Source organism: Lissotriton helveticus, chromosome 3_1, assembly GCF_964261635.1.
Source record: "Lissotriton helveticus chromosome 3_1, aLisHel1.1, whole genome shotgun sequence".
Lineage (NCBI taxonomy): Eukaryota > Metazoa > Chordata > Amphibia > Caudata > Salamandridae > Lissotriton > Lissotriton helveticus.
This window is the reverse complement of record NC_136061.1, coordinates 613,413,043-613,485,131: the sequence shown is the minus strand read 5'-3', so window position 1 is coordinate 613,485,131 and position 72,089 is coordinate 613,413,043.

The window sequence follows — 72,089 nt, the reverse complement described above, 5'->3', positions numbered from 1 at the left end:
CACTTAAGTGCAGAGGGGTGAAGTGATCGGTGCATTGGGAATTGCATTTCTAGCGAACTGGAAAACAGAAGGCCATTGACGTTATAGTCCCCCTATAAAAGGCCAGATTAGGGGACATCCGTCGTCTTACCTGTCCTTTCCTTCATTACCAACTCGGGTTCTATCGTTTTGCAGAAAGGAGAGGTAGTAATATGGCAAGTCACAATCGTTTTTTAGTTCCTGTCAATTTTGCCGAACACCTTTGTGTTCGAGGAGACCCAATTAAGTTTGTGCCGGGGGGGGCACAACATCACCATACAAGGAAAGAGGGAACAGGGGCAAGTACCATTGCCGCACTACAGCAGAAACTATCCCTGGTTGCGAGAGTTTAGAATTCTGCATAGAGTTCCACGCAAACAGCTCATTCTCCGGCACTTTGATCTATCGCCCCCCCGAGTCTGCAAAATTATTTCATAGATCTCTCCCAGAGATTATAGCGAAAAGAATTTTATCCTCTGCCAACCATACGGTTTTAGGGGACCTCAATCTCCATTTTAACTCCCCCTCAGACCACATTGCTAAGGAACTAATAGATGACCTTGGAGCTCTTCAACTGGCCCAACTGGTCACAGGCCCGACCCATTAAAAGGGCAATCTTTTAGACCCTATTTTTAGTAACTGCACTGATCTGATGGTTGACCAACCCACCCCCCTCCCATGGTCGGACCATTTTTTGGTCCCGTTTACCTGGGTCACCCACAAAACCCCCCAACTACCCCCTCAAATCACAACTAGGAGAAACTGGTCAAAACTCTCCGTGGAATCCTGGACGTATGATCTGGACTCCACCCGTCCGCCACCCTGCCCAGACCCCAACGTGGCAAACGGAAATTATGTAGGTTGGATCACGAACTCATTGGATACGATCCTCCCTCTTCGCAGATCATCCTCAAAGAGAACGCAGAAATCAGCTCCTTGGTTCTCCGACTCGCTAAGAGAGCTAAAACGCCTTTGTAGGCAACGAGAGAGAGCCTGGCGATTAGACTTTCTCCCGGAAAAAAAGGCATCTTACAAAGAGGCGATCAAAGCCTACAGAGAAGGGGTCAGGACGGCCCAGGCAACCTACTACTCTGACAAAATTCTGGAAGCTAAATCAATGCCCAAGAAAATCTTCCACATTATAAAACAATGCACCAGTGTCATCAATGCCCCCCATCCGATCAAGACTCAAGATCAATGCAATGAGCTGGCGGAATTCTTTCATAATAAGGTGTTGAAAATTTACTCCACCTTCCCAACAATAGCCTCAAACCCGGATGCGACTGATTTACTTCACCCGAGAATCTCCCTCCCCCCAGACCAGCCAACTCTTGATCACTTTCCCCTTCTGGACCTTGACACCCTAGATAAAGTGGCACGCCAAGTTAAGTCGGGCTCTCCACGTGACCCAGCTCCTCCAGAAATCCTGATGCAGGCAGGTGAATCTACCTTGCCTGTAATCCTGGAACTTCTAAACTCATCCATATCTGCATGCTCAGTTCCCACTGCCTGGAAGCAAGCCATGGTGCGGGCGCTGCTGAAAAAACCCAACCTGGACCCAGATGATCACTCCAGCTACCGCCCCATCTCACTCCTCCCTTGGGCTAGCAAGGTGCTGGAGAAATATATAAATGCCCAGTTGGTCCAGTTTCTAGAGAACCACTCTCTACTACATACGTCCCAGACAGGCTTCAGACCAAAGCATGGGACTGAAACCGCCTTATTAGCAGTCACCGAAGAATCTCGAAGAATACTGGATCAGGGAGGATCAGTAGCAGTGATCCTCCTTGATCTAAGTGCCGCCTTCGATACGGTCAGCTATGCCACCTTGCTGAACCGTCTCCATAACATCGGAGTCTCAGGTGATGCATTAAGGTGGTTTGACTCTTTCCTGTCTGATAGATCTTTTCAGATCTTCGACGGCGATACAATGTCATCTAGCAAGCCTCTCAGCTGCGGAGTACCGCAGGGCTCTTCCCTGAGCCCTGTGCTATTTAATGTATATATGAAACCACTGGCTGGGGTAGTCGAACCGTACGGCATTAAAATCGTGTCGTACGCCGACGACACTCAGCTAGTGGTTTCATTGGCCCAAGAGAACAACAGGCAATCCCCGGTAGGTCTGCTGAAATGTTTAGAGAACGTGAAGGAGTGGATGACCAACTCCTCCCTCAAGTTGAACGGAGAAAAAACAGAGCTCATGCTCCTAGGCCCAGCCTCGCCAGTACCTTTCACTTCCTTGTGGCCCTGCGGTCTGGGTGTTTCCCCCACCCCCAAGGAAAGTGTCAAGAGCCTGGGAGTATGGTTAGACAAAAAGCTCTCCTTCTCCACCCAGGCCACTAAGTTGTCCGCTACCTGTTTTGGCCTACTTAGAATCTTGAGGAAGGTCCTCCCACTTCTGCCTCTAGAGGCCAAAAAAGTGGCAGTACAAGGCCTCATCCAGTCCCGCCTGGACTCAAACAATGCTCTATACGTAGGGGCCCCTGAGATAACCCTCCGGAAGCTGCAGGTGGTACAAAACTGCACTGCACGTACCTTACTCCAGATTCCGCGAACCCAGTCAGCTAGACCTGGATTGAAAAGCCTGCACTGGCTGCCAGTGAGGCAAAGAGTGGCATTTAAGGCGCTGTGTATTGCGCATCGGGCCTTTTGGAAGACGGGATCAGCAATCAATAACAACCTTGTCATCCCCTACCACCCAAACAGGAACCTTCGGTCCACGGATGCTTTCCTGGCAGTTGTTCCTAGTGTGAAGAGAGCCAGGACCGGGGGAAGGCTGTTCTCGCTGAACACCGCCAAGCTCTGGAATGCTCTCCCCCTCACTCTTCGGTCTAACCCTGACCTGCTCTCATTCCGGAAAAAGCTGAAAACATTACTGTTCGCCAACCCCCTCTAGTCTTAATCTCCCTGTTCCGTCACATCTCTGCTTCAACTCAGCGCTTGGACGCCCGTGGGCAGCAACCGCGCTTAACAAATCTTTTTTTCATTTTCATTTCATTTCATTTCAGGGGGCTTTTGGAGAGAGAGAGAGGGGAAGAGAGAGTGAGAGAGAGAGAGAGAGGGAGAGAGAGAGAGAGAGAGAGAGAGACCGCACTCTAAATGGTCCATTCGGTACACGTATGACATGGAGAGAGAAAAAGAGAGAGAGAGAGAGAGAGAGAGACGTGTACAATAATGGGTCATTCAGTGCGCGCACAACACAGAACAACAGGGGTTAAGTAATACGGAAACACAGGCAGAGGGATGACGTAGCTCCATACATTACGTACACACATACTCAGGTGAGGGAGACAGTACATGTATTATATACAAAAATCCAAGACAAGACATATAACCGTTATTGGCCATAATGATCTCTTCCTGTATGCTGCGCATCCTTAGCATCCTACGCTCTTTTTACCCTTTTCTTTCCTTTTATTGTCGGCTGCCTTTACTGGTCTTTGTGGTTGCACACACTTACGCCTTTGGCAACCAGTCAAGAACTAACCTGGTCGGGCCAATGTGTTTCCAGGCTGAGGCAACAGTGGGTGTCAGTTGGGGGAACAATAGGGCAGCTTTGAGTTTCCGGTCCATGAGGGTGCGGAAAGGATGTAGTAATTTCCAAACACTGACAACATTCCTAGTCCTCCAAGCGGAGGGTACTAGAGTAAACCTCACCTCAGAATATTCTTTAAACCTTTCCCTATTTAGTTAAGTGTAGAGTGCTTAATCATGAGTGCACATTATTTTTGGTTGTATTATTCGGGGTGCGTAGGCACCATAATCAAACACCTTTTTCCCGTCTCTTCGTCCGTTAGATCACCATTTTCTTTTTCGTATTTTTAATCAATGTTCCAAAGTGACCTGTAGAAAGAGGGAAAAAGAAGGGGGCGGGGGCAGCATTTAAAAACACATCAGCGCGCATAAACCCGAAAAGGCTTTTACTTACTACATACTCGGTCTATCTCCACGGAACGTAGTTCTTGTCAACTCGACATTTAAGCCCAGATAAACCTTTTAGTGTGGGAGAGATGATTATCGGAAGCCGGTGGATAGCATAGGTCACCCAAGTGTGGTATTACGGACCGTATGTAGGGAGGCCAGGTGGCACTCCTTCGGGGCGACTTAGGGACATTTTAGCACAATTTTCCTGATACAGGTAGCATATAAAGTATAGACTGAATTCCAGGGTCTTTTAGCGGTTGCTTTAGGCTGTACAAAAATGTGCAAAGTACATACAACAAAAACCTGGACCATTCATATTTGCAATATTTCTGCGTACTATACTTTTTAACCCTTAACTAATCGGGCTGAGCCATTTCACCTGTAATTCAGTTATATCGGAAACAGTGGTCAGTTATACGAGACTTACCAATTCACACGTGACAACTACGTACGTTTTTCTCCAAAAATCTTTAATAAAAAATGTCGTTGCATAAATATGGGCCTACAACCCTGTGGGCCGGCCAAAACTGTACATGTGGGGGTACTTATCAGTGCAAAACCTAATGGAGTCGGTGGTCATTGAAAAAAGTGCGACAAGTGCAATAAAATCATATCGAAACTTCAGTGTAAGCGAGTATCATAAGTGTTGAAATTCGAACTTTCAATAGTCATGATGCGCCAAACTTAACAACAATTCATTGTCCGAATGTTCAACCAGCACCCATCTCACTTTAATTCATTGTGTTTAAAAACTGTATACATATTTCATGACATCAAGGCTGAGCAATCAGGGTACAACAAGGAGTTGAAAGTTTCATTTGTACCAGCGCCATTTTGGGTGCGGCCAGGCAGATCCAGGCACAGTCAAAACCTCCACCAACTCGTGGTTGGCCCAGAACCTCTTTCGGCAGTCCAAAAAAGTTCCGTTAAAGGGCAACAGAAAGGGATCGGCAGTATGAACCATTAGTCAAAAAGGGGGGAGGGAAGCAACATTTTTCTACCGGGTCATACTGCGTTTTCACCGGAACTGATCCGAACTGTAGTCTGCAGGATTTTAGTCATTCAAATTGAGGCTGGCGTCAGCATGGGAGCACCGACGTCCCGCGGCTACATTTTCATCGTTCCGCGGGCAGTTATGGCAGTCATTCCCCATCGGGGGTATCTGCGGGGGTCGGGGACTCCCGCGGCTCCTATAGAATCTTCAAGGTCGAGGAGAACTTTTATGATGGTGGAGTCAACCAGCAACCGGGCCATTCCTTCATGCTGGGCCCGCTCTTGCAAGGTCGACCGCCATTTTGAGAGTTCGGCAGCTACCGGCAATCGCGGGGTCAAATGAGCAGACGGGCTCCAACCTGTCGGGCGAGGCGTCGCAGCATCGCCACAGTGGACGAACCCTTTGCCGGGTGCGAGGAGCGTTGGGGGTGCAGCTGGGGAGCCTTCACCTGGGGAGGTGGGAGAGGCTCGTTCGCGCCGCCTCTCCCTCCCGGTGCACCCCACGGCGTCTTGCTTGACATTTGTTATGGCCGGACCAGGCGATGAGGACGAGGGGGGGGGGTCGGAGGCATGTGCAAGACATCCCCCCCAGTGTTGTCGCAGCCATTATTGAAGAAGTGGGGACGCCTGGCACGTTTCGGCCCGGGCCCACAGCCGATGGCGGCCGGACGCTTCTTCGCCCTGGCCCCAGGAACGGGTCCCTTGGTTCATCCGGGGGACAGGCCTTGGCGTGTGGCGCCGCCTTCGGGCTATTCGCGTAGTGGTCCTTCCACCCCACCGCCCCTGACGGTTTTTGTAGACTTTAAAACGCCCAAAAACTACTAGAAAGTAGCCCAAAGTAGCCCAACATTGCTACTTTGGGGAAGGAAGGGCTGGAACGGCGTCAGGCAGACGGCGAAATACATTGTGGGTTTCGTTTGTTGTTGCAGCAGTTTGTCATGTAAATAGTTGCTTAAATGTTTTTTTTTTGTTTGTTAAAAAATAAAACGTGTTCACCTGTTACTTCGCTAGAGTGTTATATATTTTTCTATTATTCGCCTAAGTTTTGTCGTTAATTGGGCGGGGTGGGTGGTGGAGCCAAGCTGTCTCGAAGTCATAGCGTTAAGTTCGGCTTTCCTCACCAGTTTCATATTTCCTGAGGGGTTGTTCCCTATGTTTCCATTTCAGCGAGGTTGAAAAGAGATCTCATCAGCGGCCTACTGATTTCACTCTATTACTTTTCTTTTCCCTAACGATTTTTATATATATATTTTTCTCTTTTATTTGCTAGCACGATACAGCGGCTAATCCGCATTTTTATATTTGTCCTTTTGTATTAGGGGTACCCTCCTGGCCGAGCCAGATGACCTACCTCCAATAAATGGTCCGGGTGGAACTGGTTTACCAATCAGTGGGGAGTAGATAGGCATGACAGATTACAACGGGGGACAAAGGTCCGCATTACCTACCCTTCCTTACTTGCAAAGACTAGACAGAACATTTCTATTCCACATTTTTGCAAACAGAGAATGCCTCAAAAGAACTATTCCTTGAACAATAAATGTTCAGACAATCAATCAATCAGTGGGGAGAAAAACAGGCATGACGGATTACAACGGGGACAAAAGTCTGCATTACCTATCCTTCACTATCTGCAAAGGGAGGCAGAATATTCCTATTCTTCCCCGTTTGTAGACAGGGAATATCTCAAAGAGCAATAATCGATAAAAACCGATAACAAACAATCAATGGGGAGAAAGATAGGCATGACGGATTACAACGGGGACAAAAGTCTGCATTACCTACCCTTCGCTATCTGCAAAGGGAGACAGAATATTCCTATTCTTCCCCGTTTGTAGACAGCGAAGGTCTCAAAGAGCAACAGAGCAACCAATCAATCAGTGGGGAGAAAAATAGGCATGACGGATTACAACGGGGGACAAAAGTCCGCATTACCTAACCTTCACTATTTGCAAAGAGAGAGGAACGTTCCTATTCGTCGCTGTTTGCAAACAGAGAATGTCTCCAAGAGAACCAATACTTCAAGTAGCAACCGAGGCTAAATGAACCAATCAATGAACAATACCAGTATTTTAAATACTGATTTCAAAACAATCAATCAATCAATCAATCAGATGGATAAAGCCATCCTACCAATCGGACGTAAAGACGTCCTACTTAACCTTACCCGGACCGGACCATGTGGGCAATTCTTCGCCTTCCTTTCTCCAGCGCCCTATCGTTCTCTTTCTCCATGTTTTTACCGCAGCATTCCTGTGGGATTCCAGTCAGGACAGTAGGTCACTTGAGAGAGGTCCGTTCAGAATCGGTGAAGTTCATTCAATCGGCAGCCGGACGAGGGCCCTCTCAAGGCAGGTATACTCCAATCGTTTAGATGTTCACCCCGTCATCTGGACCTCTCTTACCGGACCTTATGTCGCTGATGGACCCCGCGTTGGGGCGCCAATTGAGGAAAAGTCAGCCCATAACACACCTGATGCCCAGGCTGCTGGCGCAGGACGCCTCTTAGTTCCCATCTTGAACAATTACCAAATAAAGAGACGGGCGCTGGAAGCAGGAAGACAAGAATAGAGTTTTATTTCTCATGAGGAGAGCCTGTCATTTCGGACACTCGCATAGTGTCTTCAGGAGGTGCTCTAACAAGTTCTCTGAGGCTTCGTCTTTTATACACATGTTTATGATGCACAAACATTCCTTATTACAATAAAGATGCTTTGAAGTGGGAAAAGGCATGCTTGGAATCCCAGCTTCAGGCCTATTCCCATACCAGTCGCTCAGATGTCATCCTCCCCTCCTGAATGTAACAAGAGATTGTGACCTCTCAGCTGGACATTCCTACAGGGCACGAGGGCAGGAGGGGGATGATCAGGTCAAAGGTTGGTCAGGTGATAAGGTCGGACACTTCGGTTGGTGTATCACGGTTTTGTTATGCTGGGCATGGAAAAGGGGGATGTACATCCACGAGGCTTGGTCTTAGGACTTGGGACCGGGTCGAGAGGTCAAGTGCAGCCGGGGGGGGTTGTCAGCTGAGGGGAAGGGTGTTCCTGGGAGGAAATGGGGGGGTGTGGGTCAAGCAGGAGTGCTACTTTTAGAGCAGGGTCACGCAGAGGGAGAGGGTCTTGTGGCCGTTGCACGAGCAGTGCGCGCGGGGAGGGGTGTCGGGGGTTTAGCAAACGGTCAGAGAGGCCATGGTGCCTAAAATAGCTGTCGTGTACATATGTGCATGGGTCTTATGCTGGCGGGATAACACAGTCAGTGTTTCGTAATTATTCGTTCTGCTAACAAGGGGTACAGTGAACACAAATGAACGCCGCTTATGGACACATAAATTGCCATTTTCAACAACACGCTGTGCAGACTAGGAGCACAGTGTACAGCTAAATGAGTGAAGGGTAGACAGTTCTCATGTGGGAATGCACCAGCAGACTTTCCACGAGAATAAAGCCATGTAGTAACGTGCGCAAAAGCGGCAAGATGGCTGCCAAGCATATACTAACTAATGCTAAGTTACCAATGTCTGCAGTTAATTCTATGACCTCACTACAAGATGCTATGGCAAAGTCTACCAGGCACTTAAGGAGCAGCAGGTGGAATTGCTAGCCAAGCAAGAAGACTAAGAAAATAGAAGTCACTGAAGCAACATCTGAATCCAGGGGGTCTTCTGGGGAGGAGAGGAAGAGAACATCATAGAAAATAGCTGCTGATCTCTTGTGGATGATCCACAGTGATATAGAAGCATTCCTATCGACCCTTGATAGGGCCTACCGGGTGTGCCAAAGTGCCAGGGCACACCAACTCAGCTCCAGACATACTTACCAGGGTCCATTTCTTCAATTAAAAGAATCCATACTGTGAGCCTCCGGGGGAAAGCAGACCTGGTCTCTCTTGGTCTTACCATCCAAATATTCCAAGATCTCTCTCAGGTTACACTTCACAAGCAGCACAACGTCAAGGCAATTGTGGATAAACTCAGGGAATTGAACATTCACTACCAGTAAGGCCATCCCTTTGCCCTCATGTTTCAACAGAAGGAGAAGCAGCAGTCCTTGCTCTCTCTGTCTGAAGCAAAGTAAATGCTGAAAATCCTGGAAGACACACCTAGTGGGAACTCATCCAGCCTCGAGTGATACTTGGGGGGGAGGGGCCCAGTATGGTGCACAGTGCAATCTCATTGACATGACGAAGCAAAAAAGTGCACTGCAGGGGGCCAGGCACGACATTTTAACTCACTTGCAAAGCATGGGGAAGGGCTCCTCTCTGTCCTTGCTTCCACGAGCGGTTAACAATGACACTGAAGGGACACCACACCTGCATGAAGGAGACAGTCACTCTTAGAATGCAGCATTGATATTCTCGGGAGTTTGTTTCCAAAGCAGGCCACAGGAGTCCAGGGGAGGACTCTTGTTCACCCATGTAAAACCTGAGGCCGCTCAGAGTGACTGTAAGTAAGTAATTTATTATTTGTATAGCTAATTAAACCCAGTACAATGTAATCGACTTAAAGGAAGGAATAAAATACAATATGAAATCCACATTTAAAAAAGTAAATATAAAACACAATTGCATAGGAGTTAAAATTACATAGAGCAAATTACGTATCCCTCAACCTTGTCAGTCAATGAATGAACCTGTGTGCGAACGGAGGGGCATATTATCAAGGGGGTTTATCTCCGCTTTTGTGGCTATAAAAGCCAAGAAAGCGGAGATAAAATTATCTCCCTATTACCTAGCTGTTGCTAAGACCAGTTAGCGACAGCTAGTAGGAGATAGCGACCATCTTGGGCCCCACTTTGCATGTCAGTGATATTTATCACTAATGACATGCAAAGTGGGCGTGCCAAGATGTTAGCGACTGGAAACAGTCGCTAACATCGCTATCTCCTATTACCAACTTTTGGAGATATTCGCGCTAAGCGCGAATATCTCCAAAAGCTAACACCTGCCCTGAGCAGTTCTTAGCCATGTTATCCAATGGGAGGTGGATAACATGGCTAAGAGCATTAGCTCTGTAATGCATGAATATCGCTGACTTTTCAGCGATATTCATGCATTGCGGCCGTTTTTTATCGCATTTGCGATAAACCTTGATAATAGCAAGGTTTATCTACGATAATTTCTGGCGATGCTTAGCGTTAAAAAATTCGTTGCTAAGCATCGTTAGCGATAAATATCGCTTAACGTTGGTAATATGCCCCGGAGTCTTTCCATATGTTCTTATGCGCCAGTGATACCAATTTGCCCAGGTTCCGGGTCTCCCTTGTTTGGTGAACCCGGAAGGTACAAAGTGCATTGTGTCTGTCGAAGAATCCTTGTCTGTACATCTATGGAGAAGTTTGTGTTTTATGAATCCTTCATGGCGAAGAAAGTGCTGTACTTAAGAGCCAAGTTCAGGGATTGTAGGTTGGAGGCTGCTTGCTCTCATGGCATCTGTGACGCAGAGGGTGCTGTGTGTGGGCTGGCTCTTGGCATTTTCTCTTCTATCAGGGCAAGAAACTTTGCCAGCCAACAGTTAACCAGTGGGTCCTCTGACTTAAAGCAGGCCAGCACTGCCTGTCTCTGTGTGCGGATGCCTCTTGAATTGAACTGAGTTGTATTCAGTCGAATCCTTTCTTCCTTCAGATTGTGACATATACAGAGCATTGTGGCAGGTCCGCAGTACCTTTAGCACCAAGTGGCTGCAGGTTGATATTTGTTCCGTCTGCCAAGGTGGTAGATGAAGAGCAGATGGAGTAAGCTCAGTCGGTATTTCAAGGATTGTTTTTTTATGTTCCTGGAGTAACCATGGATGGTGTTTTTTTGCGGGGCGAGTGTGTGGCAGCCGTTGATCATCATCCAGGCGAGGATTCAGCTGAGAATGTAGTATTATCCTCTGCCAATGAGATGCTTTTGATTAATTTCCAGACTGCTTTTTTGAAAATTGCATGGCTGGTTGGGATACCCCATAGCTGGGACAGCCTGGTATTTGCAAGGGATTCCTGGAGTAATCTTCTGGCAGGAGGGGTATTTCTGTGCTGCAACTCTTGCCAAAGCAGGTGGTTCCGAGTGTTGGGAGCAGCGTTGCTGATCTTGTCCCAGCAGATTACAGTGGCTGTTTTCCTATTGCTGGGACAGAAGACACTGTCTGTGACCCACCTGCCTCGATTCACCCAGGAGGGGGCGGGATCTGTGCACATCCATGCCAATTTCCTCGGGATGCTCATGCCATTGGTGGGCTCTGCCTTGTTGGCCCTCTATCACCTTTTTTGTTTGTTTATTTGTTTGTTTTTTACTTATTTTTGGTCAGATGTCCTTGGGGCGGGCTGTATTCTCCTCTGTGAGGGTTCGGACCACATACTATCACTTTTAGTCTCACACCACGCTGGCCTTCTTCCCGCTCCATCCCCTCTTACCACCGACAGGGCCCTAGTGCGTGATCCTGATCGGTGTTAGGGTTGCACAGGTGTGCTTGACATCTGGTTGGGGTTAAGTAGGTATAATTGTTGTTATGAATGTAACATTTGGAAAGATACTTTAGCAACTTGATATTGCATTTTCCCGCATTGCAGAACTTGTAGAATGCCTTGCTTTGCGTTTCTTATGGTTGTAACAGTCTGAAACACGCCCTTGCATTCACCATATGAGTTTATTATGGTTATCAAATTCGATAGCATTCCCTGCCCTTCAGTTCATGAGTTTATTATGATTGCAAAATCAATAGCAAGCCCTTCCTTTCAGCCCATGTGTTTATTGTGTTTGCAAAGTCTATTGTTCGTTCTTCTTTTCAGCTCATGTGTTTCTTATGGCTGTCAGAGTGAGTCTCAAGCATGCCCATGTAATCAGGCCATGAGTTGTGCTGGACTGACCCCAGCATACTCTTGCATTCAGTCAATAAATTAGCGATGGTGATTACAGAGGACAATATGACCTAGATTACTGTCTATTACAGCAATTATGAGTACACTGTTGTACCACCGAGTCATGCCTTCTGGTTGGCTGAAAATGTGTCTTTATTACAGACAGCTATGACTTTACATACTCTCACATCTCTTTGTACATTAAGATTCTCTTGTTACCCAATACAATGCACAGTGGCAAGACCAGACACTGGAAGTCAGCTTTGTAATGTACAAAAATGTATCCCTGGTGCAAACCACGTAAAAATATCAAACAAGGCAAAAAGACGCAGCAGACATTACTTTTACTGTCAAATATGCAAAACCTTAAACTTAAATAATGAAGTTCTGGCGCTAGAACTACTGAGAGTTACCTTAATAGTTTTCATTATTTATGTGTGCTTCAGAAAGGGTAATGGAACACTTTTTTCTTCGATGATGAATTTCCCTCAGTCCCAATATGCAATTACATGAGCTATTAAAAAATAAATTATACTCAAAACACAGAATCTATAACTAGAATTAAATGGGATTTAAAACGAATTCATCCGTGAGCACATTTACCAATGCCTCACATGCAGATGTGGTTTCTGTGCCACTCAAAGATATCCGTAAATCAGGAATCCGAAGTCCTCACTTCTTGTGGGTTCATATAGAATCAAGTGCACATTTTCTTCATGCACCGGTTCTGATTTAATCTCCTTTTCACAGCCGTCTAACTGTCCTCTTCCTTTTTCGTGTGTCTTTGTAGTCACTGCCCTCTTCCCAGATCGTTTGCCTCCTGGCTCAAGTCCATTTCTAGTTCAAATTCTGGCTCATCCTCTCGTTTCACTTTTTTATCTCAATACCAGGGCTTTAAGTGGGCCGGGTCTCACTGGTGCTGAGCACCGACAGTTTTTTTAAAGGGGGCCTCGAGCGGGTCTCTATCGGGCTTTGTTTTGTGCCCTGGCACAGGCGGTTCGTTTTTTCCCTGACTGCCGTGACAGCAGGCACGTGGATGTGCACTGCTCACACTGCTCACTTCTCATTTGTGGAGAAGTTACGGCATGAGGTAATGCTAGGTGAGTGTTGTAGGGGAAGGGAAATCCTTTAAAGAGAGTCATTTTCTCTCTGGATTTCCCTTCTCTTTTTGCAACTCAGGAGCAGCAACATTGTGGTGGTGTAACCAGGGCTTTAAGTGGAAGCTTTTTCAATATTATACACAAGCCATAGTTGCTGCTTGTTTATCTTATGCAACTAACAGCCATTGACAAAGCCAATAGTCCTGACGTGTTTGTAGGTATGATGGGGCATATAAACAAGGGCCTTATCGCCGCTAAAGCGGCGATAATTTTATCGCCCAATTACCTAGCTGTCGCTAACACCAGTTAGCGACAGCTAGTAGGAGATAGCGATCATCTTGGTGCCCACTTTGCATGTCAGCGATATTTATCGCTAATGACATGCAAAGTGGGCGTGCCAAGATGTTAGCGACTGCAAACAGCCGCTAACATCTCTATCTCCTATTACCTACAAAGGCGTACTTTTGGAAATATTCGCGCTAAGCGCGAATATCTCCAAAAACTAATGCCTGCCCAGAGCAGTTCTTATCCATGTTATCCAATGGTAGGTGGATAACATGGCTAAGAGCATTAGCTCGGTAATGCATGAATATCGCTGACTTTTCAGCGATATTCATGCATTACGGCCGATTTTTATCGCTTTGAGATAAACCTTGATCATAGCAAGGTTTATCTGCGATAAAAATCGGCGGAGCTCGGCGATAATAATATTGCCGCTAACCGCTTAATCTTGGTAATATGCCCCGATGTTTCTTGTTGTATCATATATCTGGATACAATGACAGAAACAGCAAAATACAAGTCGGGCGGTGCACTATGCTAAGCACCGTTTTTTAGCTTGTGTGTTTTAAGCCATGCCCTTAATTAAATTGACCACGCCCCTTTGAGGGACCCTTCCCCAGTTTTTTCTTCCCACTTAAAGCCCTGCTAAAAACGTTTTACTTGCAATGCTTTTTCTCCTCTGCCCCATATTTTTCTCCTTTATCATCCGTTTCCTGTGCTGTATCACTATTTCTTTGCCGACCTCTTTCTGACTCTGCCTTTCTGTCATGTTTTATCTCATATTTTCTTTTTTGTAGTTTTGGCTTTCTTTTGCTAAGTAGCATGTTTTTCGGATTTATGCTTACCCTAATTTTTCTAATCGTTGTGCTGATTTCCTCATTTTTTGTTTGTTTCCAGAAAGTAGGGAAACTCAGGGGCAGATTTACAATAACTGGCGCATCCCTACATATCAGCAGGGATGAGCCAGTTATTGTGCGCCGCAGCTCCGTCACCCCGGATGCGCTGCATTTTTAATGCGGCGCACCAGGGGACAAATACGGCAAAGATGCATCACACATCTGTGCCGTAAAATCGGCGCATTGCTGGAGTTGCGTCGCAAGCGTGTCGCAGCTCCAGCAATGCTCTGGGGGGCTCTATCCCGACAATGCTGAGTCAATCCTTACACCTGCTTCAAGCAGGCGCAGGGTTTTGACGCAGAATGGGCACAAAAGTGACTGAGTGAAATCTTGCAGATTTCACTCAACCACTTCTGGGAGTCGTTCCTGCGCCGGAACGCTCCCCCTGCGATGGAACACCTCCTTCTGGCGCAGGGCTTTACAACATGACGCATCTGGGAGATGCGTCATGTTGTAAATACCCCGCACCATGGTGCATCTTTTGCGCCACCGCTGCGTCACAAAAGTGACGCAACAGTGGTGTAAAAGAGGCGCAAGAAGCTTGTAAATCTGCCCCTCAGTTTGTAAGTATCTATTTTTGCATCTATAAGTTAAGTAGTGCCCATGTCTCATAGAAAACCATGACTCTGTGTTAATTATTTTTTCCTCTATATTTGCCGTTTTATCTTCAAAGATTCACTTCTGTTATCCACGTATTGCGTTAAAGGACAACATATGGATATAGCCCTTTTGGCAGTAGGACGTGTATGAAATCGACATGTGTGAAACACAGCATATCAATTTCTAACATTGAGGCCTAGCCCTTCTGTATTCTGCAAAGTGGCATTTTACGCAACGTCTGTTTATGGTGCCAAGTGTGATAGCCTTTCACCACTCTTTGTAAGTTCTTTGTCTTTATAGGTGACTCTCACATCTCTCCTGTTCTCTTTCCTTGACTGTGGTTGAGTTTCCTCTACATCTCTATTTGTTGTTTTTTGTTGCCATGTGTGTGGATGAGGTTTTCTCCTTTTTTTTTACATTTAGGAACCGATTACAAGTTGGGCATATTGGTATTCCAGGGTGGGATATTGCCTTCCCAAATATAATCGGCCCAGTGTTTTTTGATCATTACGAATCATGCTAATTAATTGCCTTAGAAAAGAGTCTTTTGCCATCAAGACTTTAATGCTCTAAATGTCACATGTCACACCAATTATTATTGAAAACTTTTATTGTGGAATTTTTAATGTGAGGCTTTTGTTTGCACATTCATATGTATCGCGCTAGTCACCGTTGTTTTCTGAATCATGCCAATCATTCGCCTTCGGAGATGAGTCTGATGCTACTAAACCTTTAATGCTCTAAATGTCTCATGTCACAGCTATCATTGTGAGGCTTCTCTTCGCCATCTAAAGTGGACAGTACTTGTCACTATATTATTCTTGATGTGGCCCCCCTTGACATCTCCACAGATCCGCTAGTCACTCCCCCCCTTGGATATTGCCATCCCGCCCAATCCGAGCCGCATACATTAAGCTTTCACTAATGTCCCATATTTCCTTGTCATTTAGATCCCCTTAACCTGACAGAGAGCGGCAATCGTACGCCCGTATCGGCCCCGCCCACCCTACCCGCCCATTCCACAATGCTAGCCAACAGCCGACTTCGTCCCATCTAGTGGCGCCACCCGCCCTGAAACCACGCCCCCCACCCAATCCTTACGAGGCCCCTAGCCACACCAAGCGTCTCCTAGGTTACGTCAGCACCCCTCGAACTTCAGTCAAGCCGCCGAACTGACAGAGGTATGTCCCCCGCTCCCTCCCCCCCTGGCTCCAACCAGCCCGTACTTCCTGCTGCCACCTTTTCAATTAATTACACGTTACCCTTGCCCCCGCAGATCCAGTCTCTCCCCCACCGATCACTGCCGGATCAGTGATAAGGAATCTCTTCCTTTTTCGGACCCCCAAGTACAGCGCGACTCATCCGCAAGCCCTGGTAAGTTTAGTCTTCCTTTCTCCCTACCGGGAATCAGCCTCCGCTCCCGCCATTGATATTAACCTAACCCGCCCCCCCTCTCCCTCCCATTCCTGTTTTCCCAGACGCCCATCTTCTTCTCGGAGTCTGCTCCCCCTCATCAGCGGATCCCACACAGACGCTTTTGGTAAGTCCTTGCACCGCCCCTCTGCACAGGTCGCCAACCCTCGCTGAACCACCCAGTATTGAACCTTTCTTTTCTCCCCCCAGACCATGAGTCTCAAGCACCATTTGGCTTGACGTCCATAACCGTGACGATTCGCTCCGGTTACCAACCCCTTCCACAGGTAACCTTCTATTGGCGCCTTCCCTTGACCTCCCCTAGTAACCCCCTCCGCATGGCACCCTCTGATTTGCACCCTTCAGCCCTTTAACAACCAGCACTATCGCACTGCACTGCCCAGACATCCAGCATCCGCCGTTGCGGTGCTACCCTATTCCTCTATGCAAGTGCCCAGGCCGCTTGGCACTCCTTCATTATCGCTTGATCTCCATGCAGCCACCGCCTCAGCGGGCCCACCCTCCCCTGCCCTGGGTCCTTATCCTCGTCCACCACCCAGGACCGCGACCCTTCTCTGGTTTGTTAGTCCCCTTCAACAACCTACAGGGACCCTAGGGGCTCCAGGACTCTACCCTTCTTCATGCACCAGCGGTGCCCCGTTCTTGCCTTCTCTTGGGTACACCGATAGCACCCCGGCCTTGCAATCTTCGAGCCTGCTACCGGCCAACTTACCTCTCTCCAGGGAGCTTTCCGCTAATTTTGCACCCCTGCCCCTTGTATACTTTAATGCCTTGACCGCTCCCTCGCCTCCCTGGCTCACCCCTTTCCTTTACCCCCTGTACAGCACAGCCATCGACCCAGTCCTGATGAAGATCCTGATTTATGTGGATCGAAACGCCGTTGACCATCCAGCGCGATCATAGGCGCGATATACAAAGGAGAACACTACATTGAACCAAACTAGATACATACTTCTGAAGTTACCTGGAACCACTTTGTACCGAATGCTTCACTCCGCCCACGCTGTTCACATTGTCACATGCGTCGCTACCTTGGTTTTCACTCACACACCTTGAGCACCACGTGCAATTTAGGTTGTTCTCAATTTTATTATTTGTATATTGCATTGCTGTAATAACTGCGAAATGCTCTTTCTTTGCTTTTGTTCCAAAATGCTTATATAAATGATGCCTTGAGCACATGTTATAATCATATAGAGTCTCCTTGCTTCCTTTTGGATAATGTTGTATTCATATCCGTACTAATTGCCTTTGAATAATACCAGTTGGGATACCATATGTCTCTACTATATTATACCCCAATCCCAACACGGTTGACGGTTTTTTGCTCCTGTTGTTGATACAAGATTGTGAGCAGCTGCTGAGCTGCGAGAGTCAGTCCCCCGGGACTTTACTTTCGGATCAACTCTTTGATCCTATTCTCTGCGTGACACTCCTGTTTACCCAGAATGTCTAAGGAGTCTCTATTCTACTCAGAGGAATATATCCAAACTCTTATGGGTGGTCCCTCTCTCCTTTCTGGACCATCCATTTCCCCTGCCACCGCCCCCACTGCCAACAACTCCTGTGTACTTCTTGAGAAAATACGTACAGAACTCCACGCTCGCATGTTAACGGACTACTTAAGATCTGGTGTGATCCCTGTTGAATTTGAATTTAAAATATTTGTACAGCGCTACATTCACCATACGGTTTCTTGGCGCTGTGGAGACTAATTTAGCAGTAGGAACGAAAATACAAATTAGGGGACAGGAAATAAAATCAGTTTATATTAGGAAAAGCCTGGGTCTGTTGGTCTTCAAATCCGTAACACCCCAACCATCTTCACCCAGGACCCGAAATTTCGAACCAGCTTCAACCACCTTGCCACCACCTGCTCTCGCCACTGGATGGTGTTGGGCATTGATACAGCCATAGAACATAGCAAACAAGAACTCAAAGAAATTGAAGAATTGGAGCAACTCATCCTGGCCGACTCTACTGTCCCTGACGTTAAAAATCTCTTAGAGAAAGTCAACGCTACTATCTGCACATTTGGAACTTTTGAACTAAACAAGAAAGCTACCAAAATACAAAAGGACATTAAATTCTATAAAGTGGAACAAACATACCCGTGCCTCAACGACGAATTCTACAATACTCCATACATTCCACCCAGATCAAAAAACTGGGGTAGATTCAGGAAGAACCAACGGATCACATTTTCTGATTCTTCAAACACCTCGGCCGAAGAGTCAGACCCCGGTGAAGGTCCTAGCTCTACACGCCAGACCAACAGACCACCACCCTTACTCCTACAAGGTTTTTTAGGACGAGGCCACGGACGCGGCCAACCAGCTACACGCCCTACCAGAACCCGCCAATACCAACCTCAATTCGCGGGCGAGAGGAAAACACGCATCCGCTTCTATCAATGGGGCCCTCAACAGTGACAATGACAGAGACAATGACAGAGGCTGTATCTATACCTCCTACTAACGAAATGCCTGCAGACTCAATACCCATTTTCAATCTGTCGGATCAAACTCTAACTGAAGATGAAACACACATTCTCTCCCGGGGACTCAGCTTTGTCCCGACGGAACACACTAACTACTTGGAACTACAATCAAGTGTACTAAGATTCTTCCGCAGAATAAGATTGAGACAATTCTTTATAAATGAACCAGAACCCAATGAGCCTGATATTCAACGTTTCCACCTGGCTTCCACCTTCAACCCCCCCCTTCTTCCACGATGCCACCGGAAATTCTTGCCTTTGAACGCCTGGTGCTTCGAGATATTGCCGAACTACAGTGCCAGTTCCAAGACATCCCCTATAACATCTCCCTCCAAGAAAAATAAGCTTTCCTCAACCTCAAAAACAATACCGACATCATCATCAAACCAGCGGACAAAGGCGGTGGAATTGTCGTGATGAAGGCAGACAAGTACGATCAGGAAATTAAACGCCAATTTAACAATACTGATCACTACCGCCCCTTCAACAAAGACCCAATTCAAGACATCAGACAAAAAATACTGACTGTAACCAAACAGGCTAAATCCAGAAACATTATTACACACAAGGAATTTCTTTTTCTTAACCGCATACGCGCTAGCGGTTTTCCTGCTGCGCGCTGCGTTTTTGAAAAAGCCACGTTACATGACGAGCTGAGCTCATCATGAGAGTGCGAGCGGCGCAACTCATGACGAGCTCAGCTCGTCATGAGCGCGGAAGGAGTTAATAACCCACACCCTCGCACTCCTGTCATCTACGTCCTTCCCAAGATCCACCAGGACCAGACCAACCCTCCTGGACGCCCAATCGTATCAGGATGTGGTTCAATCCTGGAACCAATTGGCAAATACCTGGACGCAATTCTCAAATAATTTGTCCCTATTACTGATACATTTATCAGGGACACTACCGACTTAATCAACACCATTGATGACAAACCCTACAATACAGAGACCGACCTTATGGCAGGGTTGGACGTCGTATCTCTGTACACAAACATTCTGCATGCCGAAGGACTACAGGTGATCAAATCACTCCTCATGGAGAGACCCATGCCCCCGAAGATACCAACCGATTTCATCATGGATCTTCTGAGAATTGCATTACAGAATAATTACTTCCTTTATCAAGAGACATTCTACTTGCAGATTAAAGAAGTATCCATGGGCGCATGCTTTGCCCCAAATTTTGCCATTCTCTTTGTCCACCACCTAGAGAAAACGCACATTCTACACATGAACAACCCCTTTTCTACCAACATCAATTTATGGCGTCGCTACATAGACGATATCCTTCTGATCTGGAATGGGACAAAGGATACCCTGATGTGCTTCTTGGACTGGCTCAACCACTGGTAGGAACATCTGCGTTTCACATGCGATAGCAGTAGCAATGACCTTCCTTTCCTAGATGTTACTATGATGAAGCAAAGCTTCGCATATTTGCGGCTTGCCGAAGTCAAGAACCTCGTTTATGTGTAATACAGTAACAAGTGTATGTTTTACTAACATTTATGTTTAGTTGGGATAAGGATCGTGAAGCTTGCACATGTGTTTTACTAAAATAATTTACTCGAGTCATCTAAAAATGGCCGCCGCTTGTATTTAGTTACTGCGCATGCGTCAGCCACACTCACGTGTCCTGACGCGTCTGCAGAAGTGGAGGGAAAGTTATGCGCATGCGTAATTCATAGCTGTGCTTATCATGTGGTACTGCTCGTGCCACTGCTCTTGTGACTGTATCAATGTGGCTAACATTTAAACGCAATAGTTTTATTTCTTGATGATGAGTTAAAAGTACAAATCCTGTGATGTGTTTTCATATTGACATTACTATGTATTAATTTGTTTTTCGCTTACTTTTCATGTACCGCGGGAAATGGGGTTTGTCTGTACCGAGAACCATTTTGGAGGTCCTTCTGCGCCTGCGCGACTTGCCGAGGCACAGCGGACCTTGACTGATGGAACATAGCCAGTTGGCAGCGATGGGCGAGATGCTCCTGAGAAAGTCACCTCTGCCCTGCGAGAACAGCGAATATGGCTCCTTATATGTTACAATGTAATTGTATTGCTGCTTGCCGTGTAGTCTCTCATGGGAACCACTATCCCACTAGGCGGTACCAAAATATGTTAATGTGGCATACAAATAGACTGTTATGATTGGTGTGTTACCCAAATCCTACCTTAGGACCAATCGACATTGAGGGATTCTGACACTTTGCAACATTGGGGGGTGGTACGCTGTCCCCAAACTGTATATCTACCCTGGGTTCCCCTGGGGAGCCGTCCGACTTGTCTGGTTTAGCTGACCTGTCACTGACCCAACGCACTCAATAGGTGACTGAAGATACAGAGAGCTGCGGAGCACTCTGTCCGTTTGACCATAGACTAAGGTTCTACTGAACCTTAAAGTGCTGACAAAGCACTTAGCTGGGAGTTCGCTGACCCAATCGGGGTCTTGATCGATAGCTGCAGAGCGGGTGGAGCGCAGGCGTTGCTTCCGAACTGTGGGTTCCGGTCCTGTCCTGAAGAGGTCCTGTCCTAAGGGTTTGCTGTCCTGTCCTGAGGGTCCTGTCCTGATTCCTATTCCGAAGGTATCCTGTTCTGTCCTGGGTGTCCATTCTGCACCTGCTGTCCTTTGAGGGGTATCCTTCCTTGAGGGTTTCCTGTCCTTAACTGACCCGTGGCCAGGGTTTGGTTTCCACACCTTTCTAGGTAAATATTGCTCTGAAAACTCTTAAAATCTTGCACCTTCTGAATTTCTAACTTTTGCTTTAATAAAGTTCATCATTGCATATGTTATATTTTCCATGCCTTTCCGCAACTATTGAAAGTCAATTACATATTTTTCCATAAGTTTGTTCCTATGTCTTCTCACTTGTTAGAAATTATATTTTGCATTGCAGTTTGTCATTTTCTGATATGGTCTAGAACTTCATTGCCTAGATTGTTCAAAGGCCCATTCACCTTAAGTGAAGCGTGTTACTCATTGTAGGCCCTCCTATAGTTACCCACACTTAGTCTGCCCATGTTTAGATAATACTGAATTGCATAGTATTCTTCTCGTTACATGTTATCAGTACTTTAATGATTACTCTGTCATTATTTCTTTATGCCTATATAATTTACGTTATCTTGGTTATTGATTGCCTTATTTTACTGTACCTCATGCAAGAAAATAATGAACTTTAGATAAACATTTTAAAACTTCCAGTTGTCCGTGGTCATTTAAAACAGTATTTGAATGTTGTTGGTTGGGTTTGTATTTTGTTGCCTTTCTTTACAGCTAGCTCCCTGATTCATTGTGGTCATTAGGTACCCGCATCGGTGGATGGTAAGTCGGGTGCACTGAAATAATAGTAGGGAACACACACACACAACTTGGTAGAGCTCGTGAAGTCACCTGATCGAGGTATATGGTGATTTTTGAAAAGTATATGGGCCCTGAAGCCGGAAACGGCGAAAACTATTGGTCGGGTGGCCTCGCGCGCTCTATCAGTTTTTCTGGTAGCTAGAGGATGGTTAGGGACTAGTTGAGAGTAAGGCAGGGATTAGTTGGACTAGTTGAGTCGGAAGCTGCTAGTATATTGATGCTGCTAGAAGAGCGGCTGTTCTAAGAGACCTGATCATTCTCTTGTGAATACGCTGCTGAAACTCATGAATTTTTGCATTGTTATTATTCTTGTTCTTATATTGTTATATGTACTAATCCATGCATTTGTAAACCGTATCGTTTCATGTTGTCCGAACTCCCCGGGGAATTGAAAGGGCAAGTGGTGAATAGAATCCATTGTCCTGAGGTCACAGGCTCGAGGAAAGTTAGGTGCAGGTTAGGATAACCGGGAAGCACTAACTAGGGTTTTCTGAATACATGTGTGAATAAATGACAGTAACGGGGTTCATTGGCAAAATTCCCATAGTGGCGTAACCTAGTAAGGGTCACATCGGAAGAGTAGCAGGTTCCTCGGAGCTAGCGTGAAAGCAGAGGGGTCCGCTGAGAAACCTTAAACTCGGAATATATCCCGGAAAGAAGTGGATGAGTTTAGGGGAATAACAGGTTCACCGATGCTAGAGTGAAGGGTAGGCGGAAGAGATCTGCCCGCAGTGAGTGAAAAGTAAATGGAAGTAGTTTACTTGCAGTAAAACAATTCTTTCTCTGTCTAGACACTTGAGCACTGTGGCGAATGTGTATTTGTTGTAAAATAACCAAGCACTGAGCACTTTAAAAGAAAGAAAGTTTCCGTTACCTTGTGAAGGGAGGGGGTCAGCCGCGAAGCGTCTCTGACGTCACTCTGTGCCGCGCTGGGATTGGTAGAAGCAGCGGGCGGGTAGCGGAGCTGGAATTGTAAAGGAGGGGTGAGCGCCGGAGCGTGGGAACTATCTCACGAAGGGGCCGCGCACCCATTGGCGGAGCTTATTTAGTGTCGCGCACCCATTGGTTGCACGAATTTCTGAAGCGCGTTCTGATTGGAGGTAGTTTGTAAACAAAGTTTAGCGTAGAAGTCGTATGTGGCACTCGCAGACTACAGGAACTCGACCTGATCCAAGGCACCTAGGGTTTGAAAGGGATCAGTGGAAGACTAATAGATACGATATTATGTACGGAACCAAGAGAAAAATGTCCCTTGTAAGTAAAGTGAAAAATTATTTTAAAACGGACAAACCGATTAAATCTAGAGAAGGTGTTCTTGTCCCACCACCTAATACTCCTGCCTCATTTATGATGTTTGACCGAGGGTACAATACCTGTGTGTGGTTGGAGAATTGGGTGAAGTACACAAAAGATGACGGAGTATTGGCTTTTCCGTTAGATGGTACTTTCAATGGAAGGATTTTATTTAATTTAAGAACCCGAATGAATGAACTGCATCCCAGACCGAGACTAACGCAGTATGAGGCATTAGAGGAATGGGAGATTGAGGCTTTTGAAAGAGAGAGACCCCGAATGGACAAGGGTTTGACCAAGTGGTACCCCAGGCAGAAACAGGAGTCCCGGGATAAAAGGATGAAACAGTGGAGGCAGAGCATGATTGTTGAGGGTCTGTTTCCCATGATGCCGGCATGTCATAACGTTGGAGCAGGTGAGAAAAGCACCGAAAAGTGTAAACATTGGGGGGGTCCGGGGGAATCAGATGATGAATTGCTAGATGACATTTGTACCAGAAGTCCGCCACCTTATAATGAGGGAACCCGCCCTTCCAGTGTAGGAGATGCTCCCCGACGCCACTTCCTCAAGGAAGAAGACAGATTCTTAGGACTGGGAGGGGGTGGTCAAGTATTGCCCTATCCTGGGAAACCCGAACCGGCGGAAACAAGGGATATATATCCCAAAGTGCCCGCAAGCCAGGAAGAAAAATATTCAAGTACGAAAGTTTTTTTTCCCAGACCCTTGTATGAAAGCGAAGAGAAACCATCGAATTCAGGACTGCCTTTTGTTCAACCTCCATATGGGGAAGAACGCAGGTCCTTTAACACTGGAACTTTATTTCCGAAACCAAATTATGGTGGGGGACCAAGTGAAACGCATCCTACTGCCCCGAGTTTTACTCCTCCCTTGACCCCACAGATATTACATGACACCACTTTAAGAAGGATACTAGTGGAAAAGGAGCAAGAGGCTCTAACTAGACAAAGGACAGAAATAATTCAGAAAATCTCCCAGTTAAATACCAGTCCTGAGGCATTGACTATTCCAGTAACTATTGGACCGGTGGTCCCATTGTACGGAAATGGTCAGGGAAATCCGATTACTCCAGTTATGACCCCAGTCATGGCGCCCCCGAGACAGGAACCGATAATCATAGATGATCAGTCCAGTGAGTGCGAGTCTGAAGTTGCGTTCTTGGACTTGCCAAACAAACAGACCGGAAAGGGAATGCAGCAGAGGCATAACCCTTTTAATACAAAGGAAATCAAATTAGAGTCAGCAACAGGTACTAGGAATGTCTCTCTGGTAACTCCGGACGAAATTGAGAGTTGGAGTCGTGAATTAGAGAAACAGACTCCGCAAACGAAACCTTTAGACCTCTACAAACTGAGGGTAGAAATAGAAGAATTAATGGCAGGAAATGTGGGGTTGGATCGATTGAACACTTACTCTGAAGAAGAATTGTCGTTCATATGTAAAAGCTTTACAAGGAACACCAGAGTGCTCCACGAAAAACTGAGCGAAACAGCAGTTAGTATGGGGGTAGATATCTCAAAATCCAAGCCCTTACAGAAACCGTACAGAGCAGACTTCTCAGACAAAGATATAGAGCACCTGAATGTGGCGGGAAAAAAGCTGCAGATTAAAGAATTAATGGGGGTACTGCAGAAATGGGGAGATGTGGAAAGATGGAGAAGCAGGTGGGCGAAAAAGAGGGAAGAGGTTCGCTCCCGACAAGTGACTCCTGAATTTGCTTTAAGGGAGGTAGAAAAACCTGAGCAGTTATGCCCCATGCGCGAAGTTCCAGGAGGGAAATATGTGCATGTCCCCTGGTCTAGGCAGGATATTGTGTCCTTCACGAACGATTTTCCAAAATTACGAGAGAAACCAGTTGACTGGTACAGGCAGGTGGAGAGGTTCGTGAAGGTACAGAAATGTCTGTGGAAAGACCTGGATGGGTTTTTCGACATTGTGGTTCCAGTAGATTTATGGACCCAGTGTAAAATAGCCATAGACTGGCCTAGTGAGGAGTACCCAAGAAATAAGGAAACAGGGGAGCCATCAAAGGATGTCATGCGAAAATATGAGCAGGTAATTCAGCATTTGAAAGAAAAGGTGCCCGCAAAGGAAACGGATTGGACAAAAATAGATAGAACAACACAGGAAAGGGACGAGACAGTGCACTCCTTCTATGAGAGGTTATTGCAGGTATTTAAAACATACAGTGGTATTGATAACATCGATTTGAAGGACATGACGCACTTTATTTACAGGTTTGTAAATGGTTTAAGACCTGAAATTTGTCAGTGGATAAAAGATAATAAAATCTGTTGGCATACTAAGAAAATGGATGAGGTCCTGCGGTACGCTAAGTAATGTGAGGACGAGATGGCAGAAAAGAAAAAGGCCCTTAAGGAAAAGGTGATGTGGGCTCAGGTGAAGCTCGCAGAACAGCAGGAAAAACAATTGAGTAACATGGTTAAAAATGCTGAGAACCAAAATCCTGGGGGAGGGGGTGGAGGAAAGCCCCGGCCCAAATTTAGCAGGGAAGAGGCTATGAAGAAATTTCCCTGCCATCAGTGCGGCGAAATTGGACACTGGCGAAACGAGTGTCCCCAATTATTAAATGATAATGCAAAAACTCCTGATTTAACTCCACAGACGCAGAAAGAAAAACCAAGAAAGACTCAACCCCAGGTAAAAACAGTTCAGGTGCCTCGAGCACCCAAGCAGGTATACAGGGGAAGACCGGCAGAGGGTGAGGAGATAGAAGTTTGGGAAAGCGGGGAGAACAGAAATACAGCAACTTCGCAGTATCTGCTAAATGATACCTTCCTTTGTAATGATCAGGACTGACGGGGCCTGAGAGGGGAGGACGAGGAGTGCGTACTTGGCGCTTCCTTGCCGGTAGACCAGACTGGACCATACATTGAAGGAAAGGTTGACGGAAATGATGTCACCTTTCTGTTGGACACTGGCGCTACCCGTTCTACTGTAAGAACAGTGGACGTTCCAAACCTACCCCTCTCGGGAGAAAATATCCAAGTAGTGGGTGTATCTAATCAATTGATTAGTACTCCTGTTACCGAACCAATGGAGATTTCAATTGGAAATTTTAAACAGATGCATAGATTTGTTGTCTGTGACACCAGTCCAGTGAATCTACTGGGTCGTGATTTGCTGTGCAAAATGAACTGTACCATCTTTTGCACACCAAAGGGTGTTGAAATACAGACCCCAGATGAAGATGGCATTTATAAACTATTGTTACTTAGACCTGACTCGGAAATTAAAAGATTGACCCTGCAGGACTTGCCCCAAGAACTCCAGGAAGCAGTAAAGCCAGAGGTGTGGGATTTCACTGGAAAAGATGTGGGGTTAATGAAAGATGTGGACCCCATACAGATAGCCATCAAGGACAATGCAGTATATCCTAACACTAAGCCCTACCGAATGAATGCTGAAGTGAAAGCAGGTGTCACTCTGGAAATACAAAAATTATTAGAAGGAGACATCATACAGGAAGTGATGAGCAGCCCATGCAACTCACCGATTATGGGCATCAAGAAGCCTAGTGGCAAGTATAGGGTAGTGCAAGACCTGAGAAAGGTTAACAAAATTGTAGTTCCTTGCTGCCCTATTGTCCCGAACCCTGCAGTGATTCTGTACCAGATTCCTTGGGATGCTGAGTGGTTCACTGTGATTGATTTATGTCATGCATTCTTTTCGATACCCCTGCACCCCGACAGCAAATTTCTTTTCTCATTTGCCTTCGAAGGTCACGTGTATTGTTGGAACCGGGTCCCTCAAGGGTATACAGAGAGCCCCTCTATCTTTAATCAGATCTTGAAAAAATGTCTAGAGACTTTGACCTTACCTGGGAACTCTGTGTTAGTGCAGTACATAGACGACCTTCTACTGGCGTCTAAAAGTCATAGGGACTGTGTAGTTGACACCATTGCCCTCCTAAATCATCTGTGTGAGAAAGGGCATAAAGTGGCCCCTGACAAACTACAGTTCTGTGCGAAATCAGTGAAATATCTAGGACACCAGATAGAAAAGGGGGTCAGAAAAGTCACATCAGAAAGAGTGAGAATAATTGAAAAGATGCAATTGCCCCGTACTCAGAAAGATGTCAGAATGTTCCTGGGTGTACTAGGGTACTGCAGGCAGTGGATTCTGGGATTTGCAGCCTTAGCCAGGCCTTTGATAAAAATGACCACGAGAGGAATGCCAGAGATTGTAGAGTGGGACGATGAAAGCCTAATGGCTTTCACAAGACTGAAAAACTGTCTGTGTACAGCCCCTGCGCTGGGAATGCCTGATTATTCCAAAGAATTTGCCTTATTCTGTGACACTCGCGATAATTGCGCATTGTCAGTCCTGACTCAAGAACATGGCACGACCAGAAGGCCTGTGGCCTATTTCTCTGCCACTTTGGACCCAGTAGCTGCTGGGTTACCAGGCTGTCTGAAAGCAGTAGCTGCTACCTGTGCAAGTTTGGAACAGAGTGAGTCCATAGTCATGGGACATCCTGTGACTGTGTATGTTTCACATGGAGTGGTAATTCTATTGACCAGAACTAAAACGCAGTATCTCACCCCTAGTCGGCTGACTAAATACGAGAGGATTCTTGTGGGTGCAGCAAATGTAAGCATTGTTAGGTGCGGCATTCTGAACCCTGCCACTTTGCTCCCCGACCCCTTGGAAATGGAAGGTGGGGATGATGATGAACATGATTGCATTGACCTGACAGAGTTCAGTACTAAACCACGCCCAGACATAAAAGAAACGCCATTGCCTGAACATGATAAAGAACTATTTGTGGATGGTTCCTGTCTAAGACATGAACTAGGAGGCCTGAGTGCTGCTTATGCAGTAGTCTCTTTTACAAAAATTGAAGAAGCAGGTTACCTATATAACATCAAGTCTGCACAAGTAGCCGAATTAATTGCTATGATAAAAGCTTGCAAAATTGGGAAGGACTTACGCATAACAGTGTATACTGACAGTCAGTACTGTTATGGAGTTGTGCATGACTTTGGCCAATTGTGGCTACAGAGGGAATTCATGACTTCCTCAGGAACTCCCATTCGGAATGCAAAGGTTGTTCATGACCTTTTAGAGGCCATCCAGTTGCCCAAAGAACTGGCAGTGGTAAAATGTTCTGCTCATAAAAAGAGCATGGACAAAGTATCACTGGGAAATGATTATGCTGATCGAGTGGCCCAATGGTGCGCCAAAGATCGGTATATTGTAAATCCAAAACGAGGGGGGCCAGGAACCAGCTGCCAGCTTCAGGTGTTTGAGGAAGTGCCTACTTGGGATGAAGTGAGAGAGTGGCAGGAATCGGCTCCTTGGCAAGAAAGAGAGAAATGGAAGGAGGATGGGTGTAGACCGAGACGTGTGGATGGTGTGATTTTGGGCCCAACTGGTATGCCTGTGTTACCCCGACACTTGCTTGGCACAATGGCAAGACTAATACACGAAGGATCACACATTGGTAGGGATGCCATGATTCTGGTATTTCAACAGACTTGGTACAGTAAAAAGTTCAGGAAGGTAGCAGAGTCCCTCTGCCAGAGGTGCCTGTCATGTCAACAGATGAACCCAGGCAAGAGGACAATGGTTGAACTGAGCAAAATTGGGAGATCAGGGGGTCCCTTTATAAAAATACAGACTGATTTCATCACCATGCCCCGTTGTGAAGGAAAGCGATATGTCCTTGTCATTGTGTGCGTATTCTCGAAATGGGTAGAAGCTTACCCTACTCCCAAAAGTGACGCACTGACAGTAGCGAAGTGTTTACTAAAAGAACTGATACCTAGATTCGGAATACCATACATTATTGAATCAGATAAGGGTGGACATTTCCAGAATGAAATACTGGCTGAACTCTGTAAAGCCTTTGGAATAAGGCAGAAACTGCATTGTGCATACCACCCAGAGGCTTCTGGAATAGTGGAACAAGTAAATGGAACTATCAAAAACAGGCTAGCAAAGCTGACAAATGCTACTGGCATGACCTGGGTGAAGGCCCTGCCCCTGGTCCTGATGGGACTGAGAAGTGTTCCTGACCGCAAGACAGGCCTAAGTCCCCATGAAATCATTATGGGAAGAGTAATGAGACAAGCATGGGTGCCAGGAAGCAAACTGTTGAGTATTACTGATGATTTGGTGCTTGAATACTGCAGAAGATTGGGTGACCAAGTGCGTTCTATCTCTCGCCAGATTGGAGACGACGGCATCCTCAATCCAACGACTCCTCTCCACAGCCTGGTTCCAGGAGACTGGGTCAAAATAAAGAAGCACACTCGATCAAGCTGTCTGGCACCAAGGTGGGGAAAGAAACGCCAAGTAATCCTGGTAACAACCACTGCAGTGAAGGTCGCAGGTGTTCCCCAGTGGATCCATGCGGGACACACCCAGAAGGTATTACCAGACAAAGAATTTGCAGAAGAAGGGCAACCAGCAGAGGACCCTGCAGGAGCCAGTCCAGAAGCAACTGACAACGAGCAACCCAGCACCAGTCAGGTTGCAGGAACAGCAGACGTTGGCCCAGGAGTAGTTGACTACGAACTGCCAAGGATTCAGCCTGCTGAAGAGGTCCAGGAAACTGAGCCAGGAGTAGCTGAAGACGAGCTGCCAAGCATATGGCCAGAAGAATGGATACCGATGATTGATCTGACCGAAGATCCCATCAGAACAAGAGAACGACTGTGTGAAGGTAGAGAGTGGATTAGCCAGGAAAAGCAAGGCACAGGCGAAGAACCTCAGCCGCTTGAGATTCACATCAAAACTGAGGAAGGAGAAGGTCAGACAGGGACAGAACAGGTGTTCGATACACCACCTCTAACACCTGATGCAGATAAGGGAGAGACTAGAAATAGAGTGATAGTTCGAGCAGAAGAAAATCAAGAGATCGAAGTGCTTGAACAGGATCAGAGAGGGTTAGGAGAACGGGTTCAGGAAACAGAAACAGAAACAGAGACAATCGAAAGCCAAAAACAAAATATTCCTGAACAAGGCCAGATTAGCAACCAGGCAGAAGAATTTGATGCTAGCCCTGGAACTAGCCAGATAGGGGAAGTAGAAGAAGAAAGTGGAGAAGAATTGCTACAAGCTAAAGAGAACAAGAGAATAAGAGAAGGAGGTGAAGTCCAAGTACCATCTAAGAGACTAAAGAAAAGAAACAACCTTGAGCCTAGGTTCATAAAGAGACTAAGGCTAAGGATAAAGACGGTGGAAGAGAAACGTGCAGAAGCAAGGAGAAGTGCACGGATAGCAGAGCAAGAAGAAAACTCTTCCAAAAGAAGGAGTGAACGATTAAAAAGACAAAACAAGAAATACAAGTCTCCTGAATGGACACTCGTTTTGGAAGAACTTGAAGATCTTGATATAACTGACGTGAGCGACGGAGAGCCCGTCCCTGAGTACTCAGCTGAAGAAGAAGACGAACCACCGTGAATTTGTACAAAGTAAGCTAGTTGTGAAAAGCCAAAAAGAGGGGTGGAGAAACTCCTTCTGAGCCAAAAATGTCTGATTCAACAGTGAATGGTAGACCTAGTTGCAGCCGTTTTAAGACGTGTTGCAAGGTGTGTATATGTAGTGTAGTAGTACTGATAGTCATCTGGATAGGACTAACAATTTTCATTCCCTTTGCTGTAAGTAAAGATACTAACATTGTCCCTACTGAAACTGTAAATACTGACAGTGAGGAGTTGACAACACAGAGTGTAGCAAGACATGAGAGAGCACTGAGACAAACAAAACGAGACTTAGAAGCATCAGATGAGGGAGGACTACATTATCATGGAGTTAAGAATAAAACACATTTAAATGTTTTCGCAAACTTGTTAATACACTATGTAGAGACTATGGAAATTGAAGATTGCTATGTCTGCATGAAGCTACCTACTTCTGTGGCTGAAGGCGTGACATACCATCACCTGCCATTGACATATGGAATCTCCTGTAGCATTTTAGCTAGTTTATTTTACAAAAGAGGACCATTACAGTACTATTACTCTAATAATGACGTGATCTTTTCTGAACTTCCAATACGTGGGAACTTGAATCCTGTACATACCAAAAGTGACTCCATAAGATATATGGGCGAATACTTTCTGACTATAGGTAACATTGACATAGCAGACGCACACAGAGATAACTTGACTTGTTCTTTGCGTGAGCAGGAAAAGATGTTCCTGAACATGGCAGAGAAAAGAAGAATTAAAATTCAAAAGAAGGCTAATGACGAAAGTCAGAAAAAGCCAAAGTGGGCAGAGAACATGGAAGGCACCTCATCTGGTGGAGCGGGTCCTGCTCTGTTGCTGGATTTTGAAAGGAAAGGCAAGCTATGTCTTCACCGCGAGAAGACTAGCTATTATAATAATGTTTTCATTGGTTCCAGTGAATGCGAACATAATTACAAGGTAATTGGAGGTTGGGGTTTCAAAAATGGGTCAGAGCCTGTGTTTCCTGGAATTTATTATATTTGTGGGGACAAGGCTTATTTCAAATTGCCGGATCACTGGTATGGAAGCTGCTACTTTGGCATTGTCTTCCCGAAAATATACCATGTGAATGGGAAAGCTGGAAGCAATGAAGATACTAATGGCTTAGTGCGTAGTAAAAGAGAAAGTATAGGTGAAATTATGGGTAGTATTTTCAGTGCACTGATACCTGGAGTGGGAGTGGTTCTGAACACTCACAGAATTTGCAAATTGTCTACTATAGTGGATGTGCTGTCTACTGAAACAGCTCATGGATTTCTGCTGGTCAATACCGAAATGGTTGCGATCAGATCAATGGTTTTGCAGAATCGACTTGCTCTTGACACCTTATTAGCGAAAGAGGGCGGAGTCTGCCGGATGTTGAAGGCGCAACATTGTTGCACTTATATTCCGGATAAAAGTGTACAGATCAAAAGATATGTGAAAAACATTACTAATTTGGCAAAGGAACTCAAACCACTCGAGGTTGATAGTGCCTGGAAGCGACTGGTAGATGGTCTCTCAAATGTAGGTCATTGGCTTGCTAGCATAGGTAAAAGCTTATTGTTCAAAATACTGATGCCAATTGGTATTATAGGTCTTATTATATTTTTCATTTTTATCTGTTGTAAATGCCGCAAGCGCACCAAGAAGCACGAGGTAAATGCAAGAGGGTTGAAACGGAGTGTGGATGAGATTGAGTTGGAGGAAGTGAATGATCAGATATACAAAAAGGTGAAGACTTCTCACCCTACTAAAACTGAGAGAGAAAAGTTAGAACGACTGCTGGAAGAGAGAGCTATATAAAGTATGAAAGAAAGTTGGCATCTGGTTCCATATTTTTGTGATGATAGTAAATATCATCAAAGAGGGGATTGATGAAGCAAAGCTTCGCATATTTGCGGCTTGCCGAAGTCAAGAACCTCGTTTATGTGTAATACAGTAACAAGTGTATGTTTTACTAACATTTATGTTTAGTTGGGATAAGGATCGTGAAGCTTGCACATGTGTTTTACTAAAATAATTTACTCGAGTCATCTAAAAATGGCCGCCGCTTGTATTTAGTTACTGCGCATGCGTCAGCCACACTCACGTGTCCTGACGCGTCTGCAGAAGTGGAGGGAAAGTTATGCGCATGCGTAATTCATAGCTGTGCTTATCATGTGGTACTGCTCGTGCCACTGCTCTTGTGACTGTATCAATGTGGCTAACATTTAAACGCAATAGTTTTATTTCTTGATGATGAGTTAAAAGTACAAATCCTGTGATGTGTTTTCATATTGACATTACTATGTATTAATTTGTTTTTCGCTTACTTTTCATGTACCGCGGGAAATAGGGTTTGTCTGTACCGAGAACCATTTTGGAGGTCCTTCTGCGCCTGCGCGACTTGCCGAGGCACAGCGGACCTTGACTGATGGAACATAGCCAGTTGGCAGCGATGGGCGAGATGCTCCTGAGAAAGTCACCTCTGCCCTGCGAGAACAGCGAATATGGCTCCTTATATGTTACAATGTAATTGTATTGCTGCTTGCCGTGTAGTCTCTCATGGGAACCACTATCCCACTAGGCGGTACCAAAATATGTTAATGTGGCATACAAATAGACTGTTATGATTGGTGTGTTACCCAAATCCTACCTTAGGACCAATCGACATTGAGGGATTCTGACACTTTGCAACATTGGGGGGTGGTACGCTGTCCCCAAACTGTATATCTACCCTGGGTTCCCCTGGGGAGCCGTCCGACTTGTCTGGTTTAGCTGACCTGTCACTGACCCAACGCACTCAATAGGTGACTGAAGATACAGAGAGCTGCGGAGCACTCTGTCCGAATTTGACCATAGACTAAGGTTCTACTGAACCTTAAAGTGCTGACAAAGCACTTAGCTGGGAGTTCGCTGACCCAATCGGGGTCTTGATCGATAGCTGCAGAGCGGGTGGAGCGCAGGCGTTGCTTCCGAACTGTGGGTTCCGGTCCTGTCCTGAAGAGGTCCTGTCCTGAGGGTTTGCTGTCCTGTCCTGAGGGTCCTGTCCTGATTCCTATTCCGAGGGTATCCTGTTCTGTCCTGGGTGTCCATTCTGCACCTGCTGTCCTTTGAGGGGTATCCTTCCTTGAGGGTTTCCTGTCCTTAACTGACCCGTGGCCAGGGTTTGGTTTCCACACCTTTCTAGGTAAATATTGCTCTGAAAACTCTTAAAATCTTGCACCTTCTGAATTTCTAACTTTTGCTTTAATAAAGTTCATCATTGCATATGTTATATTTTCCATGCCTTTCCGCAACTATTGAAAGTCAATTACATATTTTTCCATAAGTTTGTTCCTATGTCTTCTCACTTGTTAGAAATTATATTTTGCATTGCAGTTTGTCATTTTCTGATATGGTCTAGAACTTCATTGCCTAGATTGTTCAAAGGCCCATTCACCTTAAGTGAAGCGTGTTACTCATTGTAGGCCCTCCTATAGTTACCCACACTTAGTCTGCCCATGTTTAGATAATACTGAATTGCATAGTATTCTTCTCGTTACATGTTATCAGTACTTTAATGATTACTCTGTCATTATTTCTTTATGCCTATATAATTTACGTTATCTTGGTTATTGATTGCCTTATTTTACTGTACCTCATGCAAGAAAATAATGAACTTTAGATAAACATTTTAAAACTTCCAGTTGTCCGTGGTCATTTAAAACAGTATTTGAATGTTGTTGGTTGGGTTTGTATTTTGTTGCCTTTCTTTACAGCTAGCTCCCTGATTCATTGTGGTCATTAGGTACCCGCATCGGTGGATGGTAAGTCGGGTGCACTGAAATAATAGTAGGGAACACACACACACAACTTGGTAGAGCTCGTGAAGTCACCTGATCGAGGTATATGGTGATTTTTGAAAAGTATATGGGCCCTGAAGCCGGAAACGGCGAAAACTATTGGTCGGGTGGCCTCGCGCGCTCTATCAACTATACACGCCAAGGATGGCAAACTGGGAACCTACCTCTTCAGAAAGCCAACAGAAAGGAATACACTTTTACAATATAGTAGCTATCACCCATGTGGACTGAGGGGTGGACTACCATACAGACAATTTCTCCGGATCAGGAGAAATTGCAAGTGGTGCAAGGACTATTTCCGAGAAGCTGAAGTCCTGGCCAAAAAACTGACAGCAAGAGGGTACCCCAAACGGCTCATATCTAGAGCGAGAAAAAGAGCATGGTACTGCCACAGGGAGCATCTACTGACAATCCAAACGAAGAAACCATTGAAGAGAATTCATTTTGTGTCCAGATTCAGTCCTAACAGCAACAAAGTGGCCAAAATCATAAGGAATAATTGGTTCATACTTCGCCCCTTTGAACCCTTCAAAGAAGAACCCCTGTTCTCCTACCAGCGTGGAGACAACTTAGCTTCACACCTGGTACATGCGATTTCCTGGCACCAGAAAACCATGGACAAACATACCATCACTGCTGCTTGGGGGCTCCCACCGGTAGTTGGTCACTTCAAATTTCAGAACTGGTCGGTATGCGATCTTACTACCAACACCAAAGTATTTGCTTACAAAGACAAAACCTACACCCTAAAGAACCACACTAATTGCAGGTCAACTAATGTGATTTACGCCATTCAGTGCCCCTGTGCCTTGCTCTATATAGGACAGACTACGCAAACCATCAAAAACAGAATCATCCAACACAAGAGCCGGATCAATTGCAAACTTCTAACGCCACCTTTGGTCTCACATTTCTTGGAAAAAAACCACCTTGACACAGACATCATGTGGCAGGTTATTGAACAGGTCACACTCCCCCCGAGGGGCGGAGACATCAAAGCTCTCCTAAATAGATCTGCTCTCTTCCTGTCCCTATATTCAGTTCATGCTCTAAATGTCTCATGTCACAGCTATCATTGTGAGGCTTCTCTTCGCCATCTGAAGTGGACAGTACTTGTCACTATATTATTCTTGATGTGGACCCCCTTGACATCTCCACAGATCCGCTAGTCACTCCCCCCCCCCCCTGGATATTGCCATCCCGCCCAATCCGAGCCCCATACATTAAGCTTTACTCCTTCTGGCGCAGGGCTTTACAGCATGACGCATCTGGGAGATGCGTCACGTTGTAAATACCCCGCACCATGGCGCATCTTTTGTGCCGCCGCTGCGTCACAAAAGTGACACAACATTGGCGTAAAAGAGGCGCAAGAGGCTTGTAAATCTGCCCCTCAGTTTGTAAGTATCTATATTTGCAACTATAAGTTAAGTAGTGTCATGTCTCATAGAAAACCATGACTCTGTGTTAATTATTTTTTCCGCTATAGTTGCCGTTTTATCTTCAAAGATTCACTTCTGTTATCCATGTATTTGCGTTAAAGGATAGCATATGGATATAGCCCTTTTGGCAGTAGGACGTGTATGAAATCGACGTGTGAAACACAGCATATCAATTTCTAACATTGAGGCCTAGCCCTTCTGTATACTGCAATGTGACATTTTATGCAACGTCTGTTTATGGTGCCAAGTGTGATAGCCTTTCACCACACTTTGTAAGTTCTTTCTCTTTATAGGTGACTCTCACATCTCTCCTGTTGTCTTTCCTTGACTGTGGTTGAGTTTCCTCTACATCTCTATTTGTTGTTTTTTGTTGCCATGTGTGCGGATGAGGTTTTTTTTTTTTTTTTTTTTACATTTAGGAACCGATTACAAGTTGGGCATATTGGTGTTCCAGGCTGGGATATTGCCTTCCCAAATATAATCGGCCCAGTGTTCCCCCATTAAATTTCCCGCTTGCAAGATTACAAGACACTATTTTACCATCAGAAATTCTGTCTGGTAAAATCACATGAGGTTTGGGCTGCAAGCACAACCTAGCATGTGTCTCCTGCCTGTTCCTCTTCAGTGGCATGTGTTCAGCACAGTGTCCTCCTCTCTTCCAGCTTGCATGCTCTGATGTGCCCTAACACCGTCCCAACTCAGCACCACCCTTTTTCCTCTCCCTCACCATCTGGTAAATGGAACTGTCTTTGTCCACAGAACAGTAATACAGCATAGGAGTTTGAACACTGTAAATAAGGCTTTGCTTGTTGTTCCCTATTCTATCAAACAGTATGTGCTGTGGATATGGATTTATGTGCAGGAAACCAATGTGCAATGTTATTTCTGGCTACACATGGGATCTCCACACACAAATCTAGCCACCTAGCAATCGGAGACTTAGTCTCTTGTTGTTATTGATGCATGCACAGTTGGGGATGGTTTGTAATTTCTGTAACCAGAGGACGGTATTGAAGGTTTGGTTGTAGTTCAGGTGTAGCTCTTCCCTTGTTTCTTGTTAGTTGGCACCTTATCTCAGGCTCCTGAGCATTTCACAGGACTTTAAAACTATTTACATGCCAACAAGACTATCTGTTTTTTTCACTTGTTCCAGTACCCCCAGCGTCCCCACTCTGCCCATTCCTTTCATTTGTTAAATACTTTTGCTGCCACAGTGGGAGAATGCATTTCGAGAAAAGTAAAGTTAGGCATATAGGGTTGTCAGCTGGCTGATTTTCTACTACCAAACTGGTATTTTGAAATCCGGCCCAGTACATAAATAAGCAAAATCATCGAATACTGTATTTTTAGCTCTTATCTGTATATATTTCAAGTAGCAAATATAAACAAAAAAGCCTTTTTAAATGTGTTCTAGAGCTATGTTGCCAATCCTTGACTAATAATGTAACATGGGCAGGATAATCTTCTTACAAATTAATACATACCATTTGGTCTAATTTAGTTTCACTTCATGGCCTTGTAGACTCTTAGAACAACAACAAATGGCCATGAAGAGGCTGCAAGTTTGTGCTTGAAGGATACGCAAATCATTTATTTCCTCCATCCTCCATCCCTGATTAATGCCATAATAGCAATAATTTTAATTCCTATCGTAGCCCATGTTAGATGTCTTCACATCTAACATGGGCTTCGATAGGAAGTCATAGAGCATATTATCAAGCCCATTATCGCCGCTTTATCGGCAGTTTCCTGCCGATAAAAGCGGCGATAATGTATCGCCCGTCCTTGATAATATGCCCCATAACTTTCTCTTAAATTACAAAAATGGATTCTGGTATGGCTGTGGCACTAAAGCATCACTGACTTTCACAATTGGGTAATTCTACTTTCATTCATTAATGGGACAGGAGGATTTTTCTGATAAATATTGCACAAGCAAATGTTCCTGCCACGGAATGGATCAGTGAATTGACAAGAAGGATGTTGTCTAGAAATAACTTTGTGAAGACTTGTCTAATGTGCTTTGGATTAAAATCTGTAGAAGCTGTTTTTAGATGTTTTTATTTTATAATTTGCATTTTAAAAAAGTGAGGAAGACGCAGCAATACAATAAATCTCAAAGTCGTTACAGAGTTAATATAGTAAGATAATACAAATTTGAAATAGATCAATCTGGAACACAGAAGAGGAAAAAGAAATCTGGGTCACTGTGCAAATGGGCGCACAGACAATAAATATCATCTAGTACACAGATGGTTCGAAAAGCCACAGAAAATCAAGTGCATCATGATACAAAGAGAAAAAAGTAAGGCTCTTGGTTACTGTGCAAACAGGTGCTTATTCAATAAATATCATCCAGTACATCGATAGTGCAAAAAACCCAAGAGGGTGTAAGTACATAATTAGCACAGAGCCTGAGTCCAGGCCCACCACTGGATACAGGACAATTTCAGTATTTTAAGTCTATAGGTTCAGAGGAAGAGCCCAGTTACCAAGGCGGACACACTTTATAAATAGTTTAAGTCCTGCTCTCAATCCATTTTGTAATGGATTGCCATAAGCAACCCCCCAACCATTAATGCAACTTTGCCCTTTTCACTTAGTCTCCATTTTGTATGTTGGCAAAAACCCTGGATCCCAATCCACACATGTGGGGGCTTTGAATTTAGCCAGCCTGGAGTGATACACATCTGTGCAACTGCCATGGCAATAAAGGCCATATATGATTCTCTTTTGGCAGGCCCCATACCCACTGAGTCATCCACCACACTTAACAGTGCCAGTATAGGATTAATCTGAATCTGGCCCCCAATAACCATCCCAATGAATGAACCAATCTCCTGAAAAAAGCGGCCCAGTACAGGGCATAAAAAACACGTGTACTATTTCAGCTTGTCCAGCCCCACAACGATGCATCAGGCGTTATCTCTCCTGCCCCACTTAGAGAGTTTCAATGGTGTGTAATAAAGATCAAATATGATTTTGAAATGTTGACTCTTTAGCCCTGCAGTCATCAGTGTGTTGCTACTTATATCAAGTGATTCATACAGTATCAAAGCCTCAACCCCCAGCTTAAGTTCCCATCTGGCAGTTTGGGGTTCCAGGTCATATAGCAGACCCTGTATCAATAGATTATACAAGACCCTGATCCTGGTCTCCTTGTCAATCGCACCTACAATACGGACAATTGATTCTTAGGCATCCTATTAACAAAGTCCCAAATCTGAAGAAATTAAAAATAGTGTAGCCTGGTAAGACCATATTTCTCTTATTGCTCACTAAATGAACATAGCTGTGCAGCATCAAAAAGATCCTCCAGCTGCAGGATGCCATTCTAATAATTGCATCAGTAAATATAGATGGTAATTGCAGTGTAGTAATAGGTGTATAAAAATTTTATTTAGTGATGCCGAACTTCTTTTTAAATTGCCGCCAAATCCGAGAAGCACCTTGCAGAACCTGTTTTTTAGTTGTTGGTGCATTAAGTCTGCTTTTTAAAGATCACTGTGAGTATCCTAGGAACAGAATCAAATCTACAAAAACATGTTTGTTCTAATAACAAGTTTGTCTAATATGTTTCAATTGCATAGTTTGTCACCTCTTTTTCTTATGTTGGCTATGAGGATAGATCAGATCCCACTTTGCCCCTCCCCCCCCTCCCTGAAATTTGAGTCTAGTTGAGCCCCTGGTGCCCTGGTGTTATATGTGACTAGGATACTGGTTACATATTTACCTCCATTGATCAGGTTAATAACAGCCAGCTCCAAACTCCTTTTCATGGTGCTGTTTCTTTTTCCTTCCTACTCTCTCTAGCTTTCTTACTCACTTACTCTCTTTCACTCTTACTCATATTTTCCATCTAGCTCCTTTTCTTCTGCCTTTGCCTCCATTTTGCCTTCTTTCTTTATCCTTCTGAAAATCTCCTAATTATGAATTTAGAAATCCATAGCTATTGTAATGCCAGATAGCTTCTGTTCCTCATACAGCCTTTTTGCTGCCATAGCTAGTATGTGTGCTGCAGAGCATGTACTCTAAAGATGTCTCTTCGAAAAAATTAGGAACTGCTTGGTGGATACAGAAGTGAAGTTAGCAAACAAGATAGCTGATTGTAATGGTGTTCAATTATGAATGACGGGTGCAGGTTTAAGCTGGTGCCTTTGAAAGGTCAAGAGCCCTGTGCCAAGTAGAAGAGCAATTGAGCCAGTGTCTCATCGATCATTTCAGTCACTTCTTTCCAGTATTTTTGCACCAGGTGAAAATTTAGAATTCATTTTTAATGATCTGTAATGGAAATTGATGTTGAGATTTAGGAAAAGGGATATGCTATTTGCTGTCTAATACACACATCTGCTTAGTTATATGAGCGTTCTTTATTATCAATGCATGTGCCCCATACCTTTAAAGGGGATAAGTGATGACTATATATGGGTGTCTTTGGGATGTTACCACTATCACTTAGCTATGTTATCACTGTGACAGCATTGTTTTTTAAATATGCATGTTAGAAATGGGGGTCTCTAGTTGGCACTGGTAGGTACCTTTGTCCAAATATTGGCCCTTGCTTCTAGTCAGGGTAAGTGGGATACACTTGTAAAATAACCCCTGCTCACCCCCTTGGTAGCTTGGCACGAGCAGACAGGCCTATCTCAGAGGCAGTGTGTAAAGCATTTGTGAACACATACAGTAATACAGTGAAAACACTACAAATAGACACCACACCAATTTGGAACAATAAGTCATCTTTATCTAAATCAAAACAAGACAAAATGACAAAAATCCACAATACAGTAAGATATGACTTTCAGATGGTAGAAAGTGTTCAGTTCAAAGCAAATTGCAGATGCGCCACTTTTCTCACAAAGTACCTGGGATGCGACCACAGGGAAGGTGATGCGTCAGTTCCTTGCTTCAGGGGAGGTGATGCGTCGGTTCCTTACTGCAGCACGGGGGAGGTGATGCGTTGGTTTCTTACCGAAGAGAAGGTGATGCGTCGGTTTCTTCCTGCGTCCCCCAACATTGCGACAGACTTGACACCTTGATGCGATGCGACAATGCGTTAACTCTTGCAGTCGCACAGCAGGCCTTGCATCAAACTCGGTATGGTGATCTCGGACTTCGAAGATTGGTGAACTTGATGCGGCGTGCAGCAATTTCTCAAGCCGCGGCAGGCGCTGTGATGGTTTCTTCGGCGATACGTCAGAACGAGTTGCGGATGCATCTCGCTTCTTCGAACTTGCTTTGCAGGCGAAAAGAAATCTCCTCGCCTTACTCAGCCCAGGTCTATTCAGCCCAGCCCTGACTCACCAGGCTCTCTGGAGGCACTGCCCCTCTCCAGCATCTGCCATCCAAAAGCCAGAGTTGCAATACACAAACCTAGCAGAGGCACACTGCATGGTTAAGCAAGAAAATACCTAATTTCTAAAAGTGGTATTTTTAAACACAGAATGTAAAAATCACCCTCACTAAAAGATGCATTTAACATTTCAAGTTCAGGCATACTCAACTTTTATTTCCTACCTTGTTCCCTGGGGTAGTTATGTTTATAAGTTTCTATAAGAAAACTCCCCATTCAGTACTATGGGAACAGGTAGCCTTGCAATAGTGAAACATGAAATTGGCAGTAATTCACTATCAGGACATGCCACACACATTAAGGCATGTCCTATCCTTCCACATACACTGCACCCTGCTCAAAGGGGTACCATGGCCCTACCTTAGGGGTGACTTACATTTAAGAAAAGGGTAAGGTGGGGCCTGGGAAGTGGGTGCAATTGCCAAGTGAACATGGCAGTACCGGACTGCACACAGGCTCTGCAAAGGCAGACCAGAATCACATTTACAGGCTGCTTATGAGGGTGGCACAATCAGTGCTGCAAGCCCTCTAGCAGCATTTGATTTACAGGCCCCAGGAAAACACGCTGCGCTGTACTAGGGAGTGACTAGTAAATCAAATAGCCAATCATGGAAACACCAATCCATAGCAGTAATTTACAAAGGGAGCACTTGTACTTTGGCACTGAACAGCAGTGGCAAAGTGCCAAAGCAGCGAGATCAGCAAGTCCCACATACAGCAAAAATACAGGAGGCTAAGGCAAAAAATGCAGGGAAGACCCATGCCAATGGTGCCAGGTCTAGCATATTTCTCCTCCAGCTGAAATGTAGGGAGAACAACCCACCCTCTTGGGAGGCATAAAAATCTGGACATACCATCAGCATTGGCGTGTTCTGTACCAGGGCGGTGTTCCACCGTGAAGTCCATCCCCTGTAGGGAAATGGACCACCTCAACAGCTTGGGATTCTCCACCCTCATTTGCATCAACCATTTGATGGGCCTGTGGTCGGTCTGAACCAGGAAGTGAGTCCCAAACAAGTAGGGCCTCAGCTTCTTCAGTACCCAGATCAAAGCAAAGGCTTCATGCTCAATCGCACTCCACGTCTGTTCTCATGGAAGTAACCTCCTACTAATGAAGGCTACGGGTTGGTCTGGGCCCTCTTCATTCAGCTGTGAGAGCACATACCCCACACCATGCGCTAAAGCATCTGCCTGCACAATTAATTCCTTTGAAAAGTTGGACGCCTGAATGTCATGAATTGAAACACGAGTGAACTAACCTTTCATAGCAGGATACAGCAGGAGCGATGGTAATGCTTGATTCCGACTACCCCTATGTGCAATACACCGCAGGAGCGATATAAAACAACTCCACCACGGGCATCACACAAGGGGAAGGGGAAAAGTGGAGAAACAAAATATAACGATGCAGCAGTGTAAATCAGCAAGTCTTGATAGACCAAGATGGTCGCATTTTCTCTTCCTGATCAGAGACCCTGCATAGAAACAAAGCACACGTCACCACACACCACCTAACAGGTAACAATCAATGTAATGCAATGTGTGAAAGATAACTACACTTACAGTAATCACTGCTGCAGATGGCAGTACTCAAAACGGCACAAAAATAGAAAAATAAAGTAAAGAAAAGAAAAAGCAATGATGGCAGTAGATACCACTCTCTTGGAAACAGAGAACGTATGCTCAATGCACATTCAGAGCCTTCAGATACTACTTATCTTAACCAGTGAGAGTCTCTTGATTTGCTAGGTCCGCTGATGCAGTCTCCAGTGTAACCGCTACACACTCGTTAACCTCACGAGTTGGAACTATCTAATCCAGCGCGGCATGCGCTATAAAACTAACTACGAAGTCTTGGGATTTCTGCACGAATTAAACAAGTCCACGCGACAGTTTTGTCCACAAGTTCAAGCGTTCCTTTCACGCTTAAAGAAAAGCGCAACTCCTTCAACAGACCGCGCTCACACACACAAAGTCGATCTTCGCGGCTTCAGATCCCGCGCGTCAAGCGCTGCCGCTCTAGCAGGGGAAACAGCGAATTCTTCGTGGCATAGATCCAGCGCGTCATGCGCTGCCACTCAAACAAGAGAAACCGCGTTTCCTTTCTCTCAGCTTACCAACACGAGTGTTCTTTCTCCGGACCAGGACTCTCACTTTGAAAACAGGTGACAAGCACCTGAACACAGGAAAGGGAAGGGCTAAATGGCAAAAGAGGAAAATAGAAAAGGGACACACCTAGCGCCAGGCATTCTGGGAATAGTAGTCCCATAATACTTCATTCATACCGAATCATGACAGAACCCCCTCACAACGACCGACGTCCCGGCGGTCCACCAGGCTTTCCAGGAAAGCGAACATGGAAACGCCGCAAAAGGGCAGGACAATGCAAATTGGACCGGGGTACCCAAGAGCGATCTTCAGGCCCATACCCCTTCCAATCAATCAAATACATCACTCGGCCCCGAACCCTCTTAGAATCAAGAATCGCCCTCACTTCATACTCCAAATCACCCTCCACATCCAAAGGGCAAGGTTTCAAGGGTAGGCGAACGCCAGGAGCACATGGCTTCAATAGGGAAACATGGAATACCGGATGTATGTGCCACTTAGGAGGAAGGACAAGCTTAACAGCCACAGGATTGATCACACTATGAACAACATACGGACCCACATACTTCGGCTGCAATCTGGTATTCCCTTTAAATTTCAAATGCCTCGTGCTCAACCACACCATATCCCCGATTTGATAGGAAGGCTCCTCTCGTCTCTTTGTGTCAGCATAACGCGTGTCCCTATCCCTTGCTTCCCCCAAATGTGTCTTAGCCTCCTTCAACACTGATCTTAAATTGGCATGATGACTTTGTATTGAAGGATGTGAGGAAGTGACAGGATGGGCAAAAGGCAACATATTGGGATGAAAACCCAACAAACAAAAGAAAGGTGAGCACCCTAATGAAGAGTGAGTGGCATTATTATAGGCGTATTCGGCAGTCCATAGAAGGGTACTCCATTCAGAACAATGCTGAAGAGTGAAACAACGAAGATATTGTTCAAGGGTCTGATTTAACCTCTCCGTCTTACCATCTGTCTGAGGATGGTAACTCGAAGACAGACGGGCATCAATATTCATACTGGTACACAACTCCTTCCAAAATCGTGATGTAAATTGCGTTCCCCGATCAGTTATCAAAACAGATGGAAGACCGTGTAATCTCACGACATGTTGCAGAAATGACATGGCCAATTCTCCAGATGTAGGCAATGAAGGCAAGGCAACAAAATGTCCCATTTTGGACAAATGATCGACAATGACCAAAATGGCAGTGTTTCCATGGGAAGGGGGCATTTCGACAATAAAATCCATAGAAACAGTATGCCATGGAGAAGGAGGCACTGGTATCGGACGCAACAGACCACTTGGAGATTGATGACTTGACTTGGCTTGGGCACAGATAGCACATCTGGAAACATACTCTAGAGTGTCTTTTCTGATCGAGTTCCACCAAAAAGAGCGAGACATGTTCAGTAAGGTTTTCTGTAGTCCTAAATGTCCCCCTAAGGAAGAATCATGAATCCATTGCAAAGCTTGTAGACGCAAAGGTCCCTCAGGAACATACAGCTTATTGTCTTGCAGCAGCAACCCATCCTTCATGCCTCGACGAACAGGATCTACATCCACCCAGGCCTGTGTATCCGGTATATCACATTGGCTCCTCACGTTATCCAGAAAACTCACAGATGTAATAACCGCTGTCAACCCCTCCTGATATATGGCATTACGTAGAATGGATGGCGGCTCCACCTTTTCATCAGGACAACAACCATCTGCAGGATTTGCAGGTCTAGACAAAGCATCAGCCTTACCATTCTGAGGACCTGGACGATACTTAATAATAAAATCGAAGTCCGCAAAAAATAAAGACCATCTGAGTTGGCGAGGTGTCAACGCCTTGGCACTTTTCAGAAAGAGGAGATTACGATGATCCGTATATATTTCCACCGTATGCCTGGCCCCCATTAAGTGATGTCTCCACTCTTCACAGGCTCTTTTGATGGCCAGCAGCTCTTTATCCGTAATGCTGTAATTTATTTCAGACGGAGTCAACTTTTTGGAAAAGAAAGCAACAGGATGGATTTGCCCAGATTCAGGATGTCTCTGAGACAGAACACCCCCTAAAGCATAGTAGGATGCATCCGTTTCCAACATGAATGGTAGATCAGGGTCTGGATGTCGTAAAACAGGAGCACTCGTAAAGCATCTCTTCAATGTCTGAAAGGCAACTTCCGCGGCCTCAGTCCAGCAAAAAGTGACTCCTTTTCGCAACAACAATGTCATTGGTTGAATGATAGAAGAAAATCCCTGTATAAACCTTCTGTAAAAGTTAGAGAAGCCCAGAAAGCTCTGCAAGCTCTTCACACTGGTAGGAGACTCCCAATGAATAATTGCATCAGTCTTCTTCTTGTCCATGAATATCCCCCCTGGGCCGATCACATAACCCAGAAACTCCACCTCTGTCGCATGGAACAAACATTTCTCCAGTTTCACGAATAATGTATTCGATTGCAATCGTTGCAACACTGCCTCCACATGCTGGACATGTTGGTCGATCGTCTTGGAATATATTAAAATATCATGGATATAGACCATACATGATACGTCCAACAAACCTCTTAAAACCTCATCCATAAAAAACTGGAAGGCGGCAGGGGCATTGCATAGGCCGAAGGGCATCACACAATATTCATATAGGCCGTATTTTGTTCGGAATGCAGTCTTCCACTCGTCGCCCCGCTTCACTCTCACCAAGTGGTATGCACCCCGGAGATCCAGTTTAGTGAACACTGTGGCTCCCTTCAGCTGGTCCATAAGCACCGGTATCAAAGGCAAGGGATACCTATTCTTTTTTGTGATCCTGTTAATTGCCCTATAATCAATGCATGCCCGCAAACCGCCTTCCTTTTTCGAAATGAAAAAAAGCGGCGAAGAGGCAGGTGAGGTAGATGGGCGAATAAAACCAGCAGCTAGCATTTTCTTCAGATAAGATTGCAAATAAGCATTTTCGGGCTCCGTGAGTGCATATATTCTACTACACGGTATACTTGCACCGAGTTCTAACTCAATTACGCAATCATACTCCCTATGGGGAGGTAATCTACTTGCTTCCTTCTCACAGAACACATCCTGGTAGTCCACGTATTCTTCAGGTAAAGTAGATACAAGACATACGGACTGGACACCACACCCAGAGGCCAGTAACACAGCCGGGTTATCCTCCTTGAAGATATCAGATGCATAATGTGCTCTTGTACAGTGCTCAGCACAGAATATCGAATTCATATTGATCGTTCTAGCAGCCCATTGGACATGTGGATCATGCGTGGTAAGCCAGGGCATTCCCAATATCAACTTGAAATTTGGCGCATCAATAAGATCAAATTGAATCTTCTCAATGTGCGTTGTTCCCATTTTCATCATGAGAGGGTGCGTATGATAGCACACGGGTCCAGATGTCAATGCCGTTCCATCGACTGCCTTAACAGGTTCCGGCTTTAGCTTTCGAATACAAGGAATACCCAACTCATGAGCATATGTTTGATCTATAAAATTCCCTGTGGCTCCACAATCAAGCAGGGCGTGTACCAGTTCATATTTTCCAACAGCCACCTCCAACGTAACACACACATTAATGTGGGCTACAGTATTTTGGATCGTATTAATCAGAAAAGAAGAGACATCATTATTCTCCGACCTCAAACAAGGCGTCTCCTTCATGCTTGAGGTATTCAGTTTTCCGCCGGCTCTTCAGCCCACTCCACCACAGGCACCTTTTTCACAACTGGCCTTTCCTTATAGGGGGTCTTGTTTCTCATGGAACAGTTCTGTATGAAATGGCCCGCCTTCCCACAATACATACACAACTTCAGTTGTCTTCTCCTTTGTCGTTCTTCTGCACTGATAGGCCCTCTAAGGCCCCCTGCTTGTCTTGAGTCAGTTCCATTCAAATTAGATGAATTGCCTTCTGCCAACACTCTGGGCCTGATATAGGGAATTTTAAATTCACCACGTTGCTTGTCTTCCTTTCTCTCCTGCAACCGATGGTCTAACTGCACTGTTAAATCAATAAGCCCCTCACAAGTGACAGGTAAAGGAACTACTGATGCGAGGACATCCTTCAAATCACTACGCAGCCCTTGATAGAATAACGAGATGCGTTTTTCTTGAGGCCACTCTGTTTCCACTACTAATCTATTAAAATCAGTTATATAAGGCAGTAAATCCTGTGTGCCCTGTTTTAGTGTGATTAGTTCCCTATCCAAAGACAGAGAATAAGCCTTCCTATCAAATAACTTCCTCATTTCATCACAAAATTTTGTAAAGTCAACAAGAATAGGGTCGTTCCTTTCAACTAACGGAAAAGACCATGTAGCCGCATTGCCACCCAAATACGACATTACAAACGCTGTCTTGGACTGATCATCAGGAAAAACGGCCAGCTTACACATAAAGTGCAATCGACATTGCCCCAGAAAGACATTGAACTTTTTTGGATCCCCAAAAAACCTTTCCGGAGGTGAAAGAGGAAGTTGAAGGGGCTGTATGACCTGTATAGTAGAGGAACTAGCACCTCCACCCTGCCCTTGTAATGTTTCCTTAACAACCGGAGGAGGCAACGTTCCTCCCCTAATGTTATGACCTCCCTGTACACCAACAGGACCACCCCGTGAAAAAACTGCCATTTCTCTACGTACTGTAACCATCTCAGAACGCATAGCAGCGTTCTCTCCTCTCAATGCTTCTACCTCCATTCGTAAGGCAGACAGTGTTTCCAACACTGAAGTTGCTATAGCGTTAGAATCCATCGCTCAGGCCGTATTCAATTCGTGGGCTTGTCACTCTGTCATGAATTGAAACACGAGTGAACTAACCTTTCATAGCAGGATACAGCGGGAGCGATGGTGATGCTTGATTCCGACTACCCCTATGTGCAATACACCGCAGGAGCGATATAAAACAACTCCACCACGGGCATCACACAAGGGGAAGGGGAAAAGTGGAGAAACAAAATATAACGATGCAGCAGTGTAAATCAGCAAGTCTTGATAGACCAAGATGGTCGCATTTTCTCTTCCTGATCAGAGACCCTGCATAGAAACAAAGCACACGTCACCACACACCACCTAACAGGTAACAATCAATGTAATGCAATGTGTGAAAGATAACTACACTTACAGTAATCACTGCTGCAGATGGCAGTACTCAAAACGGCACAAAAATAGAAAAATAAAGTAAAGAAAAGAAAAAGCAATGATGGCAGTAGATACCACTCTCTTGGAAACAGAGAACGTATGCTCAATGCACATTCAGAGCCTTCAGATACTACTTATCTTAACCAGTGAGAGTCTCTTGATTTGCTAGGTCCGCTGATGCAGTCTCCAGTGTAACCGCTACACACTCGTTAACCTCACGAGTTGGAACTATCTAATCCAGCGCGGCATGCGCTATAAAATTAACTACGAAGTCTTGGGATTTCTGCACGACTTAAACAAGTCCACGCGACAGTTTTTTCCACAAGTTCAAGCGTTCCTTTCACGCTTAAAGAAAAGCGCAACTCCTTCAACAGACCGCGCTCACACACACGAAGTCAATCTTCGCGGCTTGAGATCCAGCGCGTCAAGCGCTGCCGCTCTAGCAGGGGAAACAGCGAATTCTTCGTGGCATAGATCCAGCGCGTCATGCGCTGCCACTCAAACAAGAGAAACCGCGTTTCCTTTCTCTCAGCTTACCAACACGAGTGTTCTTTCTCCGGACCAGGACTCTCACTTTGAAAACAGGTGACAAGCACCTGAACACAGGAAAGGGAAGGGCTAAATGGCAAAAGAGGAAAATAGAAAAGGGACACACCTAGCGCCAGGCATTCTGGGAATAGTAGTCCCATAATACTTCATTCATACCGAATCATGACACTGAAGCACAGGTGCCATGCACATGGCAGATTTCAGGGCACCAAAAGCCTTCTGGCAGGCATCAGTCCAGTTCGCCTTCTTGGGCTGCTTCCTGGAGGTCAGCTAGTCAAGCGTGCAACAATGGTGCCATACCCCTTGACAAACCTCCTGTAATACCCTGTGAGTCATAAAAAGGCTCTCACCTCTGTCTGGGTTTGGGGGATTCCCAAGCCAGAATTGTATCAATCTTGGACTGTAGGGGCGCCACCTGGCCGCTCCCTACCTAGTGTCGAAAGTACAACACAGAACCCTGCCTGATCTGGCACTTGCTTACCTTGATCGTGAGGCCTGTCCTCTGCACAGCCTTCAACACTTCCCAGAGGTGGTGCAGATGTTCCTCCCAAGTGGCACTGAACACTGCGATGTAATCCAGGTAGGCGGCACTGAAGTCCTCCAGTCCAGCCAACACCTGGTTGACCAACCTCTGAAAGGTAGCAGGGGCATTCCTTAACCCAAACAACATCACCCAGAATTGGTATTGCCCCTCTGGCATTGAGAATGCTGACCTCTCTTTTGCCCCATCAGTTAAAGTAATCTGCCAGTACCCAGACGTTAAGTCAAATGTTCTGATGAACTGGGCAGCTCCCAATGGATTGATGAGCTCATCAGCTCTGGGGATGTGATGTCCGTCACTCCTGGTGACCGAATTGAGCCCTTCGTACTCCACACAGAACCTGAGTTCAGGCCTGGCACCGGGTGCGGTAACCTTTGCGACCAAGACTACTGGGCTGGCCCAAGGGCTGTTTGAGGACTCAATCACCCCTAGCGCTAACAACTTGGAGACCTCCTCCTTCATGCAAGCCTAGACCCTGTCAGTCACTCTGTAAATGTTGTGCTTTACAGGAGGACTGTCCCCAATGTCAACATCATGGGCACATCACTGAGTGACACCAGGGGTCAGGGATAAGCATGGGCCAAAAATCCGTTACGCTTGCGAAATGTACAGATTTTCGGCAATTTCGCGATCCGCGAATCTCGCAAAATTGCCGAAAATTTGCAAATTTGCGAGCGGACGGATTTTCTTTTTTTTTTTTATGGCCAGCTCACTCAAGGGACCCCTGCGCCCTTCGGGGCGATGGCATAGTAACACACACATAGTCACTGGAGACAACTCTTCTGGCACTTTATGCAGCTGTAGTGTAGGAAAAGCACTATACATTTACCCAACGAGGTAGCACTTACTGAGTAGCCAGTAGAAAGTACTCCAGGTGAGTATAGGTATCGCACAAAACGGTGGCGTCTTCTTGGATAAATATGAAGGGCAGGCTTCATTCTGCACGATGCTCCCGTTACAAAAATTAAACCTCAACAGGAAGCACTTATAGCAGGTGCCTGAGTTGAAGCTCAAGGTCAGTAACGCATTCATCAGCCCAAAAACAATTGTGAGCTTTGTCAAGGCACGGCAGGTGTGCTTTCTCCCCATATCTACCGTTAAAAATTAGCTGTGATGCTGGATAGAGGCCTTTGCATCCTTGACTATCACAAGCGCAATCCCCATGCAGTTCCTGTGACCAGGAGCTTCTTTCTCCTCCTCTGCTGCTCTGATCGGTCTCTGACCTTTTTTACACACAAGAGGCATGTGAACTCGCATAGAAGCCCCCCCAGATTGGGCCCGTCCACACACTGGCAGTATCACCGTCTTCCCGGCATTTATCCACTATGATGGACGGCTCACTCAAGGGACCCTTGCATGCACCCTTCGGCGCGATGGCATAGTAACACACGCATGGTCACTGGAGACAACTCTTCTGGCACTTTACGCAGCTGTAGTGTAGAAAAAGCACTATACATTTACCCAACGAGGTAGCACTTACTGATTAGCCAGGAGAAAGCACTCCAGGTGAGTAGAGGGATCGCACAAAACGGTGGCATCTTCTTGGATAAATATGAAGGGCAGGGTTCATTCTGCACGATGCTCCTGTCACAAAAATTAAACCTCAACAGGAAGCACTTACAGCAGGTGCCCGAGTTGAAGCTCAAGGTCAGTAACGCATTCATCTGCCCAAAAACAATCGTGAGCTTTGTCGAGGCAGGGCAGGTGTGCTTTCTCCCCATATCTACCGTCGAAAATTAGCTGTGATGCTGGATAGAGGCCTTTGCATCCTTGACTTTCACGAGCGCAATCCCCGTGCAGTTATTGTGACCAGGAGCTTATTTCTCCTCATCTGCTGCTCTGATCGGTCTCTGACCTTTTTTACACACAAGAGGCATGTGAACTCGCATAGAAGGCCCGCCCGTTTGGCCCCCCCCACACACTCGCGGTGTCACCGTCTTCCCACCATTTACCCACTATGATGGACAGCTCACTCAAGGGACACCTGCACCCTTCGGCGCGATGGCATAGTAACGCACACATGGTCACTGGAGACAACTCTTCTGGCACTTTACGCAGCTGTAGTGTTAGGAAAAGCACTATACATTTACCCAACAAGGTAGCACTTACTGATTAGCCAGAAAGTACTCTACTCTAAAATCCACGAGTTCGTGAATTTTGCAGCGAACTCGCAGATTTTTTTGCCGATTTCGCACGAATTTGCGGATCGCAGATCTTCAAAATTTGCCCATACCTAGTCAGGGAGAACAGAGCAGCAAACTGTCCCAACGGTTGGAGGAAGTCGCTCTGCTGTTCAGGAGTCAGGGCAGGGGAGAGTGTTACACCGTCCACTGACCCGTCATGTTCCTTCGCAGACAGGAGGACAGGAAGAGGCTCAGTCACCTTCTCCATTCCAGCATCTGTTGCTAGGAGCATGCCCACTTTGGACCTCTCCAAGTGAGGCTTCAGGAGGTTCACATGCAGGACCAGCAAAGGGTTCTTAGAAGACAGAAAGTCCACCGAGTGGGTGACATTACTCTTGCCCCCCACCACCTCAAATGGTCCAGTCCACTTATACTAATCTGTACTCCTGAGGCACAGCCGGGAGCTCTGCTCAAATTTTGAAAATTTTTAAACTTTGTGTCAACTGTTATATTTTGTGTGAAGGCCACGCCCCCCCTGACTATATAAAGCGCCGACGCCCAGACCTCCTTAGAATCTGTACTCCTGAGGCACAGCCGGGAGCTCTGCTCAAATTTTGAAAATTTTAAAACTTTGTGTCAACTGTTGTATTTTGTGTGAATTGATTTTAAAAATTATGCACCTATCCTTCACCTGCTAGGCGGGTTGGGGCACTCATCCTGTAACTGATTACCCGTGCAGCCGATCTGAATGCTGCCACGGGGTAGGAAATTGCAAGCACCGCCATCAGCGAGCGAGCCTGCTCACAGGCCACGCCCACTTACCAAGGCCACGCCCCCGCCCTCCTCCCGTATAAAATTATGTGCAACGCTCGGACGCGCAGCGGACGGGCGCAGCGGGCGCGCCGTCAGCGCGCCGAAGGCGCTTAAGGCAAGCCCGTCTGGGCCCGTCCGGGCCCAGCCGGACCCAGGCCCAGGAACCCTGCCTGTCTCGCTGCAGGATCGTGTGGTTTACACAAGTGACATGCTTCGAGCCCTGAACCAGGAAAAGAATCAGGAATGTCACTACGTCCATGTAGTAGGTAAACCCTTTGTCAACTGCGCTCGCTGTAACCCAGCTGAACACTGCTCGGGAAAGCGGGAACTACAGATTAGCCTCCTTAACTGCCGCTCCCTCCCCAAACACGCGCACGAAATCGCGTTGCTAATACAGGACCACGGCCTGAACGCCATATTCCTCACAGAAACCTGGCTTTCTGCCAGCACAGACTCGGACATTGTCAATGCCCTTCCCCCTGGCTATCTTATCCAAACCTTACATAGACCTAAAGGGAGAGGAGGGGGGCTGGCAATCATCCACAGAGAACACCTCGCCTGTCGGACTAGCAATGCAAACATCATAGATTGCGAAAGCTGCCACTTCGCCCTTCAAATCTCCCCGGCACACTCCATCTCAGGACTGCTGATTTACCGCCCGCCAGGGACACCAGGGAATTTCCTCAACGCCCTCACTGACGTAGTATCTCAATTAGCCTCCTCTGCATCTAACTTTCTCCTCGTGGGTGATCTTAACCTTCACCTCAATGACCCCACAGATTCCTCAGCGTCTGATCTCCTTAAGGACCTCAGGTCATTCAATATCCGACTGGTCAACAATGAACCTACTCATGATAAGGGTCACATCCTGGACCCTGTTTTGACCAACATCGAGGATATCACTTCAGATCCCCCCATCCCTCTCCCGTGGTCAGACCACTTCCTTGTCCCCTTTTTCTGGCACCGTGCCATAGCACCCCCCCGACCCCTCAAAATTCGAGCGACTGGCCGACGGTGGCACAAGCTCGATCCGGTTGAATGGGCCAACGTGCTCTCAGACTCTACACCGGTCCTATCCACGGACCCGACCACGGCCGACGAACAGTTCAACTCCTGGGTTACATCCTCACTGGATAAACTCCTCCCCAATACCACCACTCTCATACATACGAAAAGAGTGGCTCCTGCTCCCTGGTACACTCCGGCGCTCAAATCTTTGCGTCAGGAATGTAAGAGAACTGAACGCTCCTGGAGGAAGGACAAATCTAAGGAAAATAAGGAAGCTTATCATATTGCATTGCAAAACTACAAAACTGCTCTCCATAAAACCAAAAGCCTATTCTTCCAAGAAAGAATAGAACAATCCACGAGTTCCAGTAAAGAATCTTTTATCATTTTAAAAGAACTCCTCAAAATCCCTGACCCAGGACCAAGAGATCCCCCAGACCCCATAGCCGATGAGGAAAAATGCCACAAGCTGGCCAATTTCTTCAAGGAGAAAATCCAAAATATCCTCGACTCTATTCCACCTACGAGTTCGAGCGAGGAAGAATAAACCAGCAAGTCTCTCTCCCCCCCTTGTCTCACTTTCTGGGAACAAGTGACGGCAGAAGAGGTCGAAGACACACTGCAAGTCATTAAAAGCGGATCTCCCAGGGACCCTGCTCCTTTACGTTTCCTTAAAAAGGTAGCACCCACGATCGCTCCCCTCCTCACCCAACTTATTAACGCCTCTCTTCAACAAGGAGTCGTTCCCCCCAGCTGGAAGGCGGCAGTCGTCAAGGCACTATTAAAAAAACCTTCCCTTGACCCGGCCGACCTGGCAAACTATAGACCTATCTCCCTCCTCCCGGGAACTAGCAAAATAGCGGAAAAACTTGTGAACAGAAAACTCTCACAATTCCTGGAGAACAACAACCTTCTAAAAAGCTCGCAGACGGGATTCCGTCCCGGGCAAGGCACCGACATCGCCCTTCTCACGGCGGTGGAGGAGGCCAGAGCACTTTTAGACGAAGGAGGATCAGTGGCAGTGATCCTCCTCGACCTTAGTGCGGCCTTCGACACCGTCAACCACCAGCTCCTCATTCAACGTCTCAGGAATGTCGGTGTTGGAGGAACGGCTCTGTCCTGGATATCGTCCTTTCTGAGTCAACGCTCCTTTCAAATCTGGGAGAATAACACCTGCTCCTCCGAAACTCCCCTCCAATGTGGTGTACCTCAGGGCTCCTCCCTGAGCCCCACATTATTCAACATCTACATGTCCCCATTGGAGGAGGTTGTTAACCCGTTCGGAGTGAGCATCGTCAGCTATGCTGACGACACACAGTTAGTGGTGTCCCTTTCCCATCCTAAACAACAACCTGCGGACCTTTACAACTGTCTGACACAGATACAAGGGTGGATGAATAGATCGTCTCTGAAACTCAACGGGTCAAAGACCGACATTCTCCTCCTTGGTCAGAAGGGGCCCACCTCACTGCATAACATCTGGCCTCTTTGTCTAGGCTCGCTCCCAGACCCGAAACCTGAAGTAAAAAGCCTGGGCGTGTGGCTCGACAAGGAACTATCATTCACCCCACAGGCAAATAAGGTAGCCGGGTTGTGCTTTGGACTGCTTAGGGCAATTCGAAAGATTCTGCCCTTACTCCCACACAACTCCCAAAAACTATTGATCCAAGGCCTGATTCTATCTAGGCTTGACTTTAGTAACTCCATCTACTTAGGGGCCCCAGAGGCAACACTGAACAAATTACAAAGGGTCCAAAATGCTGCTGCCCGGATCCTCACAAATACCCCTGCCAGAGCCTCAGCCAAACCAGCTCTGAAGCGTCTCCATTGGCTTCCGGTGAGAGAACGGGTGATGTTCAAGGCTCTCTGCCTGGCACACAGACTGCTCCAAAACAATGGCCCCCCAAGTCTAAAAAAATTTATCAAACCTTATAAAGCCCCTAGATCCCTCCGCTCCAATCAGGAACATCTCATCGTCGTACCCAGAGTCAAGAAGGCACGAACTGGAGAAAGGCGCTTTTCGGTCCATACCACACGCCTTTGGAACGCCCTTCCTCATCACCTGAGAACGGAACCCATCTACTTAAGGTTCAGGAAGCAACTGAAAACACACCTCTTTCCTTAAAATTGCCCCCCCCTGCCCCCACTGACTCCCCAGCCGTACTGATCCTAGCGCTGGGATACCTACGGGTGACTACGCGCTCTATAAAATTAAATAATAATAATAATAATAATAATAATACTTGAACAAACACGGCTCTACTGGGGCCATGACTCATACTTTCTGCCCAGTCTGAAACTCTATCAGAGTGGCCTTCTGATCATACAAACGTTTCATCTCCTCCTGGCTGGCTTCCAGATTTGTCTGAGCAAGTTGTCTGAAACGCTTAGTCTGGTTTGTAAAGGCCAGCATGTAGCTATGTACATCCTGGGGAGGATTACTGAGAGATTTCTCCCAGCCTTCTTTGACCATACTTAGAAGTCCTCTTACAGGATGCCCAAACAGGAGCTCAAAGGGACTGATCCCTAAGCACTTCTGTGGTACCCCTATGTAAGCAAACAAAAAGCATGGCAAAAGGACGTCCCACTTATTCCTCATGGGTTCACCAAGACCCATAATCATGCCTTTAGGGTCAAGGTTGAATTTCTCAATCAGCTCTTACCTTGGGAATGAATGGATCCCCTTGGAAGTGGCCCACCTGACCACAACCAAAATATGCTTTGGAACCCCTTTGAGCAGGCTTACCTGTCGGGATCCGTGGCTTCTTTTCAGTGGGAGGCTGGGAAACCTTACCTTGGTTACCTTGGGGATTACTTTGGGGGCCTTTTTGGAACTCTTTCTGTTTACCCTTGTCCCCCCCCACTCTTTTTCTTGGGACCCTGCCCACCTTTAGCGGAGTCTCCCACACAACCTTTTTGGACCCTGGTACTGACCCAGTGGTCCGCCTCCACAGCAAGCTTCCTGGGGTCAGTCAGCTTACTGTAGACCTGCTTAGGGTTTAGGATGAGCAGGAATAAGGCGCTCTAACAGTGCATGAATTAGTGGGGAGTGGTAGGTTCATATAGTTTTGAGACGGTGAAGAGCCAAAGAACAAGAACCTTGACCCTGAAGAAACGTAAAGCATGTACTGTGCACACGTCTAATCAAAAGTAATGATACAGTAAAGTGTTACAACAAAGTAAGTCGACACCGGTGGTGTGATAAACACGTCATTTTATCTTGATCTTTTCTTCAAAATTAATACAACGCCAGCCGACACGTGTTTCGTCAAACAGGGCGATACCTGTGACTCATCAGGGCTGTGAAATTACATCATATCATAGTGTTAGATAAAGAAATGTTTACAGTCAACAAAATGGTCATCATATATTAAAAGTGCAAATTATCCTCAAAAGAGGACAGGTGAAAGTATGTCACCTCAACAACGCGTGGACAACCCAAATAAAACAAAATAAATGCCAAGTGAACATGTGGTGAGGGGCTTGGGGGGGAAAATACCAGACAAAACACCCCCATAATGATAAAACATATGTATACGTGAAAACAACACTAGGTCAACAAGGTTCCCGACTTTATCTGGACCTAATTAAATAAAAAAAGTCATGTAAAATGAGGCTCTGGTAGGAGAGCGGAGAGTCTGTTTCTTATTGAGAATGTAACCATAAAACGCAATGGCGTAGTTGGGGACCACAAGGCATTTGAAAGGTTGATACCGCAAAACGTAAGACGTAGTGACACTGTGGCAAATGGTCAAATATTGGGAGTTTGTAAGAACTTATTCAACAGGTACATACGTATTATATCACGGAACAATTGCAGGTGAGGAAATAAGAAAACGTTACATCAAAACACTATAGTTGGCGAACTGAGGGATGTGAAAACTATAGTCATGACAAGGCGTGCGTCTAAAACAGCGAGTTGCATGGTTACAAATTCTCAAATTGACTAAAATATGATCCAGTGAGCACGGTAAAATTGGTGGGCACCCGGCCGGGCGTAGGTAATGTCTGTGAAAGAAGTGGCAATGAGCACCAAGGAGGGGATATGGAACCCGGTGAAGAAAAAAGTGAAAAGGAGGGAAAGGCAGAACGTTACCTGCACAAGGCGTGTAAAAGTAATGCTGTGGGAAATAAATGACAATACAATGGGTCAGGAAGTCAAACATATGGCACAAACGAGGGCAATGAAGCACGCGAAAAGACAGCACTCACCAGAGGACCGGTGATAATTCCAACCTGGTCAACGGGTAGTTCATGTGCCGTGGATACGGTGGAGGGATGAGGGAGGGAAACACAGGTGGGTGCGTCTTTGGATGGAGACCTGTAGATGAAATGGAATGGGGAATTTAGACGGTCTCATGGAGGGTCAGGGAAGTAAGTTCAAGGTTCATGAACTGTTAGAAGTTATAGGTACATAACTGTAACGTAGATAGGGTGGAGTGCTTACCTCAAAAGTGAAGGGTCCCGGCGGTGCTCGTCTCCTGCGTATTGTCAGAGACAAAGGAGCCGACTGAATGGTATTTAAATAACTAATGCTTAGGACACGCGTGCTCATCGTGTTCGATACCGGAAGTGAGGATCAAGTGAACTCTACTGATAGAGCGCTAACCTACATAGTGTGATGTCGGGGGGGACCGGTGGATGGGTGCTGCAGACAGGGGATCATATTTGAACAAAGTGGTTGGAGTAACTATGAATACATGAGCGCTTGCACATGTATACTGTATTAACAAGTAAAACGTGTAAGTACAAAAACATCCGACTATACTATGAAGTCGCTACTTAGTAAATACGAATATAATGTAAATAAAATATGCGGTAATACAATTTAGAAGGCATTCATGTGTAAGGATATACAGCGTGCGTTTCCATAATCTTAGCAAGCATAAATATCTAGACTTAACGGCAAGGTAGCGGGCATTGAAATGATGTGATGCACAGATCACCATGAGGTTTGCCAGTCTGCGGAGGTCAGTAAGAACAACTTTCGTGTGGCTGTGAGCCTATACAATATCATAAGGTAGTACAGGAAAACATTCTTGCGGGGGGATATGTGTATTGCTATCATCTATAGGTGGACATATGCAAGATTTGTGAGGTGCAATTCACATTAGGGTTCACCAGACTGTGTTAGCCAGATGTAGCTAGTATTGCTAGAAACCATTAAATATCATATTCGATACAAAGCTGAAAAAACTTATTGATACATTTAGGACATATACAAGTGTGACAAGTTATGTAGGGAAAGAGTTAACTTACAGGCTTGTTCTGTTGAATGGTATGTCTAGGGTGGCGGACTAATGGGAGGGATGGTGGCAGCGGGCATCACCATAGACTTAACATTAAAAGGGTGGTATTGATGGGCTCAAGGATCTAGGAAGTATTGGAGCTCGTGATCGATATTTTGGCCATACTTGACAATGTAGAGATGCATGATCCAGGTCGCCTCAATTGCCTCCCCCCACATTGGGTTTGGCAACGTCAATTCCATAGAATTCCAATCTATTGTGTGTGCCCTGGCTATTGCATGTGGCTATATGGAGAGCCATAGGATAGCGAGGATCTTGTAGGTGCATGGCTCTGGCATGTTCACTGATGCGATCTTTTAGTGGCCTGATTGTACTGCCCATATAATGGCTGTGGCACGTGCATTCCAAGACATACACCACAAATTTTGTGTTGCAATTTATGTTGACGTTGATCTCGTATCTTTGTTTGTGGTGGCCCTGGAAGTGTTTAGTGCCGTTCCTTGCCCATTTACAAACGCCACAACAACCACATTTGTCGAATCCCTTGGTGTGTGGAGTCAGCCAGGTTGTGGTGTTAGTGTCGAAGGGCACAGTAGGGTTCAATCTGGTGCATAAGGTTTAACTCCATCTATAGGTGATGAGGGGTCTGGAGCTGATGTTAGGGGACAGGGTCTTGTCCGCCAAAAGAATGTCCCTGTGTCTATTGATGCTCTCTTTGACCACTGGACTGAGATCATTGTAGTCAATGATCAGTCTTGTTTGGGGGGCAGTGGAGACTGGTTGGTTTTTGGGTTGTAGTGTGCTCTTGCGGTCAAGTGACGTTATTCTTTTGGCAGCTCTATTAATGACTCTCTGGTTGTAACCACGTCTGTGGAACCTGTTATTCATATCATCGACACATTTATGAAATTCTGTATCGTCACTGCAATTTCTGCGTGCTCTGACCAGTTCCCCATAGGGGATTGTGTTGATTTGATGCTTGAGGTGTGAGCTGTCTGCCCGAAGTATGGCGTTATATGATGTCTCTTTCCGGAATAGTCTCGTCTGAAGGTTGTCATTTGTAACATACAATTCTAGATCATGAAAGGTGATTTTCTGTGTACTAAAATTACAGGTGAACTTCATGTCCATGTCATTGGTGTTGAGGTGATTGCAGAAGGCTTCTAGTTCAGAGTGCTCACGGGATCATATTTTAGTCAATCTGAGCATTTGTAACCATGCAACTCGCTGTTTTAGACGCACGCCTTGTCATGACTATAATTTTCACATCCCTCAGTACGCTGACTTTAGTGTTTTGATGTAACGTTTTCTTATTTCCTCACCTGCAATTGCAAACTCCCAATATTTGATCATTTGCCACAGTGTCACTACGTCTTAGGTTTTGCGGTAACAACCTTTCAACTGCCTTGTGTTCCCCAACTACGCCATTGGCGTTTTATGGCTAAATCCTCAATAAGAGGCAGACTCTCTGCTCTCCTACCAGAGCCTCATTTTACATGACTTTTTTATTTAATTAGGTCCAGATAAAGTCGGGAACCTTGTTGACCTAGTGTTCTTTTTACGTATACATATGTTTTATCATTATGGGGTGTTTTGTCTGTTTTTATTTTCCCCCAAGCTCCTCACCACATGTTCACTTGGGATTTATTTTGTTTTATTTGAGTTGTCCGCGCGTTGTTGAGGTGACATACTTCCACCTGTCCTCTTTTGAGGATAATTTGCACTTTTAATATATGATGACCATTTTATTGACTGTACACATTTCTTTATCTAACACTATGATATGATGTAATTTCACAGCCCTGATAAGTCACAGGTATCGCCCTGTTTGACGAAACACGTGTCGGCTGGCGTTGTATTAATTTTGAAGAAAAGATCAAGATAAAACGACGTGTTTATCACACCACCTGTGTCGACTTACTTTGTTGTAACACTTTACTGTATCATTACTTTTGATTCGACGTGTGCACAGTACATGCTATACGTCAGTCAGCTTACTGTCAATCAGGTGTTGGCGTAGCTCTGGAAAACAATTATCTGACATGTGATCGCATGCAACCAAATCATAGAGCCCCTGCAAATCATTCACCTTGCTAACCTTCACCCATGCATCCAGTGCTCTGCAACAATAGGACACCTACTCCACCCAAGTACTTGTCTCCAGCTTCCTGCAGTCTCTACATTTCTGGCTCTACAGCTCTTGGGTCACCCCATACCTGGCTATCAAGGCTTCCTTCATTGGGGCATAGGACATCTGATCCTCAGTGGGCAAGGCTAGCAATGTCTCCCTTCCTTAACTGGTGAAGCAGCCCACAACCCCCACTTCTGAATCTTTCTCAGGGACCAGGTGGGACCTCATTGCTACTTCATAGGTCTTGAACCACTGCCCAATGTCTTCATGAAATCTTTAATAACATCTTTGGGAATATATACCTTTTCTTCTCCAGGCACTAATGGTGCGTGGCCACCAGAGTGAGTGATCGCTTAACTCTTCGCTTTCAAATCCAACTCCCTCAACCCTCTCTTGAGCCCTAAAAGTATCTTTTTTTCCTCCATGGCCAACCTCTTGATCTCCAACTCCAATTTCTTACTCTCCATGTCGCACTCCTTCTCCAGCCTGAGCGTTGACGGCCCCAACTCATCCACTCTGCTTCTCTCCCTATCCTCCAACTCATCTGGAGACAGACCCTTTGAAGATGCACTGCTGCCCTCCCTGCTAGGCAGCTACACCCTAGGCAGGCCTAATAGCCCCTCCTGCAGCCCATCTAAATTCTCTCCCTCCACCATAGGTTCCTCGATATGCTCACTGACATTCCTCGATTCCAACCAGGCCCTCAGTGCCTTTTGGTATTTCTCCCTTCTGGTGAGGCCTCGCTCTGAGATTACAAATTTTCTGAAGACAGCTTTAAGTTGTGGCACAGTGTAGGTATCAACCCTCTCTTCTTCAAATGCAAAATCCACAGATGCAATGGAAGATGGTTTACTCATGGTGAAAATTGGCAGTTCTCAAGATGCAAAACATTCCCACGAAAAAAGCTCTATTAACTGTATGTGGTCTGCACTATTGTAGTAGTGTACACCAACCACTGTATGTAAGTCACAAATGCAAGTCCAGATCCCACCATGCCACCAATGTTAGAAATGAGGGTCTAACAATACAATATTGTGTGTTCAAGGAAACGGCCCATTAGTTGTGTGGTTTTCACAAATGGCCTACATTAGCTCTCCACTGGGAACCATACACCCCATTGTAGCACTTGATTCCTCAAGGTAGCGAAGCAGAGCAGTCCAAGGCCTACTCAGGGGAGGTGTTGTGGCTAGTAATCAACAATCCCTGGCAAGCAATAATAACACTCACTAAATGATTGTCCAGTCTGTACTTTCCCAAGCCTCTTGGCCTCCAAGGTGGCAAACTTTGCAGGGGGGCAGTTCTGCTGATTCCCTGGGCCAACCTTTGTCCCTGTTTCCTCAGGAGCGTCTCTCCTCCTTTTCACAGAAGCCCAGTCTTTCCCCCATCTAGTCCTCACAGCCTCATAGCACTTACTTTTCAATCTCTCCTTAGGACCCAGCACTGATCTGTCGGCCCACAGTGCAACAAAATGTGGTGTTTGACTGTTACAGACTGACTGTATTGTCTGAGAAATCTCATAGTTTAATACACATGATCTTCCCAGGTCATGTGGCTTGGCATTCATTTTGTTTCCTCCAGCTATATAAGCCACGCCCTGCACATGTACAGGTGCTTGACTTTTTAGAAAATCAAGGCGCAAAATAGCCTCAATCTCCCATGTTCACTTACCTGACAAACCTAGAACTTAGCCTTGTCGACAATCACATTCGGGGGGGACCCGTGGATGGGTTCTGCAGACAGGGGATCATATTTGAACAAAGTGGTTGGAGTAACTATGAATACATGAGCGCTTGCACATGTATACTGTATTAACAAGTAAAACGTGTAAGTACAAAAACATCCGACTATACTATGAAGTCGCTACTTAGTAAATACGAATATAATGTAAATAAAATATGCGGTAATACAATTTAGAAGGCATTCATGTGTAAGGATATACAGCGTGCGTTTCCATAATCTTAGCAAGCATAAATATCTAGACTTAACGGCAAGGTAGCGGGCATTGAAATGATGTGATGCACAGATCACCATGAGGTTTGCCAGTCTGCGGAGGTCAGTAAGAACAACTTTCGTGTGGCGGTGAGCCTATACAATATCATAAGGTAGTACAGGAAAACATTCTTGCGGGGGGATATGTGTATTGCTATCATCTATAGGTGGACATATGCAAGATTTGTGAGGTGCAATTCACATTAGGCTTCACCAGACTGTGTTAGCCAGATGTAGCTAGTATTGCTAGAAACCATTAAATATCATATTCGATACAAAGCTGAAAAAACTTATTGATACATTTAGGACATATACAAGTGTGACAAGTTATGTAGGGAAAGAGTTAACTTACAGGCTTGTTCTGTTGAATGGTATGTCTAGGGTGGCGGACTAATGGGAGGGATGGTGGCAGCGGGCATAACCATAGACTTAACATTAAAAGGGTGGTATTGATGGGCTCAAGGATCTAGGAAGTATTGGAGCTCGTGATCGATATTTTGGCCATACTTTACAATGTAGAGATGCATGATCCAGGTCGCCTCAATTGCCTCCCCGCACATTGGGTTTGGCAACGTCAATTCCATAGAATTCCAATCTATTGTGTGTGCCCTGGCTATTGCATGTGGCTATATGGAGAGCCATAGGATAGCGAGGATCTTGTAGGTGCATGGCTCTGGCATGTTCACTGATGCGATCTTTTAGTGGCCTGATTGTACTGCCCATATAATGGCTGTGGCACGTGCATTCCAAGACATACACCACAAATTTTGTGTTGCAATTTATGTTGACGTTGATCTCGTATCTTTGTTTGTGGTGGCCCTGGAAGTGTTTAGTGCCGTTCCTTGCCCATTTACAAACGCCACAACAACCACATTTGTCGAATCCCTTGGTGTGTGGAGTCAGCCAGGTTGTGGTGTTAGTGTCGAAGGGTACAGTAGGGTTCAATCTGGTGCATAAGGTTTTACTCCATCTATAGGTGATGAGGGGTCTGGAGCTGATGTTAGGGGACAGGGTCTTGTCCGCCAAAAGAATGTCCCTGTGTCTATTGATGCTCTTTTTGACCACTGGACTGAGATCGTTGTAGTCAATGATCAGTCTTGTTTGGGGGGCAGTGGAGACTGGTTGGTTTTTGGGTTGTAGTGTGCTCTTGCGGTCAAGTGACGTTATTCTTTTGGCAGCTCTATTAATGACTCTCTGGTTGTAACCACGTCTGTGGAACCTGTTATTCATATCATCGACACATTTATGAAATTCTGTATCGTCACTGCAATTTCTGCGTGCTCTGACCAGTTCCCCATAGGGGATTGTGTTGATTTGATGCTTGAGGTGTGAGCTGTCTGCCCGAAGTATGGCGTTATATGATGTCTCTTTCCGGAATAGTCTCGTCTGAAGGTTGTCATTTGTAACATACAATTCTAGATCATGAATGGTGATTTTCTGTGTACTAAAATTACAGGTGAACTTCATGTCCATGTCATTGGTGTTGAGGTGATTGCAGAAGGCTTCTAGTTCAGAGTGCTCACGGGATCATATTTTAGTCAATCTGAGCATTTGTAACCATGCAACTCGCTGTTTTAGACGCACGCCTTGTCATGACTATAATTTTCACATCCCTCAGTATGCTGACTATAGTGTTTTGATGTAACGTTTTCTTATTTCCTCACCTGCAATTGCAAACTCCCAATATTTGATCATTTGCCACAGTGTCACTACGTCTTAGGTTTTGCGGTAACAACCTTTCAACTGCCTTGTGTTCCCCAACTACGCCATTGGCGTTTTATGGCTAAATCCTCAATAAGAGGCAGACTCTCTGCTCTCCTACCAGAGCCTCATTTTACATGACTTTTTTATTTAATTAGGTCCAGATAAAGTCGGGAACCTTGTTGACCTAGTGTTCTTTTTACGTATACATATGTTTTATCATTATGGGGTGTTTTGTCTGTTTTTATTTTCCCCCAAGCTCCTCACCACATGTTCACTTGGGATTTATTTTGTTTTATTTGAGTTGTCCACGCGTTGTTGAGGTGACATACTTCCACCTGTCCTCTTTTGAGGATAATTTGCACTTTTAATATATGATGACCATTTTATTGACTGTACACATTTCTTTATCTAACACTATGATATGATGTAATTTCACAGCCCTGATAAGTCACAGGTATCGCCCTGTTTGACGAAACACGTGTCGGCTGGCGTTGTATTAATTTTGAAGAAAAGATCAAGATAAAACGACGTGTTTATCACACCACCTGTGTCGACTTACTTTGTTGTAACACTTTACTGTATCATTACTTTTGATTCGACGTGTGCACAGTACATGCTATACGTCAGTCAGCTTACTGTCAATCAGGTGTTGGCGTAGCTCTGGAAAACAATTATCTGACATGTGATCGCATGCAACCAAATCATAGAGCCCCTGCAAATCATTCACCTTGCTAACCTTCACCCATGCATCCAGTGCTCTGCAACAATAGGACACCTACTCCACCCAAGTACTTGTCTCCAGCTTCCTGCAGTCTCTACATTTCTGGCTCTACAGCTCTTGGGTCACCCATACCTGGCTATCAAGGCTTCCTTCATTGGGGCATAGGACATCTGATCCTCAGTGGGCAAGGCTAGCAATGTCTCCCTTCCTTAACTGATGAAGCAGCCCACAACCCCCACTTCTGAATCTTTCTCAGGGACCAGGTGGGACCTCATTGCTACTTCATAGGTCTTGAACCACTGCCCAATGTCTTCATGAAATCTTTAATAACATCTTTGGGAATATATACCTTTTCTTCTCCAGGCACTAATGGTGCGTGGCCACCAGAGTGAGTGATCGCTTAACTCTTCGCTTTCAAATCCAACTCCCTCAACCCTCTCTTGAGCCCTAAAAGTATCTTTTTTTCCTCCATGGCCAACCTCTTGATCTCCAACTCCAATTTCTTACTCTCCATGTCGCACTCCTTCTCCAGCCTGAGCGTTGACGGCCCCAACTCATCCACTCTGCTTCTCTCCCTATCCTCCAACTCATCTGGAGACAGACCCTTTGAAGATGCACTGCTGCCCTCCCTGCTAGGCAGCTACACCCTAGGCAGGCCTAATAGCCCCTCCTGCAGCCCATCTAAATTCTCTCCCTCCACCATAGGTTCCTCGATATGCTCACTGACATTCCTCGATTCCAACCAGGCCCTCAGTGCCTTTTGGTATTCCTCCCTTCTGGTGAGGCCTCGCTCTGAGATTACAAATTTTCTGAAGACAGCTTTAAGTTGTGGCACAGTGTAGGTATCAACCCTCTCTTCTTCAAATGCAAAATCCACAGATGCAATGGAAGATGGTTTACTCATGGTGAAAATTGGCAGTTCTCAAGATGCAAAACATTCCCACGAAAAAAGCTCTATTAACTGTATGTGGTCTGCACTATTGTAGTAGTGTACACCAACCACTGTATGTAAGTCACAAATGCAAGTCCAGATCCCACCATGCCACCAATGTTAGAAATGAGGGTCTAACAATACAATATTGTGTGTTCAAGGAAACGGCCCATTAGTTGTGTGGTTTTCACAAATGGCCCACATTAGCTCTCCACTGGGAACCATACACCCCATTGTAGCACTTGATTCCTCAAGGTAGCGAAGCAGAGCAGTCCAAGGCCTACTCAGGGGAGGTGTTGTGGCTAGTAATCAAAAATCCCTGGCAAGCAATAATAACACTCACTAAATGATTGTCCAGTCTGTACTTTCCCAAGCCTCTTGGCCTCCAAGGTGGCAAACTTTGCAGGGGGGCAGTTCTGCTGATTCCCTGGGCCAACCTTTGTCCCTGTTTTCTCAGGAGCGTCTCTCCTCCTTTTCACAGAAGCCCAGTCTTTCCCCCATCTAGTCCTCACAGCCTCATAGCACTTACTTTTCAATCTCTCCTTAGGACCCAGCCCTGATCTGTCGGCCCACAGTGCAACAAAATGTGGTGTTTGACTGTTACAGACTGACTGTATTGTCTGAGAAATCTCATAGTTTAATACACATGATCTTCCCAGGTCATGTGGCTTGGCATTCATTTTGTTTCCTCCAGCTATATAAGCCACGCCCTGCACATGTACAGGTGCTTGACTTTTTAGAAAATCAAGGCACAAAATAGCCTCAATCTCCCATGTTCACTTACCTGACAAACCTAGAACTTAGCCTTGTCGACAATCACATTCGGGGGGGACCCGTGGATGGGTGCTGCAGACAGGGGATCATATTTGAACAAAGTGGTTGGAGTAACTATGAATACATGAGCGCTTGCACATGTATACTGTATTAACAAGTAAAACGTGTAAGTACAAAAACATCCGACTATACTATGAAGTCGCTACTTAGTAAATACGAATATAATGTAAATAAAATATGCGGTAATACAATTTAGAAGGCATTCATGTGTAAGGATATACAGCATGCGTTTCCATAATCTTAGCAAGCATAAATATCTAGACTTAACGGCAAGGTAGCGGGCATTGAAATGATGTGATGCACAGATCACCATGAGGTTTGCCAGTCTGCGGAGGTCAGTAAGAACAACTTTCGTGTGGCGGTGAGCCTATACAATATCATAAGGTAGTACAGGAAAACATTCTTGCGGGGGGATATGTGTATTGCTATCATCTATAGGTGGACATATGCAAGATTTGTGAGGTGCAATTCACATTAGGCTTCACCAGACTGTGTTAGCCAGATGTAGCTAGTATTGCTAGAAACCATTAAATATCATATTCGATACAAAGCTGAAAAAACTTATTGATACATTTAGGACATATACAAGTGTGACAAGTTATGTAGGGAAAGAGTTAACTTACAGGCTTGTTCTGTTGAATGGTATGTCTAGGGTGGTGGACTAATGGGAGGGATGGTGGCAGCGGGCATCACCATAGACTTAACATTAAAAGGGTGGTATTGATGGGCTCAAGGATCTAGGAAGTATTGGAGCTCGTGATCGATATTTTGGCCATACTTGACAATGTAGAGATGCATGATCCAGGTCGCCTCAATTGCCTCCCCGCACATTGGGTTTGGCAACGTCAATTCCATAGAATTCCAATCTATTGTGTGTGCCCTGGCTATTGCATGTGGCTATATGGAGAGCCATAGGATAGCGACGATCTTGTAGGTGCATGGCTCTGGCATGTTCACTGATGCGATCTTTTAGTGGCCTGATTGTACTGCCCATATAATGGCTGTGGCACGTGCATTCCAAGACATACACCACAAATTTTGTGTTGCAATTTATGTTGACGTTGATCTCGTATCTTTGTTTGTGGTGGCCCTGGAAGTGTTTAGTGCCGTTCCTTGCCCATTTACAAACGCCACAACAACCACATTTGTCGAATCCCTTGGTGTGTGGAGTCAGCCAGGTTGTGGTGTTAGTGTCGAAGGGTACAGTAGGGTTCAATCTGGTGCATAAGGTTTTACTCCATCTATAGGTGATGAGGGGTCTGGAGCTGATGTTAGGGGACAGGGTCTTGTCCGCCAAAAGAATGTCCCTGTGTCTATTGATGCTCTTTTTGACCACTGGACTGAGATCGTTGTAGTCAATGATCAGTCTTGTTTGGGGGGCAGTGGAGACTGGTTGGTTTTTGGGTTGTAGTGTGCTCTTGCGGTCAAGTGACGTTATTCTTTTGGCAGCTCTATTAATGACTCTCTGGTTGTAACCACGTCTGTGGAACCTGTTATTCATATCATCGACACATTTATGAAATTCTGTATCGTCACTGCAATTTCTGCGTGCTCTGACCAGTTCCCCATAGGGGATTGTGTTGATTTGATGCTTGAGGTGTGAGCTGTCTGCCCGAAGTATGGCGTTATATGATGTCTCTTTCCGGAATAGTCTCGTCTGAAGGTTGTCATTTGTAACATACAATTCTAGATCATGAATGGTGATTTTCTGTGTACTAAAATTACAGGTGAACTTCATGTCCATGTCATTGGTGTTGAGGTGATTGCAGAAGGCTTCTAGTTCAGAGTGCTCACGGGATCATATTTTAGTCAATCTGAGCATTTGTAACCATGCAACTCGCTGTTTTAGACGCACGCCTTGTCATGACTATAATTTTCACATCCCTCAGTACGCTGACTATAGTGTTTTGATGTAACGTTTTCTTATTTCCTCACCTGCAATTGCAAACTCCCAATATTTGATCATTTGCCACAGTGTCACTACGTCTTAGGTTTTGCGGTAACAACCTTTCAACTGCCTTGTGTTCCCCAACTACGCCATTGGCGTTTTATGGCTAAATCCTCAATAAGAGGCAGACTCTCTGCTCTCCTACCAGAGCCTCATTTTACATGACTTTTTTATTTAATTAGGTCCAGATAAAGTCGGGAACCTTGTTGACCTAGTGTTCTTTTTACGTATACATATGTTTTATCATTATGGGGTGTTTTGTCTGTTTTTATTTTCCCCCAAGCTCCTCACCACATGTTCACTTGGGATTTATTTTGTTTTATTTGAGTTGTCCACGCGTTGTTGAGGTGACATACTTCCACCTGTCCTCTTTTGAGGATAATTTGCACTTTTAATATATGATGACCATTTTATTGACTGTACACATTTCTTTATCTAACACTATGATATGATGTAATTTCACAGCCCTGATAAGTCACAGGTATCGCTCTGTTTGACGAAACACGTGTCGGCTGGCGTTGTATTAATTTTGAAGAAAAGATCAAGATAAAACGACGTGTTTATCACACCACCTGTGTCGACTTACTTTGTTGTAACACTTTACTGTATCATTACTTTTGATTCGACGTGTGCCCAGTACATGCTATACGTCAGTCAGCTTACTGTCAATCAAGTGTTGGCGTAGCTCTGGAAAACAATTATCTGACATGTGATCGCATGCAACCAAATCATAGAGCCCCTGCAAATCATTCACCTTGCTAACCTTCACCCATGCATCCAGTGCTCTGCAACAATAGGACACCTACTCCACCCAAGTACTTGTCTCCAGCTTCCTGCAGTCTCTACATTTCTGGCTCTACAGCTCTTGGGTCACCCCATACCTGGCTATCAAGGCTTCCTTCATTGGGGCATAGGACATCTGATCCTCAGTGGGCAAGGCTAGCAATGTCTCCCTTCCTTAACTGATGAAGCAGCCCACAACCCCCACTTCTCAATCTTTCTCAGGGACCAGGTGGGACCTCATTGCTACTTGAACCACTGCCCAATGTCTTCATGAAATCTTTAATAACATCTTTTGGAATATATACCTTTTCTTCTCCAGGCACTAATGGTGCGTGGCCACCAGAGTGAGTGATCGCTTAACTCTTCGCTTTCAAATCCAACTCCCTCAACCCTCTCTTGAGCCCTAAAAGTATCTTTTTTTCCTCCATGGCCAACCTCTTGATCTCCAACTCCAATTTCTTACTCTCCATGTCGCACTCCTTCTCCAGCCTGAGCGTTGACGGCCCCAACTCATCCACTCTGCTTCTCTCCCTATCCTCCAACTCATCTGGAGACAGACCCTTTGAAGATGCACTGCTGCCCTCCCTGCTAGGCAGCTACACCCTAGGCAGGCCTAATAGCCCCTCCTGCAGCCCATCTAAATTCTCTCCCTCCACCATAGGTTCCTCGATATGCTCACTGACATTCCTCGATTCCAACCAGGCCCTCAGTGCCTTTTGGTATTCCTCCCTTCTGGTGAGGCCTCGCTCTGAGATTACAAATTTTCTGAAGACAGCTTTAAGTTGTGGCACAGTGTAGGTATCAACCCTCTCTTCTTCAAATGCAAAATCCACAGATGCAATGGAAGATGGTTTACTCATGGTGAAAATTTGCAGTTCTCAAGATGCAAAACATTCCCACGAAAAAAGCTCTATTAACTGTATGTGGTCTGCACTATTGTAGTAGTGTACACCAACCACTGTATGTAAGTCACAAATGTAAGTCCAGATCCCACCATGCCACCAATGTTAGAAATGAGGGTCTAACAATACAATATTGTGTGTTCAAGGAAACGGCCCATTAGTTGTGTGGTTTTCACAAATGGCATACATTAGCTCTCCACTGGGAACCATACACCCCATTGTAGCACTTGATTCCTCAAGGTAGCGAAGCAGAGCAGTCCAAGGCCTACTCAGGGGAGGTGCTGTGGCTAGTAATCAACAATCCCTGGCAATCAATAATAACACTCACTAAATGATTGTCCAGTCTGTACTTTCCCAAGCCTCTTGGCCTCCAAGATGGCAAAATTTGCAGGGGGGCAGTTCTACTGATTCCCTGGGCCAACCTTTGTCCCTGTTTCCTCAGGAGCGTCTCTCCTCCTTTTCACAGAAGCCCAGTCTTTCCCCCATCTAGTCCTCACAGCCTCATAGCACTTACTTTTCAATCTCTCCTTAGGACCCAGCACTGATCTGTCAGCCCACAGTGCAACAAAATGTGGTGTTTGACTGTTACAGACTGACTGTATTGTCTGAGAAATCTCATAGTTTAATACACATGATCTTCCCAGGTCATGTGGCTTGGCATTCATTTTGTTTCCTCCAGCTATATAAGCCACGCCCTGCACATGTACAGGTGCTTGACTTTCTAGAAAATCAAGGCGCAAAATAGCCTCAATCTCCCATGTTCACTTACCTGACAAACCTAGAACTTAGCCTTGTCGACAATCACATTCGGGGGGGACCGGTGGATGGGTGCTGCAGACAGGGGATCATATTTGAACAAAGTGGTTGGAGTAACTATGAATACATGAGCGCTTGCACATGTATACTGTATTAACAAGTAAAACGTGTAAGTACAAAAACATCCGACTATACTATGAAGTCACTACTTAGTAAATACGAATATAATGTAAATAAAATAGGCGGTAATACAATTTAGAAGGCATTCATGTGTAAGGATATACAGCGTGCGTTTCCATAATCTTAGCAAGCATAAATATCTAGACTTAACGGCAAGGTAGCGGGCATTGAAATGATGTGATGCACAGATCACCATGAGGTTTGCCAGTCTGCGGAGGTCAGTAAGAACAACTTTCGTGTGGCTGTGAGCCTATACAATATCATAAGGTAGTACAGGAAAACATTCTTGCGGGGGAATATGTGTATTGCTATCATCTATAGGTGGACATATGCAAGA